At 52.6% G+C, this 68,189-nt stretch overlaps 3 protein-coding genes, 2 long non-coding RNA genes and 2 other non-coding genes across 12 annotated transcripts; 3 read left to right on the top strand and 4 right to left on the bottom strand.

Moving 5' to 3' along the window:
* Positions 1 to 12,165: 12,165 nt before the first annotated feature.
* ST6GALNAC2 (ST6 N-acetylgalactosaminide alpha-2,6-sialyltransferase 2) lies at positions 12,166 to 31,134 on the top strand. 3 transcript variants are annotated; one of them, XM_043461724.1, is made up of 9 exons: positions 12,183 to 12,625; positions 16,496 to 16,559; positions 20,573 to 20,747; positions 21,374 to 21,542; positions 21,960 to 22,098; positions 24,506 to 24,609; positions 26,358 to 26,441; positions 28,169 to 28,268; positions 29,394 to 31,134. In XM_043461724.1, the coding sequence occupies exons 1-9, from the start codon at positions 12,501 to 12,503 to the stop codon at positions 29,559 to 29,561; spliced, it is 1,128 nt and encodes a 375-aa protein (XP_043317659.1). In that variant the 5' UTR covers positions 12,183 to 12,500; the 3' UTR covers positions 29,562 to 31,134. The 3 variants fall into 3 exon arrangements, with proteins under 3 accessions (XP_043317650.1, XP_043317667.1, XP_043317659.1); XM_043461732.1 differs by lacking the exons at positions 26,358 to 26,441; positions 28,169 to 28,268; positions 29,394 to 31,134 and adding exons at positions 24,751 to 24,796; positions 25,220 to 25,315 and having other exon boundaries at positions 12,173 to 12,625; XM_043461715.1 differs by lacking the exons at positions 26,358 to 26,441; positions 28,169 to 28,268; positions 29,394 to 31,134 and adding an exon at positions 24,751 to 25,282 and having other exon boundaries at positions 12,166 to 12,625.
* LOC122437152 lies at positions 30,876 to 35,508 on the bottom strand. Its single transcript, XR_006268185.1, has 6 exons — positions 35,390 to 35,508; positions 34,783 to 34,865; positions 34,252 to 34,337; positions 32,601 to 32,697; positions 32,413 to 32,490; positions 30,876 to 31,406 (listed from the first exon to the last, which is right to left on the bottom strand). It is a non-coding gene; the product is annotated as an uncharacterized LOC122437152 (long non-coding RNA).
* LOC122425465 lies at positions 32,844 to 32,928 on the bottom strand. Its single transcript, XR_006264857.1, has one exon. It is a non-coding gene; the product is annotated as a small nucleolar RNA R38 (small nucleolar RNA).
* On the bottom strand, positions 34,420 to 34,497 carry LOC122425460. The gene has a single exon (XR_006264855.1). It is a non-coding gene; the product is annotated as a small nucleolar RNA R38 (small nucleolar RNA).
* A 57-nt stretch (positions 35,509 to 35,565) lies between the features above and the next one.
* On the top strand, positions 35,566 to 49,578 carry LOC122437137. Of its 2 annotated transcripts, none has more exons than XR_006268183.1 (3): positions 35,566 to 35,621; positions 36,696 to 36,727; positions 41,160 to 42,666. It is a non-coding gene; the product is annotated as an uncharacterized LOC122437137 (long non-coding RNA). The 2 variants fall into 2 exon arrangements; XR_006268182.1 differs by lacking the exon at positions 41,160 to 42,666 and adding an exon at positions 49,183 to 49,578 and having other exon boundaries at positions 35,568 to 35,621.
* PRCD (photoreceptor disc component) lies at positions 43,364 to 53,973 on the bottom strand. Of its 2 annotated transcripts, XM_043461687.1 has the most exons (6): positions 53,840 to 53,973; positions 51,544 to 51,715; positions 51,163 to 51,231; positions 48,745 to 48,825; positions 48,264 to 48,355; positions 43,364 to 43,865 (listed from the first exon to the last, which is right to left on the bottom strand). In XM_043461687.1, exons 2-4 carry the CDS (start codon positions 51,615 to 51,617, stop codon positions 48,804 to 48,806), a joined length of 165 nt encoding a protein of 54 aa, XP_043317622.1. In that variant the 5' UTR covers positions 51,618 to 51,715; positions 53,840 to 53,973; the 3' UTR covers positions 43,364 to 43,865; positions 48,264 to 48,355; positions 48,745 to 48,803. The 2 variants fall into 2 exon arrangements, with proteins under 2 accessions (XP_043317622.1, XP_043317613.1); XM_043461678.1 differs by lacking the exon at positions 43,364 to 43,865 and having other exon boundaries at positions 47,878 to 48,355.
* Positions 53,974 to 54,084: 111 nt separating this feature from the next.
* On the top strand, positions 54,085 to 63,848 carry CYGB (cytoglobin). 2 transcript variants are annotated; one of them, XM_043461666.1, is made up of 4 exons: positions 54,085 to 54,387; positions 59,505 to 59,736; positions 60,030 to 60,193; positions 62,582 to 63,848. In XM_043461666.1, exons 1-4 carry the CDS (start codon positions 54,245 to 54,247, stop codon positions 62,613 to 62,615), a joined length of 573 nt encoding a protein of 190 aa, XP_043317601.1. In that variant the 5' UTR covers positions 54,085 to 54,244; the 3' UTR covers positions 62,616 to 63,848. The 2 variants fall into 2 exon arrangements, with proteins under 2 accessions (XP_043317601.1, XP_043317593.1); XM_043461658.1 differs by having other exon boundaries at positions 54,096 to 54,387; positions 60,030 to 60,167.
* Positions 63,849 to 68,189: the final 4,341 nt, after the last annotated feature.

Below are 68,189 nucleotides of genomic sequence, written 5' to 3'. Positions count from 1 at the left end.
AGCCAGTATATGGCAAGTGTCCACAAAGCCAAGCAAAGGAAAACCACCAGAAAAAGAACAACTACTAAGAATCTGGGAGGTGAATGAACCAGAGCTCATATAGCTCAAAAAGCCATGGCCAGCAGACCTGTGTTAGAAGAACTGTCAGAGGAAGTTCTGAAAGAAAAGGAAATTATACCCAGTGGGTACTCAGACCTACAAGAAGAAAGGAAGAGCTCTGGAAATGATAAAACACTGATTTCATTTTCAGTGTTTTTGAAAGATGATTGATTATTCAGAGAAAAGAAAATAGTGATGAACTGTAGGGTGTTAAACACATGTAGAAATAAAGTGTCTGATAATACTGATATAAAGGATGGGAAAGGGAAATGAAAGTATACAGTTTCCACATTATATGTTAAATGGCATGCTGTCATTTGAAAGTAGATTATGATAAACTAAAGATGAATATTATAAACCTTAGAACAACCATTTTCAAAATAACCCAAAGAAATACAGTCAACAAGCCAATAGAGGAAATAAAATACGAAAGAAAAAAAGAACAAAGAACAGACAAAACTAATAGAAAACATTCAGTGATCTTGTGGGTATAAGCCCAATCATATCCATAATTATATTACATGTAAATATATGAAATACTCTGAAAGACAGAGAGTGACAAGCTGAATGAAAAAAAAAAAAAACAAGACCAGTCATAGATTATTTAAGAATGAAAAAAGTTAACCATGTAAACATTTATAATAAAAAAGCTAGAGTGGCTATATGAATACCAAACAAAATAGACCTAAGGACAAGGAATATAATCAGAAACAAACAGAAACATTTTATAATGATAAAGATGGGCAATATATCAATAAACATAACAACCCTAAAAGCACATACATCAAATAACGGAGCTTCAAACTACATGAAACAAGAACTGGCAAAACTGAAAAAAGAAATAGATAAATTCAAACCTGTTTCGGAAATATCAGGCTCTTTCTCCCTTCCATATGATGTAGCAATTCCACCTCTAGATATTGACCCAAGAGAAATAAAAATATACACACAAAGGGGTTTGTACAACAATGTTCATAGCAGATTTACTCATAGTTCATAATAGCTAGAAACTGGAAACCTAAATGCCCATCAATAAGAGAATGGATAAAAAATGTGTGGTATATGCATACAGTGGAATAATAAATACGAGAAAAGAGAACAAGCTACTAGTGCCCATAATCACAAAGAATACAGACTTCATGATCACATATTTACGAAGTTTGAGAACAATCAAAGCTAATTTTTATCGAAAGAAAACAATAGTGGTTGTGTCTAGAGGCAACAGTGGATTGACTGGAAAGGTAATGGAAATGCCTGTATTTTGATGGGGTTTCGGTTGCATAAGTATGTGCAGTTTCAGAACTGTATACTAAAACTATGTATTTCACTCCAATTAAAGACAAACAAAAATTTTAAAAATATGTATTTCAGTATATATATATATATATATATATATATGTGTGTGTGTGTGTGTGTGTGTGTGTGTGTATGTAAGTTATTCCTCAATTTAAAATATGGTATGGCAAAAGCAATCAATCTAATTTGTACTAACAGAGGGAAAAGAGAGACCTAATAGGATTATCTCAATAATGCATTTGAAAAACTTTAAAATTCAACACCCATTTATGATTTTTAAAATTTTTAGCAAACTGGGAATGGAGGGGAATTTCCTTAACCTGATAAAATACAGCTACTACAAAATAAAGTCAGTAACAAATATCATTCTGAGTGGCAAAATATTGAAAACTTTCCTCCTGAGACTAAGAAAAAGATAAAGATGCCAGCTGTCATGACTACTATTCAGCACTAAACTGGATATCCTAACCATATCAATAAGCAAGAAAAAGCCATAAAATGCATAAAGATTAGAAAGTCATTATTGTCTAGCAACATGATTGTACATATAAAAAATAATCTAAAAACTACTGAAATTAATTAGTAAGTTTAGCAACATCTCTGGATACAAAGTCGCTTCAACAGATCTTTGTGTTTCTGTATGTCAGCAACAAACAAATAAGAAATAAAAATTTTAAAACAGCATAATTTACAATAACATCCCAAGGCATGAAACTCCCAGGAAAAAATCCTAAGGGAAAATGTGCACATATCTATACCGAAAATTATGAAACATTACTGAGAAATTAACGAACTCAAATAAATGGAACTATACACAAAGAGATATACTCAGAAACACTATAGATAGGAAATTCCCCAGTGGTTCAGAAGTTAGGACTTCTCGCTTCTACTCCAGGGAGTATGGGTTGATCCCAGGTTGAGGAACTAAGATTGGACCAGGCACTTGGCAAGGCCAAATTTTGATTTATAGATAAATCAAAGTAGACTGCTAAAAATAACACCCAGGCAGGCAGAAAAGGGTGGGGATTAGGGGCAGCAGGGAAGAACTGGGCTTCTCAGGTGGTGCTAGTGGTAAAGAACCTGCCTGCCAACGCAGAAGATGCAGGTTCTATCCCTGGGTTGGAAGATCCCCTGGAGAAGGAAATGGCAACCCACTCCAGTATTGCTGCCTGGGAAATCCCATGGACAGAGGAGCCTGGCGGGGCTACAGTCCATGATGGCACAAAAGAGTCAGACATGACTTAGCAACTAAATAACAACATGTATGACCACAGTGGCTAAGACTCTGAGCTTAGCAGGAAGTCTGATCCAATCCCTGGTTGGGGAACTAGATCCCACATGCTGTAATTAAGTAGTTCACATGTCGCAAGTAGGAAATTGCGTTCTGCAACTAAAAGATACCACATGCAGTAAGAAGATTAAATATTCCACATGCCACAACTAAGACCCTGCACAGTGAAATAAATATTTTTAAAAATATATGCAGGCATGTGTGCTAAGTCATGTTTGACTCTTTGTGACTGTAGCCCATCAGGCTCCTCTGTCCATGGGATTTTCCAGGCAAGAATACTGGAGTGGGTTGCCATCTTCCTGCAGGGTATTTTCCTGACCCAGGGATCGAATCCACATCTCCTATGTCTCTTGCAGGTGAGTTCTTTGCCATTAGTGCCGCTTGGGAATCTGCTTGGCTTCACCAGTGTACCATATCTTCCACTGTGCCTGGTATCCTCCAGACCAAGACTCTATTTAACTCTTAGAGGAAAACAACCCTCTGGTCTTTTGCCAAGGATGAGGGGCAGCACGTGGTTGAAGAGTGTGTGGAAAGGAATTTCCTTAAATGTATTTCTATCAAGCCTCATTATAGTTCACACCCCTTATCCTATTTCTAGAGGTACAAAATGCCAAAAAATCCTAACCCCTTTGAAGCTTCTATAGCATAAATTAGTTTGGTTGTTGCCTCCCCACTAAAAGTTCATATGCAGCTATCTGGAGATGTTAAATCAGTTACTTCTTATCCTTCTGATTTCAATTTGCAGAAGTGTGTTGCTATGATCTCTAGTCCTCTCTCCCTCAACTTTGTGGGTTTATGCTTTCAAAAAATCCCTTTATTATCTATCATAGTGGTTTTTTAAGAGGGAATAAAAATAAATGCACGTGTTCAGCCTATCATCCTTATTCAGAAGCCTATGAGAAATGTTTAGTCTAGTGGTTTTCATTTTACTGTTTTCTTTTAAAAGTTTAAGAGAAGCCTTCCTGGTCATCTGGACACTGGTAAGTATTGCCATATGGTTTCAGTGCCCCATTTATATTGATGATGATTTACCAATCTCCTAAAATGTCATATTTTAACTTACTTCTACCACAATGTTTCTCAAACTAGAGGACAGGGCTTTTCTATATATATGTAGAAAAGTATCCTCACACTTTAAAAATTACTATCAGTGATATGGACCTGGGCTTTCCAGGTGACACTCGTGGTAAAGAACCCGCCTGCCAATGCAGGAGACATAAGAGCCTCGGGTTTGATCCCTGGGTCGGGAAGATCCCCTGGAGGAGGACATAGAAACCCACTCCAGTATTCTTGCCTGGGGAATCCCATGGACAGAGGACCCTGGTGGACTACAGTCCATAGGGTTGCAAAGAGTCAGACGTGACTGAAGCAACTTAAGCACACACGTATGATATGGAAACTGTGAAATCTTTTAAGCAGAAGAGAGGTATGTTTAGACCTCCATCTAAGTCACATTGGCAGCTAGCTGAGCAAAAGTTGAATTTGAGAGGACAAGATGGAAGGCAGATTGGTGATTAGAAAACAATTGTAACCCAATATTGTCCACTTATAGTAGGGGCGGGGGGATGAGCACAGATTTGAAAAATATTTAGGATCCAGATAGTAAATGGGTAGTAAATAGAGGGACTTCCCTGGTGGTCCAGGGATTAAGACTCCCAGCTCCCAATGCAACAGACCCAGGTTCCATCCCTGGTCAGGGAACTAGACTCCACATAATGAAACTAAGAGTTCCCTATTCCACTAAGAGTTTGTGAGCCACAACTAAAGATCCCACATGCCACAGCTAAGACCTGGCACAGACAAATAAATAAGTATAAATAAATAAATCTCTAAAAAACACTTTATTTTTTAAAACAAGGCTCTCCTCCCTTAAAAACAAGATAGCACATGGATTCAATTTGGATTCCAAACTAACAACAAAAAAAAAACCATAGTGAACTGTGTTAAGCATCATAGACAGAAAAATAGTAAATCACTGATTTATTTTGGAACAGTTAATTCATTATAATAAATACAGTATTATGACAGCACAATTGAGATTAATGATGAAATCACTTTTAAGTTTCATAATTTTAACATTTTTGTTTCGTATTATTCCCAGGACCAATTATAATTGTGCAAAATTTTATCAACTGCACTGTCATAACAAACAGACAAATTATCTATTGTTAAGACTAGTTCTCATTTCTGACAAAATAACATTTGTTTTCTCAAGAAGCTGACATTTTTCAAGGGATTGAAAAAAAATTCCCATTAATAGGTCTATAGAAAAAAACATAAAAAAAGAAACATTTTACATCTTGAAAAGCATTAGGCACTAATTGTTTGAATCACAAATGCTAATCCATGTTCTGACTGACCCAGAACATCCCAGCTGATATTCAAAATTTTGTCATCAACTGTATTTTCTTTTTGCAAGCTAAGTTTCTACTCAGCTTCAATTCAATGCATAAATTTCTCTTCTTATAATTTCTTGAATTAAAACTGGAACAATTTTCATCATGGCTTTTTTCATAAAATAATAATTAATCATCTAAAAATGGTTTTGATTGAAATAACAAAAACTAGTTTCTGATACATAATTAGAACATCTGATAAATTTTGATTAGGAACTTGCTTGAAATTCATGCCATTTCAGATACTGAAAAATAAATTAATTTTTAGTTAAAAAAATTTTTTTACAAAGATGCTTATAAAAGTTGTTTCAGAATGAAGAGCACTCGAAGTTTGATCTCTCAGTTCTGTAGAACATAATCTTAGGTGAAAAGTATGTATATATACTCTTCAAGATTTTAATTCAACTAAATGACATATTTCTAAGACAGCTAATGAAGTACATTTCACATGTAGACAAAAGAAAAAATTAACATTTTATTATGGAAAATTTCAAACATATACAAATTAGAAAGGAGAGTGTAGTGAACTCCTACCATGCAGCTCATATTAATAACAGTTAATATAAGTACTAATACAACATAATAGAAAAATTGGCAACTCTTAGCCAATCTTGTTTCATCTGTAGTCCTTATCCCCTTCCCACTAGGGCCCACACTCAACTAATTTAGGCAAATCTCATGCATGATTATTGTTTCATCTGCAGACATTTCAGTATGCATTACTAAGAGGTAAGAACTCTTTAAAATATTATTATTACACCTAAAAGAGTTAAGAATTTCTTAGATTCACCAAATATCCAGTTTGTATTCAAATTTCCCTGATTCAAACAATAAAAGTAAAGAATAACAAACCAACAGAAACACCAACATTAAGTTAAAAATCACGGCAGGGGATAAATTTCCACTATGACAGCCCAAGAAGTTCCACAGACCCACTCTGCAGTGGAGCTGGTGAAAAGTACAAAAAGATAACCATTGGGACTTCCCTGGTGGTCCAGTGGCTAAGACTCCACACTCCCAATGCAGGGGGCCCAGGTTCGATCCCTGGTCAGGAAACTAGATCCCACATGCCCCAACTAAGACCTGGTGTGGACAAATAATAAATAAGTAAATACATATATATATATATATACATATATTAAAAAAAAAAACAAACAGAAGGCTGTGTTGAAAGGCAACTGAAAGGAGAGTGTAGATTCCATGAAGATCAGGCTAATGCGTAAGTCAGCTAGTTTGCAGGAAAGAATCAGGGAGAGCAACAGGAGACAGTAACCTCAGGAGCTGTTCCTTCAAAGGAGCCTGAGTCTGTAGATCAATTTATGTGCCAGGGCATTGTTGAAAGCAACAGATCAACTGGCAATTAACGCATCTTGACAGCTGCATGTGGTCGGGGGAAGAGATGAAGAGGATCTAGCCCAAGTCACGGCTGACCCAGGGTGACAGTGGGCAGATCCCAAACGGCACTTCCCTGTGCATCAGAGGTTAACACTTCAGGGACCACAAAGATCAGTGGGAAAGAAAAAAGTCTTCAGAAGTGTGAGGAGAAGGAGGAGATGTGAACTGACACATTCTAGCGGTGGGTTGTGGTGGGTGAGAAGATCCTGCTTTCGCTGGCCGAGAGGGTGGAAGGTTCTTGGAGGAAAAACCCAAGGGGTCGTGGAGGGGGACTTTCCCCGGCCAGGCCATCTGGGAGGGCTTAGGAGGCCCTGTCTCTGCGGATGGATGTCCTGCAGGGTGGCCGTGGGCCAAGCAGATATGGAGTACAACCCATTTAGTAGGTTCTAGCTAATGAGAGAAGAGTGGACATCCATTTCTTGATCCCCAGGCCTGATCTCACCCGTAAACTGTGACTTTTCTGAGAACAGCGTTCATGGACTTTGTCGGTAGTGAGACCTGAAGGGATAAAAGGAGGACAAAAAGAAAATGGTAAAAGACCAAGTGAAATGTAGCATCTCAAAAAAAAATAGAATAAAGAAATGTGACATCTCCCAAGGTCCTGTGACCTTGGGTTACTTCTCAACAAAGTGGGGAGAAGGCGGTGGGTGAGGAGGGTGGCTTCATTAAAATAAGCCAGCCAGTCATAAACAAACAAGGGCGTTACAACAAGCCTGGGGGGGAGTGAGGCGGGGGGACCAGTACCCAGAGTTGCTACAACTCTAATGAAAATGTCCGGTTTCCAACAAAAATAGATGAGACAAGGAAATAAGCAGGCGTAAAAAACTAATAAACAGAAACCTCAGTTAAATAGAGTCAGGAGACAAAAGGGGAAAGCTTTCATGCCCAGCGAGGACAGCAGAGCCCAACAGGAAGAAGAAAGAGACCTCTTTCCTCCTGGCAAGGGCTCAAGTGAAAAGCCTTGGAATCTTTGTTTACGGTAGCCCTCCCAGATCCCGTTTCCTCTGTAAAAGCCACTTCCTTCCCTTGCCCTGGGAGACCCGCACATGGTCCTTAGTTATAGATCCAGAATTCCGATTCTCTGCTGAGCTCAATGTTTTTTTTTTTTTTTGGCCGTGCCAAGTGGCTTGCGGGGATGTTAGTTCCCTGACCAGGGGTCAAACCTGGTCCCTCTGCAGTGGAAGCACAGAGTCCTAACCACTGGGCCCCCAGGGGAGATTAAATATATTTATATATAACTCGTATCTGGACACACCTTTCCGCCAGCTACGAAATACAAAAAAGGAATCTGTACGGGACTAAAAATAACTGCATGCAGATGTAGAGAATGGACTTGTAGACACAGCAGGGGAAGGACGAACTGACAGAGTAGCAGTGACGTATACACGGTCAAGTGTAAAATGTAAGGAGGGCTTCCCCGGTGGTTCAGCGGTAAGGAACCCGCCTGCCACTGCAGGAGACGGAGGAGACAAGGGTTTGATCCCCAGATGGGGAAGATTCCCTGGAGCAGGAAATGGCAACCCACTCCAGTATTCTCGCCTGGGAAATTTCACGGACAGAGGAGCCGGGCAGGCTACAGTCCATGCGGTCGGGAGTCAGACACTCCTGAGCAACTAAGCACATGTGTAAAATAGATACCCAGTGATAAGTTACTGTATAACACAGGAGCCCAGCCTGGTGCCCTGTGATGACCTAGAGGGTTGAGACAGGGGACGGGGAGGGAGGCTCAAAAGAGAGAGAATGTATACATATAATTATGACTGATTCACATTGTTACATGGCAGAAACTAGCACAACATTGTAAGGCAATTTTCCTCCGATTAAAAAATAAATTAAAAAAATAAAAATAATTGCGTGTATACACAGTTGGGGCCAGTTCTGTACCCAGACGACACAAACAGACCAAAAAACCCAAGTGCCACTTTTAAAGACCGGATGTTGAGAACAAAAGCATGGTACCGGGCACACGCCCTGCACACATCACCACCCAAGGGGTGGGCAAACCACCTAAGCCACCACTCCTCTGGCCCAACCCCTGGACACACCCTTACCCTGACCCCATGTAAGGAACAAGCGTGCCCCTCCTCGGGGATCAAGCAAGCAAGAGTTCCTTCTGGCCCCCAGTAAAGCCTTGCCTGAATTTCTTATCTGGCTTCTGATCAATTTCTGTTGATTAAAGAGGCCAGGAACCCTGAGCAGTAACTGTTCCTTGTGCTATACAGTAGCTCAAATAAAACCAGTTTTACTGTTGAAATAGCTGGCCATCTGTTTGTTTCAGGTCCACACAAGAAAGCATGACTGTTAAACCGGAAAAAGGCAGTCAGCAGAAACTACCTTGTGGGCGTGGTCAGATGCTGGATTTAACAAACACCTAAAAGGAGTCCTAAAGATGACACTTTCATTTTTTTTTTTTCCAAAATTCAAATTCAGAGGCCGTCGCAGCAGGACTAGAACTGGAAAATGTCTGCTCCACTGTTCCACGGGTAATGACGCAGGCCCTGGTGGCCTCCGTGGGACAGTTTCAGTGGGGAGGTAGGTAAAGAAACCAGCTTCAGAGAGAATTGGTAACAGCGTGGATGTCCCAACAAGAACGAGGATGAAAAGGAAAGGGTAGTTAAGAGTGTCAGCTCAACAGAGGTTTTGTTTGACTTTGTTTTGCTTTTTAGGATGAGCTCTTTGGGATATATTCATAGCCCAGGGGGGCTTCCTAGGTGGCAACAGTGGTGAAGAATCCACCTGCCAATGTAGGAAACACAAGAGACGAGGGATCGATCCCTGGGTTGGGAAGATCCCCAGGAGTAGGAAATGGCAACCCACTCCAGTATTCTTGCCTGGAAAATCTCATGGACAGAGCAGGCTAGAGCAGCCTGAGGGCTACAGTCCATGGGGTCACAAAAGAGAGGGACACAGCTGAGCGGCTGAGCACACACGCATAGGCCGGGACAAGGACCCTGTAGGTCGGGAAGGGACGGCTGCCAGAGGGCGACCCAAAGAGGTGGGAGCACACAGCAGAGAGGCCGGCTTTTACAGGAGGAGAGCTTGGGCGGGTGCAAGTGAAGAGGCATGGACATTAACACATTGGGAGCCCTCACCGGGTGAATCACATTTCTGCACACATCAGCAGATGGACTAACTGCCTTTTGTCCCAGACTCTCTTTCCAAGAATGTTGGTATACAGCAAACTGTCTTGGAAGATAAAGATAATACCCCCATCTGGAGCAGAGGACAAATTTTCTTACTTCCAGGCTAAGTTGTTTTTGTTTTTTTTTTTTCCTCTCTTTAAAAAAAGTCTTTTGAAAAGAAAAAAAAAAAGTCTTTTGGCAGTGCCCTGTAAGGAGATCTTCATTCCCTGACCAGAGATTGAACTCGAATCCCCTGAACTGGAAGATCGGAGTCTTAACCTCTTCACCACCAGGGAAGTCCCTCCAGTATAATTTTTAATGCCTGCCTCGAGGGAAATGGCAGGTTTGCTTGCAGCCCATTGTAAAAGATTCTGGTTTCCCTTGTTCAAGGTTCCTCAGCAGTGGGGCAAACCCACTGTATGTGCAGCAAACCCGCTGTGTGGCCCCTTTTGGGTCCCTCTGCCTCACCTTCTTGGGGTCTGAGGAGCAAGGGGGCACCATCATGAAGTTCACGTTGCTCATTGTGCCACCAGTAATCAAGTCATTCATCTCTGACCCCAGAGTCTCACGTCTTCTGCCAGCATCCATAAAACTGTAGCAGGCTGACCTGTTAGCCTGATCACAGGGTAAACCTCAGACCCGTCACGTTCTGGCCAGGAGGTGCCTTTGTAATTGGGGGCCTGGGAAATTGAAGCTCCCCTCTTGGAGGTATGGCAGGGAGAAAGGAGGCTTGAGGTGACATCCTGGAACCCCTGTTGGGCAGGATGGAAGCTGGAGCTAACCAAGGACGGGGAAATGGCTGGTGTGGTGAGCCCAGCTGATGCCCAGTGGGTACCATTCTACTCTGGAATGAAACAGTCTGCAGCCAGCAGCTCCCAGCCAGGCCAGGGAGCGGGCAGCGTAGGGGAGGGGACACTGCACAGGCCGATCAGGGTGTGAATCCAGGTCGGAGTTCTGCTGGGCGGAAAGCCAGGAACACAGGAGAATCTGGGTTACGATGAAAGTAGCTCTCAGATTATGACCCCCAGGGGCCTGGCTGGAAAGGAAAGAAAGCTTCAGGGAGAGAACTGATGTGCTGGGAGACAGTGGAGAGGCGACGACACGGGAGGCTGCAGACAGGAAAGAGAACCCCACGTGGTAGATAGGAAGCTCTGGTCTTAGTGGAGTATTACCTTTTAAAAATATATATTAAAAAAAATTAAAAATATATATGTATATATTTATTTATTTGGCTGTGCAGGATCTTAGTGGCAGCATGCAGAATCTTTTTAGTGTGGCACTGGGGACCTTTAGTTGTGGTATGTGGGATCTAGTTCCCTGACCAGGGATCAAACCTGGGCCCCCTACATTGGAAGCTCAGGGTCTTAGCCACTGGACCACCAGGGAAGTCCTGAGGTACTTGCCTTTTAGTCACTGGAGGTGGACCCAAATCCTTAATACAGATGTGCTTGTGTGCATGTTAAGTCACTTCGGTGGTGTCTGACTCTTCACGACCCTATGGACTGTAGCTTTCCAGGCTCCTCTGTCCATAGGATTCTCCTGGCAAAAGTACTGGAGTGGGTTGTCATGCCCTCCTCCAGGGCATGCCTTCCCCACTGGGGGATCAAACCCCAGTCTCCTGCATTGCAGGAGAATTCTTTACCGTCTGAGCCACAAGGGGCTGGGGGTAGGTTTGGGACTTAGGGACTTAGAGAGAGGTCTGATGTTTTATCAACCCCTGAGGAAATGGGAGAAGGTGCTGATCAAGGGATAAGTAACAGAGACAGGGATTTGGGGGATGGAAAACCATAAATATTAAAAGACTTGAAATCATCAGTTTAAGTCGGTCCGACAGGAGGGTAGCCAGGGGCGGCATTTTTTAAATAGTGTGAACTGAACCTGAAGGACCTGCTCCAGCCCTAGAGCAGAGGCTCCAGCAAGTTTTCCCGAAAGCCTTGCAATTAGACAGATACCTGTTGCTGCACCCAGGCTTGTCCTTTACATGAGGATTGGGGCACGGTTGGGGGTGGGTGGGTTGCAGGTGCCTGTCATCCTTGCATTTGCTGACAGTTCAGGGTCTAGGGTATTTCACAGGTTTCTGGGGCCGGGATGATGTCCACCAGAGAATACAGTTTCTCATCTACTGCTCACCCCTGGAAAGGCTCTGCTTCCAGGGCACGGGTGCCCGGGCTTCCCCGGGCCTTCCTGGTGACACCTGAGCCTCTGTTACACCTTTCAGGTGTCTCTGGGTTGCTGAGATCTCCAGGTTGCCCCGGGTTTGTAACAGGGACACATTATGACTGAAGGTTCTGGCCAGTCACCAAATGAGGGAGACGGACAACCTCAGCTCTCCCGTCCTTCCCATCCCGGGCAGGCCCCCTGCCTCACCCCCTCCAACTCCACCCGGGGTCTGAGCGGTCGGGGTTTAACCCTCCATGCTCCCCGCCCCTCCCACGGGCCTCGGGTGCCAGGAAGCCGTGAGCCCGTGGAAGGGCGGGGTGGGCGAGGGCGCAGTGCGCGGCCCAGGCGGCAGGTGGCGGCGTCTCCCTGCGCCCCGCGGCCCCACGGAGCCCCCGGAGCGCGCGCTCGCCCGCCCTTGACCGTACCGGGAAGCGCCCTGCCCAACACCGGCGTCTCTGGGCTGGGCTGTCCAAGTTCAGAGGACAGACGGTAGCGCCTGAAAGGCGCGGGCAGCTCCGGGTGCCGGCGCGACACTCTCGCCTCCGGGACCCGCCGCACAGCCCCCAGGGGTGCGGCGGCGTCCGGAGCCCGGGAGCCCGCAGAGGGGGAGAGGCGGGGCGGGAGGCGCGGCGGGGCCGGGCGGGGCCGGACGGCCGACTCCGGGAGTCCAGCCCGGCACACCCGGGCCTCTCCTCTCCGCCCGGGTCGGTTGCCGACGGGACGCCCTCGGGCCGAGGCTGCATGGGGCTCCCGCGTGGCCGGCTCTTCTGGCCGCTGCTCCTGCTCGCGGCTGTCTGCTCCGGGATCCTGGTCGCCCTGTACTCCTCGGCGGTGGAGTTGCACCTGGGGCCCCGCACCGAAGCCAGGTAGGAGCTGCCGCGCGGGACCTGTCCGGAGGGCGCAGGGGACGCGCTGGGCGCCCAGCCCGGGGCCGGGCCGCCCTCTGGGGAGGCTTGCCGCGGGGACTTGGGCTGCGGCCCTTTGTACCCAGAGCCTCCACCCCGGTGTTAAACTCGTGCCACCGGGGGTCCCACAGCGGCTGCCGTATCCAAGAGGAGCTTCGCCCCTTGCGCACCGGAGATCCACTCCCAACAGCTTTCTGCTGACTTCCCTCCGGCCCTGCTTAGAAACCCTTTGTCCAGCTTTGGCTGGGACATCGGAATCAGATAAAGTCAGTCCCAGATTTCCATGAAGTGTCCCTCGCTAACGTCACATTTCTCAGATTCTACTTTGGGGGCAGGGACCCAAGTCTCCCAGGTCCGGCGTTGCGCGCGGCTCCTCAGCCAGGCGGCGGCAGGTCGCGCCTCTCCGGCTTGCTGTGGTCCCCGCCCTCCCCGCGCCCGGCTGGCTTCTCTCCTCCCGCTCTGTTCCGTTGTTTATTTTGATAAGCCCCGTCTGGGCGCGATCCGGTGAAGAGGTGGACAGGGGCCCGCCTTGGGCTCCATCCAAGTTTCCCTCCCCGAGCTGCTCCTGCTGCGCTCCGCTCCCCCTCGCTGACCCTGGGCACCTTCCTTTCACTTGTGCCCCAGGAGGAGAAACCTGAGAGCCTGCCTTTGGTAGGTCAGGGTTCCAGTTACTGAAGAAACCTTAAAAGGGATTTAGCTTTACTTCTGGAAGGTGGACCGAGCTGTGCCCAGCATCTGGATTTGTGAGGCCCCACAGGTACCTACAGCCTGGTGCAGAGGCCTCTGGGCCCTGGCTTTCCCTTCCCAGTGCTTTTCCACACACACAGTCCTCACTAAAGGGAATGAAGTCAGAATGCGTGTCTGCTCTCAGGAATGGGGCTCTACAGGTGGCTCCGTGGTAAAGAATCTGCCTGCCAAGCAGGAGACCCAGGTTCAATCCCTGGGTCAGGAAGATCCCCTGGAGAAGGAAATGGCAACCCACTCCAGTATCCTTGCCTGGGAAATCCCATGGACAGAGGAGCCTAGCAGGCTATAGTCCATGGAGTCACAAAAGAGTCAGACACTCAGACAGGACTTAGCGACTAAAACACAAAACCAAAAACACTCAGGAAACAAAGTCAAAGGGCACCCAGTGTTGCAAAACAATATGAAACACGCTTGCCATTGATTATGTGTCCCCTCCGTTTAGAACCAAAGATGCTCTAGCTGGCAACACCTGAAGTTTACTTTGCCTCCTTGGAGTCAGACATTGCATAAGGATAAGGACTGAAAAGGACTGAAGGTATCAAGAAAGGAGATCCGTATCAGTTTTCTATAAAGATTTTTTGAAACACATTTATTTGAACATCCTTCAAAAGTAACTAATACCACTATAAATATGAAGTTGACTGAACATCCATTATACCTCAACAAAGCTTTTTAAAAAGACCTTTCATGTTTTAAAAATCTAGTACGACCTGTCCATATCCTTGATGTTTCGGTGATGTTTGCATTTTAGCTAAACCCAGGGGCCAGGTCCAAACTCAGCCTCATTAGGAGCTGGACAAGTAGAGGGGCAGGTGGGATGGAAATCTGAGCAGGGCGAGCAGGCTGTGTGACCCCCTCACCTGGGGATCAAAAGCAGCCCTCCCGGGCTACAGTGGGGAATCCAGGGGAAGCCGCTGTGCTGGGACCAGGCCTGGCACACTGGAGATGGGAGATGAGGCTCTCCTTACTGGTTAGTGGGTGGAACCGGTCCAATCAGTAGTTCCTGGGCTTGGGATTTCTAGACTTGTTTTAGAGTGGGTTGCCATTTCCTCCTCCAGGGGATCTTCCTGACCAAACCCTTTGTCTCCTGCATTGCAGGCGGATTCTTCACCACTGAGCCACGGGAGAAGCCTTATTCCCAGGGTGGTGTCTAAAAGCCTTTGGATTCTGGGGGAGGGTGTCGGGGGAGTCTCTTGAGCAGAAGGGGTGCTCTGGAGACGAGTTGGCCTTCCTGAGACCCGAGCGATTCAGGGCTCCCTCCTGTTTCTATTCCGCCCATTCAGCAGTTCCTCTGTCAGGTTCCGAGCCTGGCTGCACATTAGAATCACTGGGGAGGAAGGGATGACAGTGGGGGAAGGGGGGTTGAATCACTGGAGACCCAGAACCATCCAATCAGAATTCTGGTGTTTTTCAAAAGTTCCCTGGGGGTTCCTGAAGGCCACCTGGGCTGAACACCAAGGTCCCAGTTCCTCCTCCGAGAGGAGCTACAGGGTTTCGTGGTTGGCCGATTTGGGTTGAGTGGAGGAAAGGGGATCGCTCTGCTTTTTCTGGCCTGCTCTTCCAAAGTCTTTCACAACCCTGAAGGCAGGTGGGGTCCAGGCGCCCTTGTGGCTTAAATGGTCTTGGTGCCTGGAAGCAAGTCACTGGAAGCCTTTGTTTCCTTCGAAACTGCTGATCTCAGATCCTCCCCACCTGCTCCCTCTGGGTTGTAGGGGAGGCGGGAGGAGTCTGGGAGTAGCCTGACCACCCTCTTGAATGGATAGGGGCTCCTGTTCCTTCTTGTTTGCCCTCTGCCCAGGTGGCTCAGTGGTAAAGAATGTTACTGCTAATGCAGGAGCTACGGGTTTAATTCCTGGATCAGGAAGATCCCCTGGAGGAGGAAATGGCAACCCACTCCAGTATTCTTGCCTGGAAAATCCTATTGACAGAGGAACCTGACATGTTACATACAGTCCATAGGGTGGCAAAGAGTCAGACACAACTAAGCGTGCGTGCACACACACACACACACGTGCAGGGACCACCTAGCACCTGGAAGGTGGGGGTGGGGCAGTAACCTAGACCCTTCCCTCCCTCCAGAAGGGTCAGGGTCGTTGCGGCTGTCACAGGGTCCCTTCCCTTTGCCCTTTAGGTAACAATAGCTAATATTTAGAAGACATTTCTTACAGAAGATAACACAGACTCTGTTTGAAGGCTCCCAACAACAATGCAGGCAGGACTTTATTGGGGCCCCTGCTGCAGCAATAGGAAGCAAAACCAGTACCAGGTTCTCTTGCTTGCTCCCTGGGGTTTGCGGGGGAGGGTGCGGTGAGTTGGTTCCTTCTACAGGGTGACAGTAGGGATGGGCCCGGGGGATCGGGCCAGAGAGGTGGCTTAGGTGGCCCACCCTAGAGGTGTCATGTGCAGGGCGCATGTGCATACCTGCTTCTGCTCAGATTTTGGTCTTTCTGTATCTCTTTGTTCATAATTTGCCCCAACTGCCACATGTACTCAGCTACTTTGAGTCCCTTGTAGTTTATTTTGCATTTTGTTGCTGGAGGAGATGTTTGTCCAAGTGCAAGCACTGCAGCAAAGGGTCCCAGGCCCTAGCCTCTCAATCTGACCATCTTCGTACCTGCATGATCATCCCTGCTGACAGACACAGACACTGAGCTTCTAAGATCAGTGGCTTCCAGAGATCCTGGAACCCAAACCCACGGAGTCCGGCTTTGGCCCCACCCCTTTCGCCAGGTGAAGGGGGCCCAGGGCACCTGGGATCTCACACCTGTTTCTGGGGCCTTAACAGGGAGACCGCTCAGATGGTCACGAGCCCAGGGCGCTGGCAATCTTTCCTGTTTTGTATTTTCATCTCTTAACCACCATCTCACTGTTCCCATACATTCCACATTTCAGCCACTTGCCAAGGGGCTAGGCAGAACAGGTGATAATTATTTGTGCCCAAAGAGACAGAGATGAGCAAGAATCAGAGCATAGGGGAAAAAATAAAAAATCAGACCCTGATGGACAGTCAGGCTCCAGAGTTACCAGAGGAGCATGCTCCCCGGGCAGGTCAGACCCCGGCTTTACTTCCACCTTCTCCCCCAGGAATACCACGTCATCGTCTCAAGCTTTCTTCGGACCCAAGGCATCGAATTCTAGGACGAGAAAGGTACAGTGGTGGGCTAACCTGTGGCAGGGTAGGAGGGGAAAGAAAAATGGGAATGAGAACATTCTTGTGAGCCGGCTGGGCGGGAGCCCTCTGGAAACCCCTCCTCTTCTCCCCCCACCCCCTTACATCCCCCTCCCCACCCAGAGAATGGAGCGCAGAACTGAGGGGCCAGCCAGTCAGCACTCTTCAGACCTGACCACTGAGGTCCCTGCACCCCAGTAGCAGAGAAACATGACTCCATCTTTACTCCTTGGGGTATAGCCAGCAGAAAAGTTCTTGCAAATCTTGATTTATCTTTAAAAGTTCTCTTTTATATTCTACTCCTCAAAGTGTCTTTTTACTGTAAAACTCACATTTAAACTGTTTGCGTGCAGGCATGCTAAGTCGCTTCAGTCGTATCTGATTCTTTGCAACCTATAGACTGTAGCCCTCTGTCCATGGGATTCTCCAGGCAAGAATACTGGAGTGGGTTGCCATGCCCTCCTCCAGGGATCTTCTCCTGCATTGGCAGGAGGGCTCTTTACCATTAGCACCACCTGAGAAGTCCTTTAAACTGTTTACCATGAAGTAAACACGAAGCCCAGGGAGCTCCCCCGCTCTAACAGAGCACACTGACCGTGGCCCGACAGGCATCTCAAGCATCTTACCTGCATTCTCTCACTTAGACCTGTCGGCACGGCTGGGAGGCAGCTTTTACAGTAACATGAGGCACAGAGATACCCTGTCAGGTTACCCGTGGGGAAGAGGTGGCACAGGGATTCAAGCCTCTGGTCGGACCCCGGGGCTGGCTCTGAACTCCCTAGCAAGGCGCCCTCACCCTCTCTGTGGGCTACAGTCTAGTGGGATGATGACTGTGTAGTTCTAGCCTGATCCCGGTTTAAGAGTTGTTTTTCATGCCCAAGACACTGGAACTTGTTAACTGAGGTCTCACGGGGGCCAGATCTCACCACATGCAAGGCTGAGTGACTGCAGAGCTGTCAGCGGCAGAGCGAGCTGCCCCCCAGCAGGTGATGGAGACCCCACCCCCACCACCCCAGGAACAGAGGTCAGGTGGACGCCTGGCTGGCTGGCTGAAGAAAGGCCTCAAGTGTCTTAAAGCACTTGGCCAGGTCATCTTTACTTTTCCTAAAGTCCTTTTTGCCTTGAGCTACTTGATGCTAATTGACATATTTCCTCACCTGGTTTAAAAACAAAAGGATTTCAGCTTTTGTCTTTTGGATATATATGACCTGGGAGAAAAAAACAATAAAATGAAGAAGTAGGTAAAGGAAAAATAAAGATAAGAAAGTTAGACAGTGTCAGATAAGTGCATGGAAAATATGCCAGAGGGTGTCAGAGATGCACTCTGAGCTTCCCTGTGACGACAACAAAGAAGGAAAGCTTGCCACCCTGTCCATGAGATAAAAGCAAGCCAGCTGCCCAAGCCAAGTGCAGCCTTTCTGGATACGGAGACCTGAAGATTTTTCTCTTGGAGCCTTGTAAAGGCGGCCCTGGAAAACATCCCTACGATGAACTGAAGAGTAGTGAAACTGATGCAGTCAGTTCAGCTTAATGCTTGCTTTTAAAGCATGAATTTGGTCCATAAAGATTGCTATGGGAGTATAACAAGTTGAGCAGAACCCAAATTTCGTATGTGTTTATCAGTGATTTTGTCAGCCAGAACACTAGTAAATGCAGAAAACCATACTCCACCGAAGGGAATCATGTAGGAATACCCAAAAGGCATGCACGTGCACACTTCAGACAGCCATCTGCTTCATCACATGTTGTATAACCGGCTTCCCACCACTTCACGATAACTCCCAAACTGCCACCCTTCCGAAGCCCACATCCCCAAGCAAATGTCTGTTCTTTTCCAAGGTCAAGTGCCATATTTTGAGAACTACTTATATATTTCTTGGGCTTCCCTGGTGACTCAGACGGTAAAGAATCTGACTGCAATGCAGGGGACCTGGGTTTGATCCCTGGGTTGAGAAGATCCCCTGGAGAAGGGAATGGCTACCCACTCCAGTGTTCTTGCCAGGAGAATCCCATGGACAGAGGAGCCTGGCAGGCTGTAGTCCATGGGGTTGCAGAGAGTGGGACACAACAGAGCGACTAACATTTTCACTTTTCTAGATGTTTCTTAACCAGTGAATGGGTGTAAAACTGCTTCTATCTTCATTTTATGCATCACTGAAAAAAGAGAAATGGAGTCTCTCTCAGTTCTAGAGGCCAGAGGTCCAAAGTCAAGTGTCAGCAGGGCCAGCTGCCCTCTGAAGGCTCTAGGGAAGAATCTCTCCTGGCCTCTTCCAGCTTCTGGGGACTCCAGGTATCCCCCGGCTTGGAGCTGCATCACTCACTCTCTGCCCCCACCCCCTGCCATCAGCACGTGCCTTCTTTGTCTGATTTTATTTTTGTTTATTTTTGGCCGTGCGGCATCTTCATTGCTGCATGGGCCTTCCTCTAGTGGTGGAGAACGGGGGCTACTCTCTAGCTATGGTGCACGGGCTTCTCATTGCCGTGGCTCCTTTTGAGGCAGAACACAGGCTCTAGGGCGTACATACTTCAGCCGTTGCGGCCCATGGGCTCCATAGTTGCGGCTGCCGGGCTCTAGAGCACAGGCTCAATAGTTGTGGAGCACAGACTTCATTGCTCCATGGCATGTGGGATCTTCCCAGATCAGGGATCGAACCCATGTCTCCTGCATTGGCAGGTGGATTCTTTACCCCTGAGCCACCACGGGAAGCCTAGCACATGCCTTCTTATAAGGATACCAGTCATTGAATGTAGGGCCCACCTTAGTACGTTATAAGTTATACTCCATCTATGTGTGTGGCTCAGTCACTTCAGTCGTGTCTGACTCTTTGCAACCCTATGGACTGTAGTCAACCAGGCGCCTCTGTCCATGGGATTCTCCAGGCTGGAGTGTGTTGCCTAGCCCTCCCCCAGGGGATCTTCCCAACACAAGGATCGAACCCGCATCTCCTTCACCTTCTTACATTGCAGGTGGATCCTTTACCACTGAGCCACCTTATGGTATAATCTCACCTTACCAATTACATCTGCAAAGACCCTCTTTCCAAATAAGGTCATGTTCTGAGGTTTGGGGTGGACATGAATTGGGAGAGGGGACACTATTCAACTCAAGATAGGCACCGGCTGGTCAAAGACATCACAAATCTTCCCAGCAGCCCTTTCCACGTGAACCCTACTGCAGCAAGGACGGCCAGGGCTAGGGTTTGGACCAGGCTGATGGATTCCAAGGCCTGGGGTGGACCTCCTCCAACACATGGCAGGCAGATCTTACCCGTTTGTGGGAAAGTGCCCTCAAGTTCCCCTCAAGTGTGAGGTGAAGTAGTAGGCCAGAGCCGTCAGGCCCGAGAGACGTGGCATCCAGGGAGAAGGGCTCAGCAGGGTAAATCCAGAAAGCTCTCTGACCCCCACCGGGCCGCTGCGCTACAGGCCAGCTTGGCTGGAACATCTAGGGGGTGGCCTAAGTCTGGAGGGGGAAGGGCAGTGCTTCCCTCCCAGCCCTCTTGTGGGGTGTGCAGGCTCCCTGGAAGGCTCCCACCCACCCCACCTTCCAGAAACAGCCCTAGGGGACTTCCCTGGGGGTCCTTGGGCTTCCCTGGTGGGTTTGATCCCTGGATCAGGGGAGATCCCACCTAGTAGTAGAAAATGGCAACCCACTCCAGTATTCTTGCCTGGAGAATCCCATGGACAGAGGAGCCTGGTGGGCTACAGTCCGTGGGGTCACAAAGAGTCGGACACAACTGAGCGACTAACACTACAGGTCCAGTGGTTAAGAATCTGCCACGCAGTGCAGGGCACGCGGGTTCCATCCCTGGCTGGGGAAGGGGGATCCCACATACCTCAGAGCAGCTAGGCCCACGGTGCAACTGGAGAGCTCGCGTGCCACACCTAGAGAGGCCTGACCACGAAGATCCTACATGACGCAACTGAGACCCAAGGCGGCCAAATAAATAAGTAAATTAAAAAAAGAAACAGTCCTCTTATCTTGTCACCCACAGAACCTGCTCTGTCGACACCCACTTTCTCTCGCCGTTCAGCGGGACCCTCGCTTCCGGAATCTGTTTAACCTCTCCACTCCGGTGCTGCTGTCGGGGGACGTCTTCACCCAGCAGCTCTGGGACAGCCTGAGCCAGCACAAAGCCCCCTATGGCTGGCGGGGGCTCTCCCACCAAGGTAACCTTCAGCCCTCTGGCCCCAACTAGTCCATTCCTCCTGCATCTGGGCCACGGTGCCCCTCTCTCCTCACTTCCTCCCAGCCAGGCTTCAAAGCTCGACGCCACAGCTGGGAGACTCCCTGCCTCTACAAGCACCCTCTACCAGGGTCAAAGAGAGGGGCCTGGCTACCGCCCCACCCCACCCCTGCCACCAGCGGCTCTTGCCCTCCTGGGGCCTCCCTAGCATGAAAGATGGCCAGTGTCCAAAGGTGGCCGAGGATGGCAGTTGTGAGCCCTCAAACAGCCTACTGATGGCTGCTGCTGGAAGAGACCACCCAGAGCCCCCTCCACTTTAAGCCAGCCCCTCCACCCCATCCCCACAGGCCCCAAATTATTTCCTTTTGGAATAAGCAAAGTCTTGGGAGGACTGGTTATCTGAGTTCTCGAGATGACTGGGGCCACGGCCAACCCTCCTGCCCCACCACCCTCTTTGCAGGTGTCCTGCTCCCACGGACGTTTCACTGTCCTCCACCCTCTGTGCCTCTCGAGAGGGGGCTGGTGTCAGGCCTCAGGCAGGTGCGGGGTGCCAGGAAGAGTCTCGGGAAGGCCCCAGTGCCCCTCACGGTGCCCCACCTTGTCCCACAGCCATCGCCTCCACCCTCAGCCTCCTGAATGGCTCAGAGAGCGCCAGGCTGTTCACCGTCCCCAGGGAGCTGCTTCCTGGCTGCATCCGGTGTGCCGTGGTGGGTAATGGAGGCATTCTGAATGGCTCCCGCCAGGGTCAGAACATCGATGCCCATGACTATGTGTTCAGGTATGTGGGCCAGGGGCCAGGGAGGAAGTAGGAGAGGAGCTGGGTGGAGAGCTGGTCCCCAGCCAGCCCCCCGGGGGGAGCATCGTGGGTGAGGGCGTGGGCTAATGGAGCAGCAGCAGCCTCGGGCAGTTCAGCAGTTGTGATGGGCGGGCAGGCGTGGACAAGGGTGTTAGGCAGACAGACCCTGAAGACTCGAGAGGCTGTGGTCAACCCAGGGGACCCGGGAGGAAGGAGATGCCAGGGCTGGCTTCGCCCATTTCACAGGGCATCCCTTCAGGTGCCCGGTTGTCAGGATGGGGCTGGCGACCAGGCACTGGGGCTGCCGTGGGTAGAGGGAGTGGCAGAAGCCTGGTGATGGAAGTCAACATGCAGTACCGTGTAGCCACAAGCAGGCTGACGAGCCTCTGTCTGGACCAGACTCAATGGTGCGGTGATCAAAGGCTTCGAGAATGACGTGGGCACCAAGATCTCCTTCTACGGTTTCACCGTGAACACAATGAAGAACTCCCTCATCTCCTACTCGAACGTGGGCTTCACCTCTGTGCCGCAGGGACAGGTGAGGCCCCAGTGGGCACCATGGTCCCTGACAGTCGGCGCCGTTGTTTCCTGTCCGCCCCCCCATCCCACCATGGGGCGGGCCACGGGGCTCCCAAGCCCCAGCCCAGTGGATGGGCAGGTTGTGTGCCAGGATCTAGGGCCTGTGTGATGGGGTGCCCTGTGGCTCAGGACCAGGAAAGTTCTGGAGTGGAGCATGAATGACTAATATTTACTGAAGGCTTAAGGAATGCTGGGAACTTTACAGAGGTTAGCCCCCTCTTACTAGGAAGGGCACTAAGGCTCCGGGCCCCTTCGTTCAGCAGAGCGGCAGTAGAGCCGGACTCAAACCCAAACTAACCCCTGACCCAGAGCTCAGCAGCACACAGCCAGCCAGAGGGTATTTACTGAGTGTCTCCTCCATGCCCACCCCAGACACACTCACCACAGCAGCCCCTGAGAACTGGAACCTGAGTCTGTCTGCTGCTTCCAGGCTCTTTCAACCACACCCAACTGCTCTAACACCATGCTTCCCCTTCTAGAGGGCTTCCCTGATAGCTCAGTTGGTAAAGAATCCACCTGTGATGCAGGAGACCCCACCTCGATTCCCAGGTCAGGAAGCTCCACTGGAGAAAGGAAAGGCTACCCACTCCAGTATTCTGGCCTGGAGAATTCAGAATGCCATGGACCATATAGTCTATGGGGTTGCAAAGAGGTGGACACAACTAAGCGACTTTTACTTTCTTTCCCCTTCTAGAGCAGGCTGGCTACCACATGCAGCGGGGAGGTCCTAGGATAAGGGTGCTGATAAGGGTGCTGTGGTGCTCAAGAGGGCTGACTTGAGTTTCCAGCAGCTTCCTCCTCCGACCAGGGAAGTCAGGGGTGTCCTAGCCACAGCATCCGTGCTCCGAGGCCTCTTTTAGCTCATGATGAAACAAGATGGCACAGTTTCATTTCTGGTGTAGCCATAGAACCTGTATGCGTGCGTGCTAAGTGGATTCAGTTGTGTCCAACTCTGTGCGACCCCATGGACTGTAGCCCGCCAGGCTCCTCTGTCCATGGGATTCTCCAGGCAAGAATACTAGAATGGGTTGCCATGCTGCCTCCAGGGGATCTTCCTGACCCAGAGATCAAACTCACGTCTCTCATGTCTCCTGCATTGGCAGGTGAATTCTTTACCAATAGTGCTACCTGGGAAGAACCTGTATGAGTTCTCCATAGCTGCATGACAAATGACCCCCAAACCTCATAGCTGTAAACAACAAACACTGCTTACCTTGCAGTTTTCATGGGTCAGGAATTCGGGAGCAGCTCAGTAGAGTGACTTTGTCCACTTTTTTTTTCTTAGCCTCCTCTGGCAGCATGGAAGTGCTAGTCACTCAGTCATGTGGTCCAACTCTCTGCGACCCCATGGAGTGTACCCCGCCAGGCTCCTCTGTCCTTGGAATTCTCCAGGCAAGAATACTGCAGAGGGTAGCCTTTCCCTTCTCCAAGGGATCTTCCCAACCCAGAGTCCAACCTGGGTCTCCCTCATTGCAGGCCGATTCTTTACTGTCTGAGCCATCAGGGAAGCCCTTCCCAGATGACAAAGCAGGTAAAGAATCTACTTGCAATTGAGGAGACACAGGAGATGCAGGTTCAATCCCTGGGTTGGGAAGAGCCCCTGGAGAAAGAAATGGCAACCCACTCCAGTATTCTTGCCTGGGAAATCCCATGGCCAGAGGAGCCTGGCGAGCTATAGTCCATGGGGTTGCAAAGGGTTGGACACAACTGAGTGACTAAGCATACAAACACCACCAGCATGTGGGACCCTAGTTTGCTGATGAGGGACTGAACCCACCTGCGGCCCTGTGTTGGAAGGTGGGGTTTTAACCAGTGGACCAGGGAAGTCCCTCATCAGAGTGGTTTTGGCTCAGGGTCTCCCACTAGTCACAGTCAGGCTTGACAGGGGCTGCCGGTCAGTAGAAGGCCCGCCTGGGGCCAGGGTGAAGATGGGCTCCCTCACAGCCCTCACCACGCCGGCCCCTCTGCAGGCTAATACACTGTCTCCCCGAGGGGGTAGCTAACTCGACCCAGAGCAAGTGATCCCAGAGAGCAAGGACGCTCCAGTGTCTTTTATGACCCCCTCTCCAAGGTGGGGGCACACACCCTTCCTTACTCCCACTTTTTCTTATCCATTAGAAAAATTCTTAGTCCCTCAGTCCAGCCCACTCAAGGGAATGGCAGTTAAGCACAGCTCCTTGAAGGGAAGAGTATCAGTGGGATTGAGTGCTGAAACCCTCAGTGGAACCTGAAAGAACAGGGCACCTGAAAGAGGAAATTACAGACTCAGAAGGGAAACGCTCCTGCCAGGGCAGGGGGCTGGACTGGGTGGAGGGCGGTCCACTCGGAGCAGGAAGCCCCCGTGATCTTGTCCCCACCCCCGACAGAACCTGCACTATATCTTCATCCCCTCGGACATCCGTGACTACGTGATGCTGAGATCCACCATCCTGGGTGTGCCTGTCCCCGAGGGCACCGATAAAGGAGACAGGTGAGCCGGCAAGCAGGGAAATAGGGCATGGTACTGCTCCCGGGTCCACTGTCGGATGGGAAAGGTGAAGGCGGCCAGAAAGGCCCCAGGAATCCACCAGAGCATTAGAAGAGTAAACTCTTCTTTTTATCCTACCCTCAGGAAGGCCCAAGTAACGCTGCTGGTCCCCAGGGACCCTCCTGACCAGGTGGGCTGCAGGTTCAAGGGGCTCCTTTTGGAAGGGGGCCGGCAGGCCTGGCCCCTCAGCTTCAGCTGCGGTCCCCATAACCCGCCCAGCCCCCCAGCTGGCCTGTCCGCAGCTGGCCCTGCTGTCCTGCGGGGTGCATTGTGTTTGGACACCAAGAGTGGGGGCCAGGGCCCATGCCACTCCTTGGCAGGCACCCTCCCAAGACTGCCCATGAAATGGGAGAGCAGGCTACGTGGGCCCAGTGTCCTGCAGAGTGGGAACAAAGGGCCCTCTGTTCGTCCTCCCCCACCTTCCTGGGCAGCAGGCCCGTGTCCGGCTCTTTTGAACCATGTCCGGGCCTCATCTGAACCTTCTCCCTGTGGTGCCGAAGACAATTTTTTGTCCCTGAGTCGGGTCCTCACAAATCTGCACCAACCCCTGTAGCCGCAAGGACCGGCCCTCCTGTCGCGCTGGACCCTGGACGTCTCACCCACCCTCAAAGAGCACCTTCTGAGGCATCCTTAGGGGTTAAGCCCTCGAGGGCCAGGCCGGCTCCGCCAGCCCCGCCCTGGGCCCCGCCCCCACCTGCTGATGACCCAACAATCGCCTGGGGCAGCTCCCGGGAGTGGGCTTTGCGACCCAGACGGGACTGGCTCCTGGGGGTTGGGGGGGGGCTGGCTCAAAGACATCGGGTGGACATTAAGCCTCCCCAACACCAATGAGCTCCCCCTCCCATTCCCCTAATCCGTCCCCTGCCCAGTCCCCCTCCCAGTCCAGATCCAACCACACTAACCAGCAGCCCTACGCCAGCTCTGGCGGCTCCGCTCCTTCCCCGTCCCCCACCCGGGGGTCTTCCCGTCCCCCCTCTCACCCTGCCACCCCAAATGCCTCACAGCCTTCTTCCCGGGCCTCCTCCCTGGCCCCCAGCCCTCATGTCCAGCCTCGGGGGTCTTCCCAAAACGCCACTCCACCCGCCTCCAAATCTCCCTCTCAATCTGGCTTGAAATCCCTCTCCCGAAACTCTTCCCAAACTCCCCCCCTGCCTGGCGCCAAGTCGCCCGCCCACAGCCCCGCGCCCTCAGCCTCCTACATCGGGCTCGGGCCCATCCGGGGCATCCCGTCCTACATCACCCCCTACGTGCCCCGCTTCATGAAAGAGACCCCCTACTTCCAGCCTCCTACTTCGCCCCTCCCGCAGAACCAGTGCTTCCCCTGCTCCTTCCCCTGCCGGGTCCGGGACCGCCCGCGCAAGCCCCCCGACTCGCTGTACTTCCCTCTCCTCCCGCCCCCTCCGCACCTCCCCCGGGTCAGCTGCTCCTACCCGTCTCCCCCCGCCCTGTTCACGCCCCCCTCCTCCCTCTCCTACACCCCGCCCACCGAGGTCCTGGTGGGCGGGAAGCCGCACGTGGTCCCCACGGTGCTGCCCGCCACCTTCTACACCCCCTTCTCCCGCTACTACGCCCAGCCCCGCCCCTACCGGTCCGCCCACCGCCACCGCCCCAGCTCCTTTCACCTCTCCTCGCTGCACAACCCGGCCTACGACGGCTCGGGCCGCTCTGTTCACTTCTACCGTGGGTCCTAGGCCTCAGACCTACTTTGGACCGGACTCCTCCGTCAGCAAATTCAAGCTACTCCATCCAGACTTCATCAGCTACCTGACAGAGAGGTAGGTGCGGGCAGGGGTGGTGCTGGGAGCAACTCCCCGCCCCCCTCGGACCCCCACCATTCAGCCCACACCTGCCCGGTAGCACTGGCTTTTTCCCCGGAAGATGAAACCCAAAGCTGGGCCATGTGCCGAGGACCACCCTGGCCGCCCCCCGCCCCCCACAGCACTTACACTGCTTCATTTACTTGTTTAGTCCCTCAGTCCTGTCCCATTCTTTGTGACCCCATGGATGGTAGCCCACCAGGCTTCTTTGTCCATAGCATCTCCCAGAAAGAATACTGGAGTTGGTTACCATTTCCTTCTCCAGGGGATCTTCTGGACCCAGATTGAACCCAAGTCTTCCGTTATTGGCAGGTGGATTCTTTACCACTGAGCCCCCAGGTTAAATACATTGATGGAGGTGATGTTCTATCAGTCAAGGTAGACAGGAAATAGGAAACTCAACAGGCTTACTTACCAAAAATGTTCACCAAAGCTTAGGCCGGGCATAAAGGGACCATAAGTGTGGGACTGTACGGGGACTAGTGGAAGCCAGTGTTCAGGCCCACACAGGATGACCCTGGGAGGAGCCTGGGGAACCCCTGCCTGCAGATCTCCACCCCCACCCCACCCTCCATCAGTGGCTCTCAGCAGGAGGCTGGTCCACTGTCCTGTCTGGAGAGTTTTGGTTGTCACTAGGCGACCTCAGTGCCCCTAGTGGGCAGAGGCTGGGGATGCTGCTGAACCACCTACAACGCACAGGGCAGCCCCTGCAATGCACAACTGGGAAACCTACTGCATGCAGCCCCAGGCTAGCACCCCAAGACCCAGAGCAGGCCAGGGGCGGCAGGAGGGTCTGGGAGGCAAACTGAAGACCACTCAACAGAGGAAGAACGGGCTGAGAGGCTAGGCGATTTGCCTGGCAAGGCCTAGATGAGAACCCTGGGCTGAGGTCAAGGCTCATGGTCACCATACTGTGGCCTCACTTTTGGACCATCTGGGTGTCTGAAAGCATGTACGTGTGCACGCACACGTGCGCACCATCTCACTAGCGGCCCAGTCACAGGACCTACGTGTACTCTGTCATGTGTGGCTCCTGCTTGGCCAGTCTGGAGGTAGAAATTTAGGTGTCAGGTTAAATAACTATACCAACTATGCCCTAGACATTGTGGTGTGGGAGGGTGTCGCAGAGAGGAAAAGCAAGTTAGGCTGGATTCAGGCTTCTAGAGAGTGGGAGAAAGGGAAGAGTCTCACCTGTGGTTCTTCGGCAGGGCCTGTTCCTCCTCACTGCTTCTATTACCTACGGTGTTATTTCAACCAAAGATTTTTGTGTATAATTCATCCTTTTCCAAATGACAGATGGGTGAGGGTAGAAGGGCCAGAAATTTTTGCCATTTTCCAACCTGCCTGAGTGGGTGTAACGGCACAACCCTCAAGCTGATGTGCAAGACCAAAAGTCTTGGTTGTTTTTATTTTTGGCTGCACTGGGTTTTCTTTACTGCATGGCTTTCTCTAGTTGTGGTGAACAAGGTCTACTCTTCACTGTGGGGTGCAGGCTTCTCATTTTGGTGGCCTCTCCAGAGTGCGGGCTCTAGGCACACAGGCTTAGCTGCTCCTCAGCATGTGGGATCTTCCTGGACCAGGGATTGAACCCATGTCCCCTGCACTGGCAGGCGGATTCTTAATCACTGGACCACCAAGGAAGTCCTCCGAAGTCTTTGAGTTCTGATGCTTCTTTTTGCTTCCAGGTTTTTGAAATCCAAGTTGATTAACACAAAATTTGGAGACCTATATATGCCTAGTACTGGGGCCCTCATGTTGCTGACAGCTCTGCATACCTGTGACCAGGTAAGAGGTCTGCTCTTTCAGGAGCCCACAGCAGCAAAGCTGGTGTGAATGGAACCTTATTCCATCCATGAGATCCTCTGCGTGAGGCCTGCTAGCCCAGACCTGGGACTCTGAGCCTCCATTCCGTGACAGAAGGCTCCCCAGCTGCACGAGCCATCTAGTCTAGGGAATGGGGTGGAGGAAGTGCTCTCGGTCCCTTAGGGGACAGCCTTGGTCCCAGTCTTGCCTTCCTCCCCAGGGCCACCTTTCCCCGGGCTTGTTCTTTCACCCTCTGCCCGAGGGCAGCCACTGCACATGGTGTTTAAGGGACATACGACCCAAGTGCTCTTGTGAAAGCAAAATCTCAACCAAAGTGGGTAGGGTCATGTGTTTTGGGAGGACTCTCAAACTGAGGTGGGCAACCTTCCACACGTGGAGTCTCTGAAATCACTCCATGAGCCAATTCTTGCTGAGGTGGTACCCACGTGAGCTGCAGAGAAAGAGGCTGAGAAGCAGTTTTCAGGGAAAGGTAGTGGTGACCCAGGCACAAAAGCTGGAGGCCAAGCACCACTGGGCTCTGGTCCCCTTTTCCATGTTTCAAACAGGACTCTCCGGCCTGCAGTCACTGTTAGAACAGGAAACGGGAGGTAAGGGGCTTTCTGCCTCTACCTTGAGCATAATGATCACAGCTTTGGTGTCACAGACCGGAGTTCAAAACCCAGCCCAGCTACTTACTAGCTTGTGACTGGGGACACATGTTTTGGTTATCTTTCTGAGCCCATTTTCCCATTTGTAAAATGGGGACAGTATCTACAATTATTTAAAGTTGGATGAGAAAATGTGCAGAAAGAGCACAGTGCAGGTATGAAAATGTGGGTGAGAACGGTTGTTTAACCTCACCTTCACACAATAAGTTCCTGTCACTTTATACACTATGCTCAGTCGTGTCCGACTCTGCAACCCCATGGACTGTAGCCCACCAGGAACCTCTGTCCATGGGGATTCTCCAGGAAATACTGGAGTGGGTTGCCATGCCCTCCTCCAGGGGCTGCACTGCAGGCACATTCTTTACCATCTGAGTGCCAGGGAAGCCCTTCACACACAGCAGCTCAAATGCTAACTCAAATGCTAACTGTCCTTGTCCAGGTTAGCGCCTATGGATTCATCACAAGCAACTACCAGAAATTTTCTGACCACTATTTCGATCGAATGAAGAAGCCACTGATATTCTACGCAAACCACGACCTGTCCCTGGAAGCCACCCTTTGGAGGGACCTGCACAAGGCTGGCATCCTTTGGTTGTACCAGCGGTGACCCAAAGGCATCCAAGACCTTTATTTTTGCAGAGCTGTGGCCCTGGGACCCTCAAGTAACTAAAGCTACCTTCTTGTGTCTTCTATCCTTGATACCCACCTAACCCCTTCCCTACAGAGGACAGAGTGGATGTGTCAATGTCACTGAAGACTGCTCTTTGTGGGACACCCTGCCTTGTCCTTAGCTCATCCAAGGAGACTCCTCTGGGCCCAGGTAGACAACCCAACCTTGGTCAAAGAAAAAGACTGCTCTGCTGGGCTCATCTTTAAAACTTAAGAGAAAGAACACTCTCAAGATGAGACTGACCAGCGTGAGCATGCAGGCATCCTTCAGAGCTGAACACTTCCAAGCCAGCAGTGGCATGGACCAACTAGGTCAGTGGAGTGGCTCAGGGCCTCTCAAGCAGTAGAAACAAAAGCACTTTTCAGCCCAAATCCTCCCACTAGCATGTCCAGCCTCAGACTCCAAAGCAGTTCACCTGAAGGACATGCTGGAACAGCTTTTCTGAGAAAGGGAACTGACTGATTTCTGCCCCCTGATAAAGTGGGAGCACAAAAGGCAGAAAGTCATTTGAAGTTAATTGCATAAATGATGGATAACCATTGTGTCTGTGTTTGTGTTGGGGAAAGTAGTGTATCACGCATGGTGTTTAGCATGGAGTCTGAACCATCGGAAAAGTTCTGGCCTCTGATTAAAGGCCCAGTGAAGATGTGTTACCATCCCATCACCAAAAGGACATTACTGGGTAACAAACCCTCATCACCGGACATTGACTATCAAGGCTTCAGTCATTTGACTGGATACAGGCAGCTTTCTTTTAGATTATATAGGCTTCAAAGTGTAAATCAACTGAATGACCACTACAAAGCTCCGCACACAAACCCTGGGTTTGACTCGTGTGGTGTTGCCACACCCTGTAAGGCAGGGGAGCGGGCTGGGGAGGTCTCCCCAGGGCTGGCTGGCAAGAGCCTCCCACCCAGAACCTGGCCTCTGGGCCCTGGTTCTGAAGGGTCATTCCTCTCCGTACAACACTGCTGCTTTAGAAACTTAAGGTGGGTGATTAAGAGAAAGGACATTTAGGATTTAACTACTATAGCAGCTACTTGAGAAAGCATGGCTTCCTGATGCCTTTCCCCCCGTAGTTTATTTTTTCCCTATTCCCATCACATCTGTAGCTAGCAAAACCAGTCAACTGTATAAGATCGATTTAGTGAGAAACTTGAAACTTTCATTTATAAAAGAATGAGCTGATTCACAGAAGAAATCATTGCTCTTACAACGGATCTCAATCTGGAATCCACAAATGCTAGTAAGTCAACTTTTAAATGTTTTAATTTGCTTTAAAGTTAAACCCAAGACACACTGTAGAAATCCACTGAGAAAGGTTTTTTTAGGCTGAACACCTGTTTCCCCTTAGTCTTCAACAGAGCGTGTACATGTAAGTTTCATTGTATAATCTCTGCGGTCCCCCCACTGCACCAAGATCACCTCAACTCTGTGTGTGGTACTGCAAATGTTGTTATACCTTAATTTACAAGAGGCAATCCTGAAGGAACTCATTCTAAACAATCTATCATTTTGCCTGTGTGTTTGTGTGTGTGGAAGGCACAACCAGATTGATACAGTGCAGGCTAGTGGGTCCCAAATGCCTCTTTCCAGGAGACGGTGATCTGAGAGAATAGAATCTGGCAAGGGTCCAGTAAAGAGCACCCACCAAGTGCTGGGAGCATTTATATTCAGACGCCCTCTGAAGTCAAACATACAGGTTCGGGGAATCCCCTGGTGATCCAATGGTTAGGACTCGGCACTCTCACTGCCAAGGGCCGGGGTTCACGTGCGGCAGAGCTTAAAAAACAAAACACAAAAACCCCTCCAGGTTCACTTGGGTCCCGCAGAACTGTCAAGTCCACTCAGAAACAGACTGTAACCCAGCAGGTAGACCTTCCCACTTGTTAACACATCCTTTCACTATGTTTTGCTTTAGGCTGTAGGCTGCTTGGACCAGTTTTCTAGTTCTTTAAATCCCACCCCAAATATAGTTTCCTTGGTGACCAAATATGTGACCTTACACATGAAGAGCTGCACATACCTCCCAACTTCAGCAGAAAAGAAAGGCAATCTGTGCCCACTTCATCATTGAAAAGCGTGGCATTTCAATGGGAACAAAGCCCAGTGCCACTCTGACACTCTCTCGCTCACAAGCCAGCCATGCCATTTAGACAAGAGCTGGGCTAACCCCAGGAGAGTGCCCTGTGTAAACAAGACACCTGGAAACCATGCTAGTGCCATGGTACCCCTTCTTTCCTGACATTCAGGATATAGTACAAAGGCAAGAGAGAGATCAGATTGTCCTGAAGTGTGCTCACTGCCGCAGCCGGCATACATCTTCCATTGCCGTCTGTCTCAAAGAGCGCATTCGTTTTCTTGAACTATGTGACAAGCACTCTTTCATTCCACAATAAGAGCATAAGCCAAATCTGGGCCACTTGCCCATTTCTGCCACCTCTTATGGCCTGTGCCCTCAGAGCCAAAGGGTGACAGGGCAGCCCACCACTGGTTTTCAAGTGGCCAAGGGATGGGGTACCAGGACTGAGGTCTGGGCAGGGTATGTGAGCACAACTCCCTTTGGAGTGCATTCCGTCTGATCCCTTATAAAGCCTGAATTGCTTTTAAGAGCCCAGGGCCAGCCCTTAAGCCTCAGAACAGATTGTTTTCCCTCAGTCAAGATGTTCAGACAGGGATAACTAACCATCACAGGCTTGTGGGGATTCTTTCGGACACGTACGATAGAAACAGAAAGCTTGTGCTTGCTTCGGCAGCACATATACTAAAATTGAAACAGAAAGCTTACATTACAAACAATGGGAGACGAACGGTTTCACTTGCTTTAGGTAAAGCAGGTCAGTTCTGTTTCACACGCTGCAGACACCTAGCAAAGAAAACAGACCTATGTCAAAGTCTCCCTGCCACTCAGCACAACCCAAGGGCCAGAGGAAACAAAAAGAACATCCACCCAGGCCTGTTTTCTCTATTACACACGAGAGAAATTCCACGTCAGGTCCAGGGCAGCCGCCACAGCACTGCAGCCAGTGTGTTTTTCTGGAGTATCCTTTTCGGCCTCAAACTGAAGCTGTACCTGGAGAGGGGAAATTGCAAAGGAAAACCTATTCAAGAAGGTCCACATAAGTATCTCTCATATAGCTCACTGTTAATTCAGGCATTAAACAAACCAAATAAACCAGGCCTCAATCTTCTCTAAAGTTTCCCTTCTCTAAAGGGAAACTGAGTCTCAGATATCCAGATTCCACACTCAAAGGCCTTTTTTTGGCCTTCAGACAGGGATAACTTCACATCATCATAGACTCAGCTCCCCACCCAGCTGCCAATCCACAGCACAAGCAAACTATGTTTTCCTTACCAAATTCAGCTTTACTTCCTCTCCCGGGAACTCATTCAATCTTATCTACTTTATTAGAATGTGCTTTCCCTCAAGGGCAAAAACTTTATATCTAGTGCCTAGCTGTACCCAGCATCCCAGACCTGACACGGTGACAGTTCCTGTCCTTTTAAAGCCAAGGTCTCCCTGAGCACAAAGTGTCTAGTAGCCAAGTATATATTTCAGCATCTTTGGGCTGTCAGTAAAAATGCCTGAAACAGTGTGGATTATTCCTTTCAGCCAGACCACTGAAGGCAAGCTGAACAAAGGGTGCCTGATGCCAAGAAGAATCAACACCAAAGAAGGTCACTTCTCCTTTGCTCACCTGTGTGCAAAATGATACTGCAGAGCAACCATGTGGCTTTCAGTTCTTTAAGATAGGGATTATAGATCTGCCCTGAGAGCTACTTAAAAATAGCCAGTACTATAACCTTGCTGTAATAAAAATCCCTGAGCTAAAAGTAGATCAGATCATCTCACTGTTCCTCCACATCTGCTCTTAAATGGCCACTCGTGATTCTTGGGCCACACTCTAGAGCCATCTCACCCATCTTAGCATGGCTGGAGGTGGGGTCCAGGAACATTTTATAGGTGCAGAGCCAGGTCTGAAAAGCACCACTCCTGTCTTTTAGAAATGAAGAAACAAGGTTCTGGTGTGGTTACCTGGTAACCACAGTTAGTGGTTAGTCTAACACTGGGTTTCAACTTCAACTCTACATTTTGGGTGGGGAGTTCTTTGTCAGGGTGGTGGGGGACCTGTCATGTGCACTATGGGGTAATTAGGGGCATCGCCTGGATCCCAGCAACACTCTCCACCCCTAGTTGAGAACCACTAGCCTAACTCAGTAACCAGTTGTTCAACTATATCTCAATAAAGCTTAATAATGTCCCCCTTCCAAAATCACTTATAGCTATATTTTTATGGTTCTTAAAAAAAAAAAACCTAGTTGTGTAACTTTGGGCAAATGAAATCACTAATTCAGTTTCCTTACTCGGGAGCAACATAGGGAAACATCTACCTCATACAGCGTTGTAACAACCACTGTGAGGGTGCTTGGCAAGGGGTTTAGGAAAGAGTTCAAACTATTTCTCTTCTCTGGGCACTAAAAGCAAAAACTATTCAAGAAGGTCTACACAAAGTATCTCTCAGACAGCTGTTAATGTGTGGTAAGACCCACACATCTCTGAAATATAACAAGCCAACACTTAAAGGAACCATAATCTATGCAATTCTGTGAAAGTTAAAACTCTTACCATTTATAGAAATCTCATCACACGGATCCTTACATCTCTGGATGATGGTTTTCATGTGACTTTTTTTCAAAGCCCACAGCCTACATCTTTAATTTAAAAGGGAAATATGGATAACACATTAACAGGAACAAACTTAAGATATTCATTCCTCAGAAGTTATTTAAAACGTTGAGCCTCAGCAAGTTAGAATTCCTCACAACAGAAGTCTTTTCAGACAGGGATAACTTTAAATCATCCTCAGCTCAACCAGTAACCAATATTTCTAAATCTCAATCAACTTTACAGCTCAAGTTCCAAGTCTCCCTTTTACCCGTGAATGCAGTGGCATCCACTTTGGTTTCCAACAGCGACACCTAGCGGCCCCAATTACACTGGCACAGAGACCATCCTTATTTCTGGATTCGGGGTAGGACCCGCAACTGGTCCACAGTCAGTCAGGATTCAGAGCTGCGGTGTGTGGCAGGCCTTAACACCATCTCAGCTTTCTCATTTCTGTTGCCCACACAGGATCCTGCCTACATGCATTCTTACCTATTTCAGATTTCCATTCGTTACTTCTAAGCTTCAACCTGCAGGTCTGCTGCTCACCGTCTCTGCAGATGCCAAAGAAAGGCCTGTGGGGAATAAAAACATAACCATGTTAAGGGTCGCTATAAAACTACAGCCCTCCAAACAAAGTCCACCACGCCACTGATTATTAGCTGTAGAATTAAATGAAAATTGATTGGGGCCGTCCTCAAGGCACTCCAGCAGGAAACCAAATATTTAGACGTTAATACCCTGGATGTTAATTGCGAGCTTGCCCCGTGGGAGGACCTGGGGACCAGCAGGGCCGCTGGGCCTGCAAGCTCAGCGCCTGGGTGGCCGTGAGGCCTGGGAGCTGCGCAGGATGGAAAAGCCGCTCTCCCCAAGGAGGGACGCTCCCGGTGCAAAGGTGGGCCTGGGCTCTCTCTCCCCTCAGTAACAAAAACTCGCGCCCTTTGGAAAGCGTTTTCTCCCCGAGTATCTCAAGTTAATCCTCCCAACCACCTATGGGGGTGGGGTTTGGGGGAACCAAGCCTAGCGTCACTATTCCGCCTTCGAGCAGCGGGAGACCAAATATGCTAACGCCGTATCAAGGAATAAGCTGTTTACCCACCTCCGCAGCCTTCCCTCGACAAAGGCCCGAGGTCGCTGGCCTTGCTGCAACCACAGCGAGGAAACCATGACTTCCAGCCATGCAACCCGCATCGGAAGAGAGGGCGGGTTTCCGCCTGCGCGCAAGTCTTCACGGAAGTCTCGCCCGAACTCTCGCGCTATTGAAAAAGGGCTGCTGGGAAATGTAGTGTGAGCAACGGCCGCTGAGGGGCGCCCGCGGCTCTGGAACGCGGGTAAGATGGTGGCCGCCGCTGGGGACAGTAGAGATCCCAGGGCGGGAGGCTTGCTCTGTATAGAAACCCCGGCGGTTAGAAAACGGAGACCGACGGTCGTTTCGGTCACAAAGTCGCTATCTGTTGAATGAACAGGCTGTCCCTGGCCGAGACTGGCTGGGTGGTTGGGGCCGCAAAAAGTTCGAGGGGGCTTCGAGAGGAACGGCTGAGGGAACTGGGAACTACAAAGTCCCACCCACCGGACTTTGTAGTTAATTGCTCGGCGGATTTTATTAGAGTCATGGAGCGGGTGGTTGCGTTAGTGAAGGAAAAGGAGATTCCCGGGGAATTCGTCCCGCTCCGTTGCTCTTAGTTGGGGCGGCAGAGGGTGTCAGAGAGCGACGAGTCGGGCCCGGCCGGGCCGGGCTCTAAATTCCCCTGAACCCCCGGGGCGCCACGCAAAAATAATTATACTTTACGAAAAGAACAGTGGTGTAACACTGTCTGCTACTCCTGAGGACTATTTTTCAGGCAGTCACCCCTGCTTTAGTTTTTTTTTTTTTCCCCATTTATTTTTATTAGTTGGAGGCTAATTACTTTACAATATTGTAGCGGTTTTTGTCATACATTGACATGAATCAGCCATCCTGCTTTAGTTTTGAAATTGTAAAAGGGCAAAGAAACAACTAGAGTCAGAGCCAGAATTGATACCTATTTGGAAATTAAATGTGCGGACTTCCCTGCCAATCCAGTGGTTGACTCTGGGCGTCCAGTGCAGGAAACAGTGGTTCGATCCTTGGTCGGGGAACTAAGATCTCACGTGCTGCATGTCCTGCGACCAGTAGTAATAATAATAATAGTAAAGTTGCAAGACCACGAAGCCTTTTCTGCATCACCCTTTCCCCATTGTCATCAGCCCTTTAGCAATGATCTCAGTGGCATTTAAGCCTGGATTAAATTGTTCTGTGTGTAGTAATATGTTTCGGGGACTTATTTTCAAGTTACCACATTTGTTAACGTTTGCCTTCCTTAATTTGATTGTAAGATCTTCATGGCAGAAGTCTAATTTGTTTTTTCCTTTTAAATTCTTCACAGACCTAGTTGGTATTCCATTGCCTCTGCTCACAGTAAGTACTCCACAAATACAATCATTAACTCAGCAATAGCTCCAATTGTGTGAAATTGGCCCCTAAGTTTCTCTGTTTTACCCTTGAAGAGAATTTATTTTGTACAATACCAAAAGAAAGAATGAGGTCTCTCCCTGCAGGCTAAATTTATTTCAGGCTCTAAGTGTGGAATTTGCCAAAAGCTGCTTGTGTGTAGGCAGGTGATCTGCTGGCAAAACAATAATGATAGCTAACGCTTTGTAGCACTTACTGTGAGACATTCACTGCTTGAATACTTTATGGATATTAATTCGTTTCATCCTCACCATTGCACAGTAAAGTATGTTATCACTACTCCTGTTTTTATAGATGGGGAAAGAGGAACATTGAAATGTTACATAACTTGCCCCAGTTCACACACTAGTAACTGGTGGAATCGGGGTTTGATCCTAGCCTGTAGAGTCTGTACTTTTATGATGAAGTTATACTGCACTGTGAGTATATACATATAAATTGATCTTATATAGAAGGGTTTTGGGTTGTGGGGAAGGGGAAGGAAAACAGATTTTGTGTGTTTTCATGAGTGGTTAGGGATGAAACTGGAAAGTGGGGTGTGGATGATGGGCACCTGTTCCACTGTTTCCAGCCATTTTCTGGCAGGAAGAATGAGGATGAGAGGCTGCAGGAGCTGATCTGTGAAAGACTGAGGGCTCTGGGCTCTGGCAGGGCTGTCTTGAAAAGTGGAAGCGTTAGTCACTCAGTTGTGTTGACTCTTTGCAACCCTGTGGACTGTAGCCTGCCAGGTTCCTCTGTCCATGGGATTTCCCAGGCAAGAACACTGGAGTGGGTTGCCATTACCTTCTCCAGGGGATCTTCCCAACCCAGGGATTGAATCCAGGTCTCCTACATTGCAGGCAGGGGGCTGTCTTGGGTCCCAGACTAGTTGCCACCCAGTGTGCAGTCAGGGCTGTCTGTCCCAGCTCGAGAAGGGCACCTGTGCCAGAGGACACAGTGGAGCTTTCACACCTGACAGGGCCTTGGTAGAACAGCAGCAGGCTCACGGCGGATAGGGGTGTCACGGGCTGCTGGGCTGTGGCCAAGTGACTGAGCAAAATGCAGTGAGGCCTTGTGCCGGAGTACGTGTCAGGCACACTGCACAGGCCATCCAGAAGTAACTGGGAAACACAAAATGCGCTAGCGTTCCTGAATGAGGGGGCAAGGGCTCAGAGCTCTTGAGAGGGAAATGCTAATGATGTTGTGACTTCATTTGCTGGTGAGGTCTAGGACATTTGAATTTTACATTATTCAAGGCCAGTGTAGACCTGTATTTGTTACATGGAGAGAGTCACACAGTCTAGAGATAAGTGACAGAAGTAGATCAGAAGCTTTACAGGGCAGGAGTCCCCAGGGCTGTGCAGGGACCTTGGCTCTGATTGCAGAGGGGAAATCTAGTCAGCTGACCTGCTGCGCTCAGGCAGTCAGCTCACAAAGTTCCATTCACTGATAGGATTTCAGTTCAGGTCAGTCGCTCAGTCGTGTCTGACTCTGTGATCCCACGGACTGCAGCACGCCAGGCTTCCCTGTCCATCACCAATTCCCAGAGTTTACTCAAACTCATGCCCATCAAGTTGGTGATGCCATCCAACCATCTCATCCTCTGTCGTCCCCTTCTCCCACCTTCAATCGTTCCCAGAATTAGGGTCTTTTCACATGAGTCAGTTCTTCACATAAGTTGGCCAAAGCATTGGAGTTTCAGTTTCAGCATCAGTCCTTCCAGTGAATAGTCAGGACTGATTTCCTTTAGGATGGGCTGGTTGAATCTCCTTGCAGTCCAAGGGACTCTCAAGAGTCTTATCCAACACCACAGTTTGAAAGCATCAACTCTTCGATGCTCAGCTTTCTTTATATTCCAACTCTCAACATCCATACATGACTACTGGAAAAACCATAGCTTTGAGTAGATGGACCTTTGTTGGCAAAGTAACATCTCTGCTTTTTAATATGCTGTCTAGGTTGGTCATAACTTTTCTTCCAAGGAGAAGGGTCTCTTAATTTCATGGCTGCAGTCACCATCTGCAGTGATTTTGGAGCCCCCAAAAATAAGGTCTGTCACTATTTCCATTGTGTCCCCAAATATTTGCCATGAAGTGATGGGACCAGATGCCATGATCTTAGTTTTCTGAATGTTGACTTTTAAGTCAACTTTTTCACCCTCTTCTTTCACTCTCATCAAGAGGCTCTTTAGTTTTTCTTCACTTTCTGCCATAAGGGTGGTGTCATCTGCATATCTGAGATTATTGATATTTCTCCCAGCAATCTTGATTCCAGCTTGTGCTTCATCCAGCCCAGGGTTTCTCGTGATGTACTCTGCATATAACTTAAATAAGCAGGGTGACAGTATACAGCCTTGATGTACTCCTCTCCTGATTTGGAGCCAGTCTGTTGTTCCATGTCCAGTTCTAACTGTTGCTTCTTGACTTGCATACAGATTTCTCAGGAAACAGGTCAGGTGGTCTGGTGTTCCCATCTCTTGAAGAATTTTCCAGTTTGTTGTGATCCACACAATCAAAGGCTTTGGCATAGTCAATAAGGCAGAAGTAGATGTTTTTCTGGAACTCTCTTGCTTTTTTGATTATCCAGCGGATGTTGGCAATTTGATCTCTGGTTCCTCTGCCTTTTCTAAAACCAGCTTTAACATTTGGAAGTTCACGGTTCACATACTGTTGAAGCCTGGCTTGGAGAATTTTGAGCATTACTTTGCTAGCATGTGAGATGAGTGCAATTGTGCAGTAGTTTGAGTATTCTTTGGCATTGCCTTTCTTTGGGATTGGAATGAAAACTGACCTTTTCCAGTCCTGTGGCCACTGCTGAGTTTTTTAAGACTTGGTATTATTCGAAAACTGTGCCTTCCCAGGTGGCTCAGTGGTAAAGAATCCACCTGCCAATCTCCCTTCAGGAGACCCTGGAGACATGGATTCAATCCCTGGGTGGGGAAGAGTCCCCTGAAGAAGGAAATAGCAACCTGCTCCAGTATTCTTGCCTGGGAATTCCCATGGACAGAGGAGCCTGGTGGGCTACAGTCCATGGGGTCTCAAAGAGTGGGACACGACTGAGCAACTGAGCACACACATTTGAAACCCACATTAATAGAAAAGAGTCTTTAAATATTGAGGTTAATGTCTTAACTGGAAAGTTCTGTTTAATTTTATGAATAAGAACACGAAGGAGGAGCAGTATTTCCCGAGCAGTTGGCTGCTTACATGGGGAGCAGTTGCACCAGTGATATTCCCGGAAGTTCACCTGTGTGGCAGGCACCCTTAGCCCCACCACTGCCCTTCCTCCATGTCACAAACACCACAGAGCTGCTGGGAGGCAAGCCCCGGCCCTGCCCTGAGGAGTGAGTCTTGAATAGTCTGAACCAGGCCCATGAAAAATCTCTTCCCTTCGCCAGGAATTGGTTTAACAAATGGTCTGCAGTGCATTTCTGCCACATTTGGGAAAGTCTTCTAGCTTTGAAAAACATTAGCCTCCTTTCTGGTTTTGAGACCCCGTGAAGTGATGCCTGAGACCATGGGAGCCACCTTGTGTCCAGAAGGGCTGCTTCCTAGGAAGACGGAAGGTTGGCAGTGATGGACAGAACAACCTTGAGTCCTTGAAGATGCTTTTGAGCTGCTGGAGAAGCCAGTCCCAATGTCCCCAGCCTTCAGACCTTTAGTTTGATTCAGACACAAATATTTTTACATGTCAGTATTTCTGAATGTGGGAGGCATCCTGTGAGCACTGGCATCTTAGTTTGAGTGAAATACAGAGTGGGAGATTTTAAAAAAGAAACCTCCTTATTGTTTAAGCCATCTTAAGCTAGGTGTTTCATTAGAATGATATGACTGTAAATGATAGGATTGACATATCCCAAGTCATTCTCTCTTTTTTGTTGATGATTATTCTCGGGAAGAATGGGTCATGGCAAAATAAAGAAGATGAACTGACACGAGCAAATTACCACCCTGAAAAAAATAATAGCTGGTGTATAGTGTTAACTCCATGCTAGGCACTGTTTTAAGTGCATTTTTAAAAAAACCCACTTTACATATTGGACCTCTGTAGTGGTCCACTGGTTAAGGATCTGCCTGCCAATGTAGTAGACACAGGTTTGATCCCGTGTCTAGGAAGTCTCCACATGCCGCAGGTCAACTGAGCCACAACAAAGAGTAGCCCCCTGCTCACAGCACCTAGAAACAGCCCATATCCACCAATGAAGACCCAGCACAACCAAAGATAAATAAATAGAAGAGTATACATAGTTTTAAAAACCTCTTTAATTGAGATCTGAGTGACATACAAAAAGCTGCCCAAATTTAATGTATAAAACTTGCTGACCCTAAGCACCTTCAGTTTGCTGTCTCATTTGACTCTCACAACAGCCCTGTCGTTATCCTTCTGTGTTTCAACTCAGGAGCAGAAAAATGAGTCATTAGTGTGTGAAGGCGCTGAGAACTCCTTGAGCCTCAAACCTGTGGTCTTGACCATTGTGCTGGGTTTCCTGGGAAGATACACCATAACAGTGGATCATGTTTTGCTAACTCCAGTGATTTCAATTCATCCGGCTAGAAAGCACATCCTCAAAGCATAGAGATATTTTCCACTTCAGTTTCTCAGGACTGTGAAAGAAGGTCACAAATCCCATTCATCAGAAATCTGGGACCATTGCACAGAGCTTTTAACTTTCTCGAGGAGAAGAAACAGGACAACGTGTACCCTGTGTATTGAGAATGGATGACCTTGGGTTGCAGTGGATTCCTTCCTGTGGTGACCAATAACACACATTTCATTTGCCTGCTCTGCAGATCTGTTGCCTCTCATAAAATTATTGCTTAAAAGGCTTTTTAAAAATAAGTGAATTTGAAGGGGACATAATATGCCATTGACCTTTCCTCCTGTTTTCTGGACGTGACTCCCCTTCCCAGAAACCCCCTTCTCATAACTGCTGCAGCACCCGCTCTCATGCTGCTTGTTTCCTTTGCCTGGACATTTCCTTCCCTTCGTCCTTCCCTTTATGCGTAGCAAATCCCAACTCATGCTTCAGCATCTCCTCTGCAAAGTCTTACCTGAGATGCTCAGACAGTCCCCTAGCTCTTTCCAACGTTCCTACGGCTGGCTGAGGTAACACATGCTCTGCAACCAAGCGGACCTGGAGTCGGGTCCCAGCTCTGCTGATTTGAGCTAAGTAACCCCTGGCGGATGACTTCACCTCTCTCTGGGGCTCCTTATCTGCAGCAGGAGGAGGTGGAGGCCCTCACGAACCTGGTAGGACTGTTCTAGGACTGTGCGTGCAAAGCACAGGGAAGCACACAGTAAGTGGAACTCTTACTATGTGAACATCCTTCTTTTAATACCCAGTATTTTATGATAATTTGTTTTCATGTCTGGCTTTTCCACTAGACCGTAAGCAAGACAAGAGTCAAAGCTTTATTCTTGGTGGTTTTTTTTTTTAAACTCTTTAAGTCATCTTTATTGAGGCATAATTTACATGAAATAAAATGCATCCATTTGAAAATGTACAGTGCAATAGTCCAATAAGTGTATACACCTATGCAACCACAACCCCATCACGGTTTAGAACATTTTCATCCCCCAGAGATCCCCGTCACACCCTTTTACAGTCAATCTCCATCCAACCCTGACCCCAGACAACCACTGACCTGCTTTGTGTCACTATAGCTTAGTTTTGCCCATTCTAGAATTTCCTATAAATGGAATCCTACAGCAGGTACTCTCTTGTGTCTGGCTTCCCTCAGTTACCCATGCTGTGGCATATAACAGTCGTTCATTTCCTTTTTAATTACTGAGTATTATTCTGTCAGATGAATATACCACAATCTTTTTATCCATGCACATGTTGATGGACATTTGGGCTGTTGGAACTATGATTAATAAAGCTGCAATGAACATTTTTATACAGATCTGTTTGTGGACATAAGTTTTCATTCCTCTTGGATAACTGCAAGGGAAACTGCCAAACTGGTATCCCCAGTGGTTTGCGATGCTTACATTCCCCCAAGCAACATATTTCAGAGTTACGCTGCTTCCACACCCTCACCAGGACCTATTACGGTCAGTCTTAATGTTAGCCATTCTTGTGGGTATGTCGTAGTATCTCACTGTGGTTTTAACATGCATCTCCCTGTTGACTGTGATGTTGAGCATCTTTCTGTGTATATTGGCCCTATGTGTACTTCTTTGTAACAAGTCTATTAAAACCCTCCCTTTTTTTTTTTTGGCCTATCATGTTACTGAGTTGTGAAAGTTCTTTATGTATTCTGGACACAAGGCCTTTCTCAGATATTTGCTTGTGAGATATTTTCTCCTAGTCTTTCCAGTTTTGATTTAGTGCAGTTTATCCATTTTGTTTTTATGGTTAGTGCTTTCTGTTTTCTGTTGTCAAGATTTTCCTTTCTCTGTTGAAGCACCTTTGTTCTGTCTTTGGATCCCATCGATCTGTGTGTATGTCCTTTGGAACTGCCTCCTCTGCCCACCCCCCGCCACACTGTCTTGAACTCTGATCATGCCTCCTTGCCCTAGTGAGACCAGCGTGGTCTGCATGTTCTGCGCCCCCCCCCCCCCCCCCCGCCCCACGCCGCAGGCAGGGAACTGTGAGGCAGATGCCCAGGAAGTCATGAGGTCACCATCCTGTGTGCTGCCTCTTGTCAAGTGTCTGTTTCTTATAGTTTGCTCAGTTTTCTAGTTGTTTGTGGCAGGAAGTCCTAATTCATTTCGGCATCCACAGTGCCTGGCGCACAGACACTCCATAAATGTCTGTTGAGAGAGCGAGTCCTTGTTAGCACCTCCAGAGACAGTCCATCAGAGTCTCTTTTGATTGGGAGAAGTTCTGGGGCCCCCAGAGGTCATCTGATTGATCCCCTTCATCTTAGTAGACAGTTCTTTCCCTGAGGACGGTCATTAGTCCTTTACATCGCCAGCACCAGCCCACCTGAGTTCAACACATTCCTGTTAAATGGGGAGATGGAGGTCCAGAGAAGGGACGGTCACATGGCCAGGCAGTGTCTGGGCTGGCAGAACTGGGTCTCCCAGGCCGAGGTCTTGGTCTTGTTCTAATTGGCAGGGCAGGCACTGTCTTTCTTCGCTGTCTCACTCCCAACACCTAATACAAGATTTGTATGTTGTGGGCTCCCAATATGTGCTTGTCAAATAAACAAGCAAATGAATACATTAATAGTCTCCTTTAATGCTTAATTCAGCTGGCTTCTGCGTGTGACATTAAATGGACGTGTGTGTGTTCACCAAAGGATGCGACTGGCCCTTCCCACCCAGGCTTACAGGTCATGGTCATCGATTACTTCTGTTTTAATTTTCTGTCCACCCTCTAGGCTTAGTCCCCACTAGGGGGCATGTGCATCCCACAGAGAGGGTCTGTAGTCCTTATGTACCAGGACTTGTTTCCAGTTTAAATCAGGGGCTCCCTGTCGAAGCCACCTGCTCGAAGCCCTCCGCCTCCTCCAGCTCCCCCTCCAGCCAGGCTGCTGGCTATGTCCTCTCTCTTTCTGCCCTGGTTGAAGGGGACAGCAGATTGGCAGTGGCTCTGAGTGCTGGCCTCTGTCTGTCACCCCTGCCGGTGGCCACTGCCTCCTCCCCGAGAGGATGACAGATCCTGCAGAGCCCGCTCTTCTCTCTCCTGTCAGCTGGCAGGCAAGGACTGGCCGTTTCAGGACCAAGTGTCTACCCTTGAACCATGGGTTCCAGAAGAGAGAGCACAGAGATAACCCTGGCAGACCCCTCCCGGCCTGCCTGCAGAGGCACCGCCCAGGTTGGGCCACGACTGGTTCCTTATGCCTGGAGGCTGGGTCACCCTCGCTTTCCTCGAGACTCAGGCCCTTCCTGCCCTGCCAGCTCACGAGCTCCGGCATCACGTTGCCCGGGTGCAGGTCCTGGCTTTGCCACCAGCTGTGAGTGACCTTGAGTGAGTTCTGTGAACCTCTTTCCTTATTGGGTCAATGAGGTTAACAGCAGTTCCTGCCTCATAAATAAGACAGTGCTTATAAATAAAGCTCTTGGCACAGCGCCTGGCACAGAGTGTTTGAGACCTATTAGCCGTTATTAATAATAGTAGTAGTATCATTATCATCAAAGTAAACCTCGGTATCAGCCTCTTGGCTCTTCTCCTGTTGAGGCTCTATCTCAAGGTCTTGGGCTTCTCCAGCAGTGGGGTGCCTGCAGAGGGCGTCCCGGGAGCCATGGGGTCAGCTGGGCCCCCTGCTGTCGTGTTGTGTCATCATGGCTGCCTCAGATGGGGCTGTGTCCCGCCAGTCTAGGACCGGGCCTCTGCTCTCTGCCGCTGCCCAGGACCGTCCTGTCTGTAGACACGTTTGGGATGGGCCGGTACCCTCCCCAGTCACGCCAGGCGCTGCTGCGGCTGCCTCCCTTGCTCGCCTACCCCACCCCCACCACGTTGTCAGCTCTCTGGTCGTGTCCCAGTCTCCCAGGCTCCAGGAGAGACTGGCAGCGGCCCTGAGCCTCAGCCGCAGAAGTCGCAGAAGACAGCACCTCCCTGCCTCCGGCGGCTGCCCTGCAGCTCCGAGCAACCTTTTCCCTGTCACTCAGGCTCCCACGGCAGGGAGATTAGCATTCAGACGGAGGGTGGAAGAGCATCAGGGCAACCGCCGCCTGTCTTCTCTGGAGCTGAGAAGCGGAGCCTCTGGGGGGGGCAGGTGTCCAGGCCAGAACCGTCCCCACCCCCTGGAGGTTGGGACGGGGTTCTAGGTACCCAGAAGCGACAGCAGCCAGCTCTTGTACCATCTCACTGGGTGCTAGGTCTTACTCGGTGGCCCCCACCCAGCAGTGCCACTCTCTGCTGTCCTCTCGTGTGTTTCAGAGTTGCCCAGTGCCTGGTGGTCGTCTATGTGGAAAGACAGGCCAGGAGGGGCCGTGGGAAAGAGGGGAGGGACTCTAGCTCTTAGATTTACCTACTGATTATTCTGTAATTGTTCAGTAACTGACAGTTTACAAACACAATCCCGCTAACTCACATACATTGAACACTTAGTAACATGGTAAACACGCCACACACATTATCTAATTGAGCATCAATCCTGTGAGACAGGAAACTAACTCTATTATCTCCGTGCTATAGATGAGGAAACAGGCACAGGACATTCAGTAACGTACCCAAGGCCACAGAGGTATGAAGTGGAGGTGGAGTCAAGATTTCAACCTGGTGCTCCGACCCTGGGCTCTCGCTCTCAAATCCCTGATAATTATTTCCTAACAGCCCACACCCTGGTCCAGGAGGGACCCAGCTCTCTCTCTCTCTCTCTCTCTCTCTCTCTCTCTCTCGTCGCCCTTAATCCCCTCCTTCTTGTTATAGCTGATCTACCAAGCTCCTGAACTTTTCTGCTCTCATTTCCAAGCAGCAGCTCTTTCTAAGGAAATGGGAGGGAGAGGGACTCAGTCTCTTGGGAACACTGGGTCCACCCCCTGCATGGGCTTCAGCCCAGCTGCTGGGATGGGAGATAGTGGGCCGAGGAAGGGGCACCTCAGCCCCGGGCAGCCTCCTGAAGAGGAGTTCTCGGCTGAGGGTGGCAACTCTGCAATAGGAGCTGCCAGCGTGCAGACTGTGCAGAGCCCAGGGGTGGGAGAGCCCTGAGAATAAGAGGCGAGCGTGGGCCGGGCGTGTGGGGAAGGTGTAAACACAATCTGCTCCCACCAAAGCCAGCCTGCTCCCTGGGGGAGAGAGCCCCTCCCGCCCAGCCCACATGGCACCCCGGCTGCCAGGGCCTGGGCAGCCTCCAAGCCCAGCAGACACCTCCCCCCACCCCAGCATCCCCTTCCTCTCGCTTTCCCTCCCTTCTTCCGGCTAGTGGTCCCCAGGGGCGCCTTCACCTCCTGGGCAGACTCTGAGATCAGGGCTGCAAAGGGGTGTCACTCTGTGGATGTGTGTCTGGGCGGTGAGCCAGCCCCGGTGCAGCGAGCCGACCTTGCTCTGACAGTTCCTCAGCCCAGTAGAAAGAGACAGGCAGAGAGCAGCAGCCAGGATGAAGTGACAGGAATATGGCAAAGAGATTAGAGAATGAATGCAAAGATAGGATCAGGGAACACAGGCCAGGTCCTGGGAACAGTGCCCTCTGGCCCTCAGCCTGTGAGTCCTGTCACCAGGATGGTGATGCCTCCCGGAGAAAGACAGGCTGACGGGAGCTGAGACAGGTGGTCACGAACTTGTGGCCCATGTCAGACGGGCAGTGGGGCTCTGACTCGGTTCCAACACGGAGCTCCTTCCCCTGGTGCGACCCTTCCCCTGCCTCCGCCCTGCCCTACTTTTTGAGGCCCCCACAGCACTACCAGGCTCCCTGCCGCAGGCTGTGCCTCCTCCCTGTCCCTTGAGAGCGGGTTCCCCGAGTCTGCGGCATCTCAGCCGTCCCTGTTGTCTACAGAGCTCCTCCAGCTCCAAAAGTCAAGGGGCGGGGGGCTGGCCAGACAGAGGCCTCGCTCCTAGCAGGGGGTGAGCAGTGGGGGCTGGAGGGGGAGGAGAGATGCACGTGGGAGGAGGGGGGCTTGGGAAGATGAATGGCCGCGAGGCAGTGGGCAGCAGCTGCCTGCCGGGTCTGCGCCTGGATCTCAGGGAGCAGAAGCGGAAATCTCCTTTTATCTCCCCTCAGGATCAGGCAGGATCGTAAAGAGAGAAATGGCAGGGCAGCTGGGGGCAAAGGAGGCCGCCGCCGCTGCTACTGAGCAGTCAGCAGACTGACAAAAACAAGTGTCACGCTTCTCCCTTCCCACACGCTGCTGCCCAGTTGGAACACAGGCTTGCGTGCACGCGCGTGCACACACACGCACGCACTCTGCGAGGACAAGCTGTGAGTTGCTTCCATCCAGCTGCAGGCAGACACCTCACAGACCCAGCCGGCCCTTCCTAGAGCTCTTTTCAGCAGAGCCGCCAGCAGGGTGAGCTCTGGGGACTGGGGAGAGGCAAATGTCACAGGATGTGAGTGCCACCGCCGCCAAGTGACACCACACAGCCCTGGATGGGCTGAGCTGCCAGCGATGGGTGGCCAGGCCAGCGAAACCGCTTCTTCCCCTGAGCAGCCGCAGATTCCAGGTGGTTTCAGGAGGCTTGCACCCCCTCCCCCTTATGAGCCTGGGGTCCCCCACTTTCTGGCTGGGTGATGCTAGGTAAGTCAGCAAACCTCTCTGCGAGTTTCCTCATTTCTAAACCGTGGATGATTGTGTGACCAGCCTCCATGGGTTATTGTGAGGGTTCAGCAGAGGACGACAGGCAGCCCCTCCTTGGCGAACATGAGCCACCGCTGTCCCTCACTTCTGGAGTCTCCTCACTCCTTACTGTTCCCTCCTGTTGCCCCAGAGTTAACAGGGCTGGGGCACCCTACTGAGTCCCTCTCTCTGGGTGGCCTCCGAGGAAGGGAGCCTGTCCCAGAGCTCAAGCTCCTCCGCCCTTCCCGCCTGCCCGGCCAGGCCCGCTTCTCCAGGAGCCTCATACCAGGGCCTGGGGCAGTGCAGACCAGCGGTCCGGGCCGAAAGGGGAGTCTACCTTCTCGACAACTGCTTTCCCTGGTCCCCCTCCTGCAGCTGCTGCTTCCAGCACATTGTCCTTCCGGGGTGGGGGGCACACCGGGACTTGAGCTGAAAGAGAAAACCCAGCTGATGGGCTGGCTGTCCCATCCCAGAGCAGGGGCTTGTATTTCAGAGTGGAATCCCAGAGCACTGCCTCTCCCTGAGAAGTCCTCTAGACAGCCCTCAGGCCCCCAGCAGGACTGCCACCTCATCCCCAGGCCTAGAAAATGCTATTGAGATGACCCCTTGTTCTCTTAAAACTAACCCTTATGTTGTGACCTGGAACACAACAGGCTCCGGGCAGGAGCCGCCAGAAGGAGTCCACCCTCCTACCCTCAACCTCCGTGGTGACCACAGCCTGCTCCGCTCCCACGCAGCCAGGCCTCGTGGACTCTGTGTCCTTCCCGCCGTGTCCCCAGCCCTGCTCTCAGCCCACGAGGCTGCAGACCCTGCCCTACCTGCCGTGGCCAGCTGATCCCAGGCCCTGGGGCTGAGCTCCGCCTCAAGAGACCAGGGCTTACTTCAGAGGCTCTTTCTCCCTAAACAGGAAAGAATACGGAGTCAGAGAACTGGAGGGATAGACCTGCCCTTGTTTCCAGTCTTCCCCTTTCTCCCACCCCTGCACCTAGTGATTCACCCTACAATAGAGGAGCAGGAGCCCCCCAGAAGCCAGTTGGAATTAACGACAGTGGAATGGAGAGCACCCCCCATCTTCCATGCCCCCCTACTCCCCGCCCCCAGGCCAGCCCTCCATGGAGCTGCCATCAGCAGGAGGGGTAGATGGGAGACCTGTTTCTCCAGCTAACTGAGTCCCAAAGAGTTAACAGTCCTGGCAAGGCCACGGCAGACCAGGCCCGGCCAGATGGTCCCAGATTTGGCCTTTTCTCTCCTTACAGAAGCTCCAGGGGCATTTCATGTGGAGGAGATGGACTCTGAAGTCAGAGACCTGCCAGTCCCACATCAACCACAAACTTCGCGGACGGCCTCAAGCAAGTCATTTCCATCTCCCTCTCCCTCAGTTTCCTGCAACCTTGACAAGACCCAGAAACACTTGAAGTGCCAGACCTCTGGGGCCAGGGGATCTTCTGAGTGAGATCCCCTGAGGAAGAGAGCTCCTGGGGAAGAATAAAGCACTGATCTTAAAACAGCAAGAGAGAACCTGGTGTTAATTGAGCAGTTACTCTGTGCCCAGTGCATTATAATGGTTATCTCACTCAAACCTCACAGAAACCTGGTAACCACTCTGTTATTAATCTCAGTTTACATATAAATAAAAAGATTACATAACTCGCCCACAGGCTCTCAGTAAGAGGGGAGGTGGGATTTAAACTCAGGCTGCCCCACTCCAGGCTTCCCTGGTGGTTCAGTGGTAAGGAATCCACCTGCCAATGAAGGAGACATGGGTTCGATCCCTGCATCGGGAAGGTTACCAGGCAGGGGAAACGGCAACCCACTGTGATTGCCTAAGAAATCCTGTGGACAGAAGAGCCTGGTGAGCTACAGTCCATGGGGTTGCCCAGTATCGGGCACGACTGAGCAACTGAGCACGCATGCCTGCCCCACTCTAGACCCAAACCCAACAGTGAGGACCACGGGGCTTTCCTGGAGGAGCAGTGGTTAAGACACCGCCTTCGGGGTTGGATCCCCAGTCGGGGAACTAAGAGGAAGGGCATCGCAGAAATGACTCTGCTTCCTGCACAGGCCCTGGGCTTCCTGGGGACCCAGGGGAGGTAGGGGAGACGGAGTTGGGGGTGGGCAGGGAGCCAGGGGACGTGGTTCTGACATTCCAAACCTAGAGGAATCCAAAGACTGAGAAGTCAGGGCAGAGACACCAAGAAAGACTCACGTTCTATTGCCCATCTCGACCTATCTGGGGGTCACACCGCAGGCACGTCCCCCACGCCTTGGACGAGACATGGGGCACCCAGACAAGCGTGCGTGCACATGCTGCCTGTCTCTACCATCTGAGCCCTGTGGGGAGACAGTCTCCTCCCAGGGTCCCCGCGGCCCAAGGCCATCACACTCTGTCTCTCACGGGGGAGTAAGAGAAGCAGTGCCAGGGGCTCCAAAGAAGCTGTTACGGGAGAGAACATCCCTCTTCAGCTAGGCCTCCACACCAGGTGGGCCCGCAGGCACAGACCCACATCTCCCGCAGTGTGTCCCTAACAAACATTGTTCAATTTTTCAGTGTATTGTTGGGCATAGAGCCCCTCTCATCAAAGGACATTAGTCACCTGGGGAAGGAGAAGTCCAGACATCCCCACCCCCCCCCACACCCCGACCCTAGCTTCACCCCTTCTAAAGGCCACATGGCTTCAGAAGAGGGAAGAGTTAACTTTCTGGCCACTGGAGACAGCGTCCTGCCCGCAGGGGCTGCCCAGCCAATGGCACTCGGTGGCGGTGATGTCATGCGCCTCCCGTGCCTTCTATTGGGGACCGGACAGCGAATCCTGCTGGAGGCTCAGGCAGCGGAGCTGCCGAGACTGGGCGGGGGCCGGGAGAGGGAGGGGGAAGGGAAGGCAGGCCGAGCATCACAGAGCTGCTGCTGCCTCCTCCCTCTCTCCACTGCCCCTGCGCCTCCCAACAGGGGGGCCCTGGGGGCCACCCCACACTCGGACACGCAAGACAGAACAGTTTGGGTCCACAAGGGGAGGCTGGGACTCCCACACCCAGCTGGAGAAAACATACATTCAGCCCACCATAGGCACACAGGGAACAGGCGAGCTGGGGTGAGGGGCCAGCCTGGAGCGCATACACACACACACACACACACTCACACGTACACCCCAGGGCCTGGGCAGGGACTAGGGACAGTGGCAGCCTCCTTAGTGACGCCTGACGCCCTCCCTGCTCCACTCCAGGCTCTTCTGCCTTACCTGCCTGAGGACTGGAGGTCTGTTTCCAAGCTGCTGCCCGTAACTGCCCCATCGACTCCACTGGGCTCTCTGCAGGAGGGAAAAGAGGTCAGCAGAGCTGTGGGCAACACCTGCATCCCAGACCCCAGACCTTGGACCCCAGGCCCCTCTCCTGCTTCTCTGCAAGACCTAAGCCATATTGGGTTCTGGGGACCAGAGGCTGCAGCCAGCATCTTCAAAGAACTCCCAGTGTCCCCTACTCCAAGGGAAAGCCTCTCAGGGCTCCCCAGCAAGTCCCTCCCAGCCTCCCTGCTGAGTCCAGGCAGCCTCTGCCTGCCTTCAGCCCAATTGTTTCCCCTCCCCCACCCCCACCCCCAGCCCATGGCCCAGTGAGTTTCTCACGGTTGGACCCGGTTGGCGAATCTGCGGCGCCAGAGCATGGCCAAGGTGCTGAGCAGGAAGAGGGTGGTGCACATGTCTCAGCTGCCCCATCCCCTCCGGACCGAGTCTGTAGGAGAAGGCCAAGATGGCCCCCGCCAGCTCTCCCGAGCCCCTGCCCTCCGTCCTGAAGTTCCTGCTGGCGATGGATTAGGAGGCTCAAGCTGATTAGTGGGGTCAGCAGACCCGACCTTGTGAAGCCTGATTAACCTCACTGGGCCCAGGTTGTCCCCCCAGTGGCCGGGTAAACCGCCCTCTGCCTGTTGTGGATGTAGATATGACTAAGCCCTGGGCCTGGCCCTCTAGGGGCTTAGAGTCTAAAACAAACTCCCTGGCAAGTTAAACAAATGGCCACCACCCACCGCGGAGAGACTCAGGCGATTAAAGACGCCTACAGAACTCTCTGGGAATTACAAGCATCAGGAGACACTTCAGAGAGAAGTTGGGCTCTCTCATCTTGGCTGAATTTGCAGGGGCTCAGGAAGAGTGGGCCCCCAGACAGAAGACTCTGCCAGGGCTGCAGGCGTGAAAACTCAAGGCATGTTCCAGCAACTGGAATTCGAGTATTGGTGGAGGCATGATGTCACAGGGGAGGTATCAGGAGGGGAGGAAGAGAGAGGAAGGATATAGATGATGAAGCCAGAAAGACAAGGGAGGCCAGGGAGTGAAGGGCTGGGCTGGCTAAATGGTTCACTTCTAACCTCTGGACAGCCCTCGCCCAGTGCTTCCGATTACATACCCTCGTCAGTAAAAAGCAGAATTTAAGTGCGCACTCATGAAAGAAACATACGGGTGCACTTAAAAGGAATCATATGCATTCACTCATAAATTATACACCATATTACTGTGCAAACACAGTCCTGCCACCAGAGACATACATAAAGCTTGTAAAGGTTGAGATAAAAGTAATTTTCTCCTACTTTCTGTCCACATCCCAGGGGAATCTCTTGGGCCGCCATTTGGAAGGCCACTGCACTGGCCGTGGGAAGCTCTCAGAGGAGTTTCTGAGGTGGCCCAGCACAGCGTGCTCTGCCTTGGTCCAGGCAGCATGCGGAGCACAGATCAAAAGCGAGGACATGGGTCTAGAGTGGCCCAAGAAGCTGAGCCCACCCATTCTCCTCCATCCCTCTCCAAGACTCCCAGAGGAGGGCACTGGCGCTGCCCTCCCTCAGCTGAGACCTGTTGGCAAGAGACCTCCTGCCCAGGGTTCCAGCAAGGTACCTGGATCCTGGACTCCATCAAGGCCCAGACCTGGGGCTGTGCCAGGGCACTCTACTTGGAAACACGATTTTTTAAAGAAGCACATCAACCAAAGCTGAAGAGCCGTGCTACGCCTCTTGCTAAACTTGAGCAGTAGACAGAGTTGGATAGGCAGGGTCACCAGGAAGCCTTAGGGAGAACTGGACACACCCGACGAGTGCCCTCGCAGCTTTCAGATGCTTGCAGCCTCTGGCTTCAACTGGGAGTCAGAGGCAGGACCCCCACCATACGGGTGGCTCTCAGAGGTACCGTCCCCACCTCTGGTCCAATCGCGCCTCCCTGAGAATTCCACCAGGACAAGAACTTGTCTTCTTCACCCACAGAACCCCTCCCTAACCCAGGCCCTGGCAGCTGAGATGCCTCCAGCGTCCTGGCCCTCCCCAGGACTACTTGACATCCCACCATCCCCACCTCAAGGCCCCTTTGCCCAGTCGGCTGCCTCTCCTTCAAACTTCGTTCCTCCAGGGCCAGCATTAGGGGAGCGCCAGGTTTTGGCCTGCCTGTGTAGTTGGTAAGTCACCCAGGGCCTCCAGGGCCTTCTTTCTGAGGCCACGTGCGTGCACCTAGGGGGAGGGGTGCTGGCGGGAAAGGAAAGAGGGGCTCAGGCCTCTTGGCCGCTCAAGTTCGACAGCCGCCCTCCTGTCTCCGCATCGGGGTTTTCCTGTAAGGTGTTGGAGCAGGGAGATGACCGCAGTCCCAAACCCTTCGGAGTCTGGGGTCCGGAGCCCTGGGGGTGGCGCCAGGGCCCCGCGGCTGGCTCGGGGAAGGAGCGGGGTCTAACCAGAGCTCAGCTCCCACCGCGGCGCTGCCGGAGGGGCTCGCGGCCACGCCGCAAACACCCGGGACTGTTTGACTCAGAGTCAGTTCCCCTTGGCGGGAAGGGTGCACACACGCCCCCAGACCCGCACCCGCCGCGGCGCACTCCTGTGCGGCCCGCGCGACCCCGCGCCGGGTGTCTGCCAGCCGCCTCCTCCCGAGACCCCCAGTACCCCCGCCACACCTACGCCCCAGCCCCACCCGGCCATCAAACTCCGGTCTGGAGGGCTGGCAGGCGCCGGCCGCGTCGCCCCCACCGCGCCCAGCCTTCACCTTGCTGGAATTGGCTCACTGACACGAGTTTGGGGGTTTGGAGCGGATTTATTTTTTTTTCACATTTTTTCCAGCAGACCACATCCCCGCCCCCCGCTCGCGGTCCCCCGCCCCCTGCACATATACCCTACACACACGCGCGCGCACACACACACACACACACACACCCGGCGCGCACAGACAGACACGCTCCCTCCCTCCGGCGCGCTCTACCACTCGCCCGCCCGCCGCGCACGCAGCCGGCCCCGGCTCCCCGCGCCCCGCGCCCCGCGCCCCGCCGCCGCCGAGCGAAGCCGGGCTGGGCTTGAAGCTGCTCATGGAGAAAGTGCCGGGTGAGATGGAGATTGAGCGCAGGGAGCGGAGCGAGGAGCTGTCCGAGGCGGAGAGGAAGGCGGTGCAGGCGACGTGGGCCCGGCTGTATGCCAACTGCGAGGACGTGGGGGTGGCCATCCTGGTGAGGTAGGTGTCGCCCCGGCCCGGCCGGGCCCGGGGGAGGGACGGCGGCAGCTGCTCCAGGCAGAGGCGGGCTCGGCGCGGGTCCGAGCTCGGGCGCCACCTTCCCAGCTGCGACTGGGGCCCGAGCCGGTCGGGGGATTGCGGGTAGCCTGGGGCGGCTTAGGGTGGGCGAAGCCCTGGCCGAGCCCTTCTTAGCTCTGGGCGAGGGGCTCACCAGGAACTAGGAACCAGATACAGAAGGAAGGCACCTCCTTCCCCCTCCTCTCCCGGGCCTCAGAACTCCTGGTTCAGCCAGCCTTGCCTTCCTCACCGCGACCCCAGCCACCCGCAGCTGTTTTGGACGCACATTTTACGGCCTTTCCAATGGGGGTCGTGGAGGCTCCCCATTCTAGAGGCAAGAAAACTGAGGATCAGCCAAGGAGGACAAAGAGGAGCAAACCCCTTTCTCCAGCTCAGCCAGCCCCTTTCCGTGTTCAAAGACTTGGAAGGGCTGCGCAAAGGGCAAAAGAATAGAGGTCAGAAGAAGTGGACCCCACAGGTCCTGTTTTCCCAGCTGGTCCCTTCCTGCCCCTGGGGCCAGGCCAGCAGGGAGCTCCCAGGTGAGATGCAGGTGAGTGGAGAAGTAAACAGTCCCCTCGGATACAGTCCCTGCTGAGTTTGATGGAGGGAAAGGGAGAAGCTTCAGAGACAGGGCCCCATCTCATCCTTCAGAGACAGAACCCCAGGTCTGGGGAGGAAAGGTCGTGGGTCTTGGGTTCAGGGGTCATTCAGGAACCACATGCCCCCAAGGGATGCACACAGAGTGACACTGTTATTCACACTCCTACACACCAATGCACATGCACGCCATTCCCACAGAGTGCACACGCTAGTACCTGACTACAGCTCCAGATCACTGCTCTCTTCCCACACATGCTGGTCCCTGGGGGGTGCAGGCAGAGAGGCCCAGACCCACACTCACCCCCAACCCTCTGTCCTTGGCAGAGGGAAGCTGTCAAATCTAGGACAGATCGGGGCAGTCTTTTGATTTAAAGATGGGGTGAAACCTCCCATTGGAAAGGACAGTTGAAGTGCATGCCTGTCTCCCAGGCTTGGCCCCATCTCTGGCTCCTCTTTTTCTCCCACACTCTCTCCCTTCTGCCTCCCCCAAGCCTGGGACCTACCCAGCTCCATAATGATGTGCCCTGATTCCAACTTAGAAACAGATTTTGGAGGAAAAAAAGAGCAAGCAGCACTCTTGAGGAGTTCCAAGAAGGCGCCTAAGGAAGAGACAGCTATTTGGGCAGCTCCCAGGCTCAGAAACAGCTGGGGTGGTGGGGAAGGTAAGAGGGGATTTCAGGTTCCCAAGCCATCAGACATGGGAGGTGCATCTCTGCACAATCGTGCACCCACACGGTGGGTCGCAGAGTCACAGATGCGCCAGACTGCATCCCAGGGGGGCAGCTTTCAGCTCTCAGGCCTCAGGATGCATGCGGATACTCACACAGGTCACCAGGAGGAAATGAGGCGAGGTTAACAGGACCATGGCTATTTTTTGTCCCAACACCCTGCCATTTGCCAATAAGGACATGTAGAGGAGGACTTGGCCACCCACTCCAGTGTTCTTGCCTGGAGAATCCCATAGACAGGAGCCTGGCGGGCTGCAATCCATGGGGTCGCAAAGAGTCGGACACAACTGAGCGACTAAGCGCAGCACAGGAGATGTGTCCACAGTTCCGCTCCTGGGATCCCACCTAACTTCCCCAGGAGGATTGCCGAGGAAGGACCTGAACCCCGAGGTGTTTCTGGAGAGTCTGAGCTCTTGGCAAGGTTTTCTTTCTCTCTGTGTGCCCCTCTGTGTTCCCTGGGGGGAGCTAGTTCCTCAGAGGGGACTGGGTTGGGCTGGGGAGGTGTTTACCAAGTGCCAGGCCCACAATTAACCCGAGATGAAGAGCGGCTGAAGACCGAGATAGCAGTTAGATCTGGCTTGCTGATAACCCCGGCTACACTTCATCTGACCCCACCTCTGTTGCCAGGAACCCAGCCCAGCCTGGGACAGAAGCTGGCGGAGCAGACCCTCCTTCAGCCCACATCCCACCAGCCCCCCTTCTCTTTCACTCCTGCACCTGCTGTCTGCCCCAGGATGGGCGGTGTTAGGGGGCAAGACTGATACGCTTCTCAGATAAGGCCCCTCCCCAGATCCTGCACTCCCCCAGTTTTGTCCTGTCTTCACAGGCCATCCACAGGCCAGGTGGAGCCCAAGACAGTAGCCTTGGGGCCAGTCTCATCCCCTGAGGAGGCAGCAGACGTAAGGAAGGTAGCAGAGGGGCCACCCGGACCCCACACCCCCTCTCCCTGCCGGAGGAGACCAAGAGGGAGCACCCATGCTCAAGGAAGGCTCCCCTCCCAGTTGTAACTGCCGCCTTCCCCCTCACGTGCAGACAGGCCTATTTCAGGCTCTCTTGGAAGCCCAGATGCCTCTGGAAGCTGAGAAACTCCCCAAGGCTGGCTGCTGAGGCTTCTCCCAGCAGCAGCGCAGGCCGGGACTGAAAGGGTCAGGAGTAAACACAGGGGGGCTGGGAGAGACCCCAGGATGAAGGAGCAGAGCTCAGGCCCTTAGACTCTCATGGCTCAGAAGAGGGACCCGGCAGGACCGTCCTTCCTCAGGGCCATAACATGGCACTGGGTGTGTTGAGCAGCAGACCCACTGGGTCTCAGGCCACCATCCCCGGCAGAGCAGCCTCTGAGGTGGCCTGGGGAAGTCATCAATGTGGGGGCTGCTCCGGCTCCTTCCTGGTCCTGCTACCCACTCCACTGGGCAACCTTGGGCATCAGTTCCTCATTAAGGATATGGGGATAAAAACAGTGCCAACCTCAGGACAGTATCCCAAGGATTAATGAGATCTTATAGTAAGTGCTCAATAAATAGTCCCTGCTACCTCCTCGTCAGTAAAATGGACATAATGCCCACTTGGTTGTGGCATTAAAGGAAATAGCAAGTAGACATGCTCTGCATGTTGTTATTCACCCGCCAAGTCGAAATTGGTATTCTTGTTGCCGTGTAAGACCTCCAAAGTCAGAGATTCCCCATTTAAAGCCAGATTGCGTTTTTCATAGCTGTCCTTCACTGTGATGCTTTTTTCCAATGTGTTTTCAGACCCGTCACCTCGTCTGTCCTCACCAGTGTATCTGTGAAGTAGCGAGCAGGGGTGCGGGGACTGCTCTCACACTTGTGCAGACAGAAGGTTGTGAAGTGGTTTGCCCAAGGTCACACTTGGCCTCTGAGAGGGGCCCTCCCAGCTCTCCATATGGACTGTGTCCCGGTCACTGCCCCGCCAGCCTCCCTCGTCGCCTGAAAGGGTGGCGGGGGCCAGATGCTCTCCCTCCATCTACTCCAGCTCTCAGATCTGAGACCTGCCCCAAGGGTCATTTTAGCAAATTACCAATTCTCTCTGATCACAAAGGGGGACACTCCAAAGATGTGAAAACAACCTGAAAAAAAAAAAAAAAAAAAAACAGGTCCAAGACAGTCCATCCTTTTTCTGAGGCTTCAGTTAAGTTACGTAAGTTCTGATCGAGTCTGGCCACATACCTCCCTGTCCCGACTGGGAGATGGAGCGCAAATGTCATCACCACCATCCTGCAAACCGCAGGGCCCTGTGCCAGGGTGAAGGGTCAGAGGGTGCGTGAGACCCGGGCTCTGCTCTGGGGCTGTGCGACCCAGACGGGTAGAAAGGGAAAAAGCCGTGAAAGGTGGCAGGGAACCCACTGATGGCCTTGGAAGGAAAACAGTCACCCTGGGCCGGGCCGTATGCTCCGGAAGAGGGCCGACTGACATGGGGAAAGAGAGAGGGAGGTGGTCCACTGTGTGGAAGGACAGGCCAGCTCACCCGAGGAATCTTTTACTGATGCTAAGTGATGCTGTTGGGCTGGAGCATGGGGCAAAATGTGGACCCCATGTTGGAGAAGCAGGTGTGGGACAGTTTCTAAGAAGCCTGGAATCTTAAGGAATTTTGACTGTGTCCGGTAGAACAATGGTGAGTAATGGAATGTTTCTGAGCTGGAGAGCGACCCAGTGAATGTGACGAGCTGTGTGCTTAGCCATGTCCAACTCTTTGCACCCCCTGGACTGTAGCCCACCAGGTTCCTCTGTCCCTAGGGATTCTCCAGGCAAGAATACTGGAGTGGGGTGCCATGCCCTCCTCCAGGGGATCTTCCCCACTCAAGGATCGAACCCAGGTCTCTTGCATAGTGAATGTGATATTTGGGGGGAATTAGACAATTGCAGATAAACCCGAGAGGGAAGGGGTAGATCACCCTAGGGTCTGCCCCAAGGCGTGCACAGGCTGGCTGGAGAGGACAAATGTACAGACAGACAGGAAGGACTTACAGAACCACACCAGGCAGGTGACATCAAGCCATATCTTTAATTAAATCAACCGATGACTGTTTACTGCAGGCTGAGGAGGGTGGCGGGGTAGTGAAGAGGGAAGGGACGGCACTGGGAGGAGGACTGAGTCTCATTTCTTCCCTTCCCTTCCGTGACTGGAGTTAAGTCATAGTTGGGGCCTTTCCTTATTTAGGAAGAGAGCTCTGACCTTATCATAACAAAGGCCTTTACCGAGCACCCTACATCCACACTGTGCCCGCGAGCTCCCTCACTGCCTCCTCCCAACATCTCACAAGGACTCTCAAGAAAGAAGCAGTGATGCCCATTTCATTGATGAGGAAATTGAGGCTCAGAAAAGTTAACTGCCCCCAGATCAACACCAGCCCGTGATTCCCAGAAGGCAGGCTCTTACCCTCTCGGCTGCGACTGGAGCAGGCCTTGAAGAGCGTGTGGCATTTGGGAAGAAGGCAAGAGGCAGGGGAGCAAGGAAGGCAGAGACCGGGAGAGGATGTGCAGATCTCACTGATGCAAAAGGCCGGGACCCAGGGAGGGGCTTCATGTCAACCAGCTTGGCCAGAGGAAGCGCTGGTGTTTGAGGGACGGCTGCACGCGGTGGCATGGGAGTGGGTCCTGCCTCTCCCCCATCACCCTCTTCCACCTGTGGACCAGGCTCCCCTCCCCATCATCCGGGCACTTCCGGGGGGGCCCAAGGCCACCCCGCTGCTCAGCGCCCACCTGCTGCCTCCTGCAGGTTCTTTGTAAACTTCCCGTCAGCCAAGCAGTACTTCAGCCAGTTCAGGCACATGGAGGAGCCCCTGGAAATGGAGCGGAGCCCGCAGCTGCGGAAGCATGCCTGCCGGGTCATGGGGGCCCTGAACACGGTGGTGGAGAACCTGCACGACCCCGAGAAGGTGTCCTCTGTGCTCGCCCTGGTGGGCAAAGCCCATGCCCTCAAGCACAAGGTGGAGCCCGTGTACTTCAAGGTGGGTCCCTGGGTGGGTGCTGCCACCCAACACCAAACCCCATTCAGCTCCCGAGCCCCACAGCCAGCGACAGTCAGGGGGGCCACCCATCCTCGTCCCCCGGCGTGGCTGTCCCTGGGAGGGGCAGCAGAATGGGGCTGGGTCCTGAGGGTGTCTGGTTCCCAAAGCTGCCAGGCACTTGTGTCCTGAATGATGCCCTCAGCCAACCACAGGATTCTGTGGGCTGCAGGGGGCACGGGGGGGGGGGGTGGACCCCGGGGGTTCACTCCCCCCTTCCTTCTCTTCATTTTCAGATCCTCTCTGGAGTCATCCTGGAGGTGATCGCCGAGGAATTTGCCAATGACTTCCCCCCTGAGACGCAGAGAGCCTGGGCCAAACTTCGCGGCCTCATCTACAGCCACGTGACCGCTGCCTACAAGGAAGTGGGCTGGGTACAGCAGGTCCCCAACGCCACCACGTGAGGAGGCAGCGCTCCCTGCCGTGTCCTCCCCTGTCCCCCAGCCTCCCACCTCTCCTGGTGCCCAGGGGCTGACCGCCCTCCAGGGCAGGGACACTCCCAGGGCGGGTGGCTCTGGGGTGCACACAGAGAAGAACAGGCACAATGGGAAAAGGCCCACTCATGCCAAGGGCCCCAGACAGATTCTCCTCAGGCAGAGCCTCCCCCTCCCCTAGAACTGGGGGGGGGGCACGCAGAGCACCCCAAGACCGAGGCTGCCCCAGCAGAGAGGCTCGAAAGGTTCCTGGCAGGAGGCTGGCTCATAAGATCCAGAGGCGGTCCAGGCCAGCTCTGGCCACTTCCTCCCTGGGTACCCATCACATGGGGCTGTTTTTCATCTCGTGCTGACCAGCGCTCCCTCCTGCCTTGGCCTCCAAGCAGGCCGGAGCCAGGAGAATCACGGGGATGCACGCACGTGCCGAGCCCACCCGGGCCAGCGTGGATGTCCCTCCCACACACACCAGCAGGGCGGGTGTAGGGGGGGTTGCTTCCGGGCTGACTCCAGAGTCCACGTTCCCAGTTCTGGGGTGAGGGCCCCGGGGACGGGCTCCAAGAGGGTGGCCAGCGGCCTCCCAGTGACTCCAACTGACTTGGAGCACGCGGGGAGGGCTGGCCCCCAGACGTGGCGGCTGGGAACACTCCAGCCTCCCTGGGCCCCCGTGGGGCTGGGGCTCTGGGAGCTCAATGGAGGGGCGGAGGCCAGGCTGGGCTGGAGGCGGGAGGGGGGGAGAGGCACGGGGGCGGGAAGGGAATGGGAAGCAGGGGTCAGCCAGAGGCTCGGGACACGCGTTGGAGAGAAACAGTCCCAGCAGTTTCCCAGGGAAGAGGTGGCGTCCCCACCCCCACCCCCGGGGCTCCAAGCTGGGAGCTGGCCCACGGGGCCGGCCGGACCTCTACCCGCAGACGTCCCCGCGCAGCTCAGGTCCTCCGAGGGCAGCCTGGCGAGGCCCTGCCTCCCGGCCTTCCTGCCACTGACCACCCTGGCCCCCCTCCCCCTTCTTCCCTGACTCAGGACCACTCAAGGGAGCGGAGCCCTCGGGGATTGCTGGCAACAGCCAGGGGGCCGCTCCAGATGTTTGCAGCTGGGCCCTGGCCGGGCCCAGACCTCAGAGCGGATGGACAGGAAGCCGGCAGGCGGTTTTTTACCTGACCAGGAGGTGCTGGCAGGGCCTGCAGAGCTTCCGGAAGCAGCCGGAGGGGCCGGGAAAGGGTCAGAAGGGGGAAGGGGGCTTGCCCTCCCACGCCTCTCCCCAGGCAGGCTCTGCCGCCAAAGATGAGCTTGTTTACAGCCAAGAGAGGAGACTTCCTGCTTCTAGAGAAAAGGGCTTTTTTATAGGGGCCTGGAGGGCCAGGGAGAGAGAGCTGGCCGGTGCGAGTGAATCAGAACCACATGGACAACATTTCCCGACACGAAGCCCCGTCGCCTCCCCTCTCTTGCCTCAGCCGGACCCCTGGGACCAAAATCTTGCCAAACCCTAAACATTAGGAAACCGCCGAAATCTCCCGCCTCCCCCCTTTCGGCTCCCGTGGGCTCCATGGAGAAGTGCCGCTATGAGGACTGGTCAGGGCCCTGCGCCCTCCTGGGCCCCAGCACCCCACGTTTCTGAGGGAATCCCCTCATCCCTTTCCACACTCGAGTGCCGCCCGTGATCTCCGCGGGGCACAGATGCAGCCCCCAAGAGGGTGTGTCTCCCTGGGCCCAGGGCCTGCAGACCCAGCTACTGCTGGGTCCAAATGGGTTCAGAGGGTGGGACGGAGTTCCAGGGCAGAGATCTAGAAGGCCTCCATCCAGCCTCTCTTATCAGAGACTCAACAGTGGGCCAGACGCCACTGTTTATTGAACTGTCTCTGCTTCAGGGTGTGTGTGGGTGTGTGAGCGTGTGTGGGTGTGTGTGTGGGTGTTTGATGGGGGGTAGTGGGGGTGGGGGGTGGTGAGTGCAAAGGGGACGCCCGTGGGTGGCCCGAGAGGGTACCACAGGCCAACCCAGGAGTGTGCGCGTCTCAGAACTGAGGACAGGCGCTCATGTTTGTACGGTTCTTTGCAGTTTGTGAAACACTTTCAGCAGTTCTAGCACTCCATTCTCACAGAGGTGGGCACTGCACGCAGGACTCAGGATTTAGAGAAAAAGATATGAGGTTCAGGGGGCTGGTGGAGGTCGTACCGCAGGTTCCTGGCAGAAGAGGGCCTTAGAAGCTGGGTGTAGTGGGCTCCTTTCAGGGGTCCCGCGTGAGATTCCGGGAGGGTAGTACCTGTCTCACCAGTCCCCGACTCCTGGCCCCTCCGCGAAGGTCCCCTGGCCCCACACTGAGGCCCTAGTAACCTGTCACCTCCTTCTGTCTCATCCGCAGCCCGCCGGCCACGCTGCCCTCTTCGGGGCCATAGGACCCCCTTCTTCTCCCCCATCCCTGGCAGCACCTTGAGCAGAAGGCCGAGTTCTGAAGACCTTCCTTGACCTTCCATCTCTGGGTGCCAAGGAAGCTGGAAGAATCCCTGACTCATCTTCCTGGAAAGAGGCTGCCTCTGCCTGGGCCACAGTACCCCCTGGAGCCACCAGGAGGTGACGCTGGCTACCCGGATGCCGACTCCAAGGGCGCCAAAGCGGGTGGCCTGTGGGGATGGGGGACCCTCCCTCCTTGAAGAGCCGGGCACACCCTTCTTAGCTTTTCTACTCACTGTTAGAGACCAGCGGGGATCAGGGACAGGTCTGTGAGTCACTCGAGGAACGAAGAGGCCTATTTCTATCTGCCTGGCCACACGCGGGTCTGGTCTCCGCATCACTTATCTAGAGTACCACGCACACGTCTACCGCATATACAGATATATTCTATATACAATCTCTATATAAATATATATATATATACATACATATCTTATAATGTGTATAGTGGGGCCCAGAGGCGCGTATGAGGCTTCGGTTCTGCCCACCAAGGGGTCCTGGCAGCTTCTGGGCAGAGATCAGAGTGTTCTGGAGGAGACGATGGGGGTCCCACAGAGGCACAGAGAAGATCATGTGGCAGGGCGGGGGCGACGCAGCTCGCCAGCAAAGCCCAGACCCTTCTCTCTGACCGGCTCCCTACATCCCGCTCTCCACTCGAGGCAGAAAGGTTTTGGTGCACCCTACCTCTGCCCCCTACAAAAGGAGGTGGCTTCCTGACTTGCCCCCAGATGGGCCAGGGCAGGCAGAGAGGGCCGGAAGTTCTGGATGGGGTGACTGCAGCCAGCAGGGGAGGAGCCGTGGTCAAGAAACCTGGAATGCCAGGCTCCATCTGCCTTTGCCGCTAAGACAGCGGGAGGGAATCCAGGCTGCTTGTCCGCCAGGCAGGGCAGTGGTGATGGGACCAGATGCCTCTGTCTCGCCTTCCCTCCCCTGCTGCTGGCTGGCGGTCAGTCCTGTCCATCCATCTAGGTCAGCATTGCTGGGGATTCCCCCCACCCATGTGTACCCCTGGGTCGTGTGTGTCGTCCTCAAGGATGTTTTGCTACTGTGGTTACTGTGCCTGCCTCCTCCCGTCCCGTCTTCGTGCAGCCGTCCGTGTAACTGCCTGTCCTCCTTTTGTAGTTTCTGACGTTTGTAACCAGACCCAGCCGTGTCATTAAACAGACTTGTTCTTCCTGTGTCTGTGCACGCTCATTTGGTCTTTTCCTGCCATCTGCCCCTCGCCTCTGTCTCCCCAGCCTGAGTTCAAGACCGGGGCATTTTTCTTGGAAGGTGACCTCCCCACCAAGGTCCCCCTCACCTGCGTCTCAGCCTTGGCTGGTCGCGGGCCCCTCTGATTGGGGCTCAGGACGGTGGTGCGGGTCCCCCTGGTGGTTCAGTCGGGATCACAGAGCTGCAGACTGGAAGCTGGGCTCTTGGGGGTGGGGTGGGGCAGAAAGGGAGTCTGGGCTTGTTTTAAAATGTCCGGGGGACTTTTCACCTTTTGTTCTGGAAATCTCCCTGGTGTGGATAGGATAAGCAAGGGAAGACTCCAGGGAGAGATGTTCGGAAACGAAGGTCCTGCTTGTTTAGTGAGTCAAGCAAGCCAAGGGCGAGGCCTTGACCTTCCAGACCTGAGCTGGGTGTCCCATACCCTGCTTGCCGCTCGAGGTTCATGGGTGGGGCAGGCTGTGGGCATTTGAGAAAGTCTGCCCTTACAAGCCTTACCCCCCCAAGACCACCCTGAGCCCTCAGCTCCCAGCCCCTTCTGTCTCCCACTCCACAGCCTCAGGCCAGGCCTGCCCAGCCCCCACCCCTGACGGCGGCCACAGTCAGCAGCACAGCTCCCTGAGGAGCCACCAGGAGGTCACCACCCCCGGGGTGGGCTGCAGGGGAAGCAGGAAGCAGCGTCTGCCCCTGGGGAGGGCTCCGGCTGCCTGGGAAGATTCAGCTGACACACAGGGAAAGTCTCCCTGGGCCGTGAACTCCTTGAATGCAGGCCGAGCCTCCACGGCCTGGACCTGGCACAGCAGAGGTGCTGACTGCAATCCAGGGAATAAATAAATAAACTCCGCTCTTAGAAAGCAAGACCAGTACCTGGGGCCAAAAGTGAGCTGGGTGCTTCACTGACACAGGGTGGAGAGGATGGAGCGAGGGCAAGGCTTTTCCAGGGACAGAGCGCCCGGCTCTGCAGGGACGGTCTCCCTACGCTGTGTGACCTTGGGCAAGTCACTCAGACTTTCTAAGCCACAGGTCACCTCTAATTTAAAATAGGAGTGTAACGTGAGACCTGTCTTGCAAGGCAGGTACGAGGAGAACAAGGATGCACGCCATGGTCCTGGGGACGTGGGAATGCTCAGGGCAGAGTGACCGCCAGGTCATTGGGAAGCAACAAATAGAAGGACGGGGTGGGGGTGGGCGGAGAGCTGGCCAAGATGAGTGATGAGTCTTGGAAGAGACTGCCAGACTCCCAGGTTTCGGGCCTCGTGGTCCCTGGCGGGCTCAGGCTGAGCCAGAGGGCTCTGGGTGGGGGTGGGGACCGCGAGGCTGTGGTCCCCACGGTGGCTGTGACTAAGAGAAGAAGGGGCATCTGTGGTTGGAGGTGGGGGGTAGTCTCTAGAAAGAAAAATCCCTCCCCATTTCACTTCTCTTGACCGGAGAGTGGTGAGGGGGCCTGGGAGATGGGAGTTTTTCTGGAACGCGGCCCTGGAGAAAGATTCTCTCCACTGCCCACCCCACAAAGAGGGGACATTGGCAACTGGTGATTTATCCTATAGTTGGGGGAGGGGTGCTGCTTGAGGAGGGGGCTGATAAAAGTCTGAACAGAGGCGATGATGCTGGGCAGGGCTCACCGGGTCCTGGTGGGCGGCAGGCTGGAGGCAGGGGGCTACCGGGTGCAGGAGCACTGACTGGCGCTTTGTTTTCTGCTGTGTGCTGAGGGATAACCTTGTCGCCGACCGAGCGGAGCAAGTGGGTCAGCTCCCCTTGGCGGTGAGCGATGGGGTGTCAGGGACGCGGGTGCAGAGGCTGAGTCTCCTTACTGCCAAGCGGACCGGTGAGGCAGCCCTACAGTGACCCCTACTGGCCGCGGCGGGAACGGCATGCGAAAAGAAGCCTCAGCCTGAGCGGGTGGGCCAAGTTATTCCTATTTTCCTTCCTCTGGGGCTCACATTCCTCTGTCGCTTTATTTATTTATTTATTTATTTTTGGCCGCGGGTGGCTTATTTCCCCGACCAAGGATCGAACTCAGGTCCTCGGCAATGAAAGCCCAAGTCTTAACCTTTGGACCAGTGGGGAATTCCCCCTCCCTTGCTTTAGAGGAAGTGGTGCCCCAACCAAGCCTAAACCCAAAAGAAAAAATGGGCACCCCGTGTATACTTATGAAAATATCCTCCCCTGTTTTGACCCAAGTGGGAAAAAAATAAATTATTTTTTAAAAGACTATACACAAAGCCCCACATTTCCTAAGCGGTTAGGTTACCTACATCAACAGATAAACTCACGTAATTGGTGACCAACAGCCACGCAGGGGTTATTAAAACAAGCATCGGGGACTTCCCTGGTGGTCCAGAGGTTGAGAATCCACCCGCCAGTGCAGTATGCGTGGGTTCGATCCCCGGTCTGGGAAGATCCCAGGCCCGTGCCACAACCCCTGAAGCCCTCACGCCCTAGAGCCCATGCTCCGCGACAAGAGGAGCCACCTCACTGAGAAGCTCAGGGACCGTGACTAGACAGTAGTTCTGCGGGCGGCACCTGGAGAAAGCCCACGTGCAGGAACAAAGGCCCAGCGCAGCTGGAGGAGGGGGAAAAAAAATACAGTGGCCTGTCTTTGTTTAAAATTTTGGATTTTTTTGTCCATCATGGATAGTTTTGTTTTAATAAAGATTTTTTTAAAATATTGTATTGAAATTGATTTCCTTTGATTACTGCCTCCACCCTTAAATATTGTGTCCCAGGCAACTGCCTCATTCATGTCTCTCTATTCCCAGCCCTTTCTTAGTACATCCTTTAAGACACCCCATCTGAAAAACACTCATCTTTGGCCTCAAAAGTTTCCCCCCTCCAACCTCCCAGGGCAGTGGGTTTCAGAGCAGCTCATCTGATAACATTTGGTAAAAGCACTGTGGCACCAGGGTAAGAGCCTGGACTGGAACGGTCCCTTAGGGTTGGTGACACTGGGTCGGAGGTTTTGGTATCGGGAAACAGAGGTCCACTCAGGCTCCCCAAATGAGAGGGGCTGGGAAATGCATTGGCGGTCCAGAGGTTGGGAGTCCACGCCTTCACTGCCAAGGGCTGGAGTTCGATCCCTGGTGGGGGAACTAAGACCCCACAAGATGTGCAGTTCAGGGAGTCAGGCCTCCAGGAATCAGGAAAAAACCACATGGCCCAGCCTTGATGGAAGGAGGGACCCCAGCATAGCTGCCCAGGAGTCTGTGAACGGACCAGGGGCCTGGGAGAGGGCAGCTCCAGGTCCGATGATCCTTCGCGAGCAGATTCACTTTTCCCGGCTCTGAGGCTCTTCTCACCCTCCCTTCTTGCCTCCAAGCCCCTGGGCACCTCATGCACACTGGCTTCTCAGGGAACGACCTTAACTCACGCGTCACGGAGACGCCTTCGCCCCCCTCGTCTTGTCTCCCACCAGAGGCTCAGCCCGCCTCTCCGTCTCCCCAGGTGAGTCCTCTAAGAGCCACCCCCTCCCTCTGGAGCACTTCCCTCCTGCCCTCCTGGCCCCTGCTCTGTCCCCCTCTCCTGACTCGGGGTCCCCCCCTCCCCGAGTTCCATGCCTCCTGACTTCCACTCCTCCACTAGGGGTCAGGCTCCCCCATGTCCACTTTGCACCTGTCTTCACCTCTTCACCGCTCGCTCTGGACCCAGCAGCAGCACTGACCTCGCTGGCCAAGCCCCCCCAGGAATACTCTCTGGGCAGTTTCTGGTTTTGTCCCACCCCCTCAGCCTACCCCCCCACCCACCATGGCCCCTTCTCAGCTCTCCCCTTGACCCCTGACCTCCGGGATCTCTTCCGATACTGTCTCATCCGTGAACTCACCCAGGCCCCAAATTTAAGCCCCAGCTCTGACAGCACCATTGTGCTTCAGGCTGCAGTGTCCAGCTGCCCCCTGGACGCCCTACATTTCACCTGGATGAGCCAGAACTGTTGATGCGCCTCCTGCCAAATCCTGTTCTTCCTGGCGATTTTCCCCTAGAAAGTGGCCCTTCCACTCGCCAAGGTAAGCAGACCAGAAACCTCGGACTCATCCTCACTGTCCTCTCTTCACCCCTCACGTCCAATCCTCCCATGAATCATGTCGGACCAACTTCAAAACTAAATCCCGACTGGGTCTCCCACCACCTCTGCTGCTACCCCTGGTCCAAGCCTCTGCCCGCTCCCTCTGTCCCCTCCACGCTGCCTCCCGCAGCCATCATCCTCTCCGCCACCAAGCCGTGGCTTTAAAGATGTTCTGCCACTGGGACTTCCCTGGTGGTCCAGTGGTTAAGAATCCACTTTGCAGTGCAGGGGATCAGGGTTCGATCCCTGGTAG

Source organism: Cervus canadensis, chromosome 1 (genome assembly GCF_019320065.1).
Source record: "Cervus canadensis isolate Bull #8, Minnesota chromosome 1, ASM1932006v1, whole genome shotgun sequence".
Lineage (NCBI taxonomy): Eukaryota > Metazoa > Chordata > Mammalia > Artiodactyla > Cervidae > Cervus > Cervus canadensis.
The sequence above is the reverse complement of the archived record's forward strand: the minus strand, read 5'-3'. Positions and strand labels throughout refer to the sequence as shown.

Bases quoted from the DNA above. Each gene is read 5' to 3' on its own strand.
- ST6GALNAC2 (XM_043461715.1), top strand. From the start codon at position 12,501: ATGGGGCTCCCGCGTGGCCGGCTCTTCTGGCCGCTGCTCCTGCTCGCG. The intron at 12,626-16,495 runs GTAGGAGCTGCC...CTTCTCCCCCAG, and splicing joins GGGCCCCGCACCGAAGCCAG to GAATACCACGTCATCGTCTC. The intron at 24,610-24,750 runs GTGAGCCGGCAA...TCCTACCCTCAG, and splicing joins GGCACCGATAAAGGAGACAG to GAAGGCCCAAGTAACGCTGC.
- PRCD (XM_043461687.1), bottom strand. From the start codon at position 51,617: ATGTGCACCACCCTCTTCCTGCTCAGCACCTTGGCCATGCTCTGGCGC. The intron at 51,232-51,543 runs GTGAGAAACTCA...TCCCTCCTGCAG, and splicing joins TTCGCCAACCGGGTCCAACC to AGAGCCCAGTGGAGTCGATG. The intron at 48,826-51,162 runs GTAAGGCAGAAG...TTTCCTGTTTAG, and splicing joins GACCTCCAGTCCTCAGGCAG to GGAGAAAGAGCCTCTGAAGT.
- CYGB (XM_043461658.1), top strand. From the start codon at position 54,245: ATGGAGAAAGTGCCGGGTGAGATGGAGATTGAGCGCAGGGAGCGGAGC. The intron at 59,737-60,029 runs GTGGGTCCCTGG...CTTCATTTTCAG, and splicing joins TGGAGCCCGTGTACTTCAAG to ATCCTCTCTGGAGTCATCCT. The intron at 60,168-62,581 runs GTACAGCAGGTC...TCTCATCCGCAG, and splicing joins CCTACAAGGAAGTGGGCTGG to CCCGCCGGCCACGCTGCCCT.